The following is a 63,387-nucleotide window of genomic DNA, read 5'->3' on the forward strand; positions in this document are numbered from 1 at the left end:
AATAATATCTTAAAGCTACCTTAGAGGTAGCTTAGTGTAATTAGCCCAACAAGAACTTAGTAGCCCTATATACTGTGGTCTGCACCCGGGGTCTGAACAAGCTTTAGTTGTGTCATATTTGCAAATAAAAAATTGAAGTTGAAAGTAGCAAATTGTGAAATTAAAAATATTGAAAGGAGGGAAAAAGTGTTGCCCAAAATTGGAGTTGTATTTTACCAATATTAACTCGCATGGGATTTGTCGTAACTCCCAGCGAGACCTGCTGTAAATCATAACTCCAATGTTGGGTTTCATTGTTTGGAGGGGGATGCAGAATTGATGCTGAATTGGTCAGACCCCCCACACCACTTATAAACACTGATTAATATTTAAAAGCCATATAATATTTGCTGAGTAAGATGCCCTAATTTTTTTTTCAAAATTCTTTTTTTTTTAATAATTATAATGTTAACCTATTCACTGTAAAAATCAAGACTCTAGGTGCTGTAGTTTAGTCACAATCCAAGATTGTGAATAAAACGCAGGAACCATCATTTTCAGGGTTCGCTTGTTTTTGCTGCAGGTGAAAAAAAATACTCGGTTCAAACCGCTTGGCAAAAACAGTTTTTGCCAGCAAAAATGGCAAAAACTAAAAAAGTGCTTAAAGGAGGATTTCGTGATCCTAGCATCCTCTTTTTATGACATTTTTCAGTAGATATCCACGAATAAAGCTTATTTCCAAAATTTCAGTTGATTCCGATTTTGCGTTTGCGAGTTATGCATGATTATGTGTATTACACTGCTCCATTGACAATCTTACTATAATTCACCAGAATCTGTACATCTGTCCGTTTGTCTGTCTGTCCGCCTCTTTTCTCGGAGACTGGGAGTCGCACGTTCCTCAAACTTGGTGTCGCACGTTCCTCAAACTTGGTGGGTGGGTGTATCTTGACCCCAGGCAGAACGAGTTTGTATTGGTTAGTGGGTCAAGGTCACCCAAGGTCATCCAGGGGTCAAATTAGTAAAAACTGTTTTTCTCGGAGACTGGGGGCGCACGTTCCTCAAACTTGACGGGTGGGTGCGTCTTGACCCGGGACAGAACAAGTTTGTATTGGTTAGTGGGTCAAGGTCACCAGAGGTCATCTAGGGGTCAAATTAGTAAAAACTGTCATATGGGCATGAAACTTGGTGGGTAGGTGCATCTTGACCTAGGACAGAACAAGTTTGTATTGATTAGTGGGTCAAGGTCACCCAGGGGTCATCTGAGATCAAATTAGTAAAAATGTTTTCCGCCCATTTTCTCGGAGACTAGGGGTCGCACGTTCCTCAAACTTGGTGGGTGGGTGCATCTGGACCTCAGACAGAACAAGTTTGTTTCGGTTAGTGGGCCAAGATCACCCGAGGTCATCCAGGGGTCATCCGAGGTCAAATTAGTAAAAACTATCGTATGGGCATGCAACTTGGTGGGTACAGTCAACTTTTATAGTCAAATTTTTGGAAGGTCATTTTGGGGTCATCCGGGGTCACCCAGGGGTCATCCAAGGTAATTTCGAGGTCACAAGGGGTCATCTGAGGTCAAATTAGTAAAAACTGTCCTATGGGCATAAAACTTGGTGAGTACAGTCACCATCAGCCAGGTAATCGCCACAGCCGAGAACCGCCAAATACGGGTAACCGCCTAGTGTGTTAAATTTCGTTCTGGTGCACCAGAACGAAATTCAAATTTGGCGATATTTTTGCTAAACGAATTAATCTGCAAGAAATATTTGGTACATAAACATTATGTAGCCAGAGGTATCCAGTGGTGTAAAAATCTCAACTTTTTTTTTGGAAAAGTGGGGGATGAGGCTGTGGATCACGAAATGCCCCTTTAATAGTTCAGTTTTTTTCAACTCAAAACAAATTATTAAGTTACAAAAAGTATTTCCCGAGTGTATTAGGCCAGATTTTGTAATCATTTTATTAAATTATTATTACGATGGAAATATTAGTTGAACACATACATGTGCGATGTTATGACACAGTACGTACATGTATCTTGGGACACACATAAAGGATCGTGTTGTAGTACAACCGAATGGAGTGACAGGCATTGACAACATCAGCGCTGGTAGTAAATTCCAATTTTCTTTGCTTTACCTCGGTTGTTCAGGTTAAAATCAAAAGGGGACATATTTGAGGATAAAAACTAACATTTTATGGAAATAAACACTAATCCATTTTATTATTAGTTTCAATTTGACCAAAACTTTCATACTTTTCATAAGAAAGTCAATTATCTGAAAATTGAGATCGAAATAAGCAAATTCATTGAAACTCTCAAAATTTCTGACATCCCCTGTTAATCGTAATCAGCAGCTTTTCTTACTTGTAGGGGTAGAGGATGTGGTAAATAATGGAAATTTAAGGATTACATCATCATGTTTCTAGTGATTACAAAAATTGTACATTTCTTTTCATTATTTTTTAATAATTTAAATAAATTCAAATTTTTTCTCAATCTGTTGGAAAACTCTCTGCAATGATGATCTAAGCATTAATACCTGTTTTAAGATGGTCTTTCACCAACACTAGGCGTATAGGTAATAATAGCCATGTAAATGAAAGTTTTGACAATAATTTATCAATAATGAAATTTTCCAAAATAATGAATATAATGAAATCATGACTTCTTATATCTCCTGAAAACAATGTGATGGGAAACTAATCATTTCATTTCATTCGCCTTATCATATACAATAAAACTGATGAATATCCATGCATGGTTAGTGGAAAATCTGTGAAGTACATGAAGCTGAGGAGCTGGATGTGTATCAAAATGATTGCCAGATCAGGAAAAAATGCTAATTTCTCAGGAATGTAGACAAATTTGTCAAGGCCCAAGCACAATTTTCCTCCAGATTACCAAATTTCCAGGGAATTCGATTTCCTGAATTCCCCATTTTCTCAGGCATAGAATAAACCAGTTGAAAAAATATATTTAGCAACATCACTGATGTAATTTTTTTATTTGTCCTTGCTAGATATGTTGTGCTTACAATAAGACAATAATTACATTGAATTTTGACCCTTTTTGTCTCACACTTTAGTGCCATTTACTGAAATACCCATGTGAATGCATTTTAAAAATAATGCATTTTTCGTGGCATGCGATATATTTTAGGTGAGGATGTAAAAATGGTAAAAATGTGGACTTACCCCCCCCCCCCCCCATCAAAATATTAAACACAAATCCAAAAACAAATTGTTAAAAATAGAGAACTTAAAGGCCCGGTCAGTGATTTGCTCATCCGGACGATTGTAATACCGTAATCATCAAAAGTCAGTTTTTACTTCATTGTCATAGTGTGTGCTAACATAGCCTGCTTAGTAATTCAGCCAAAAGCTGTGCATTTAAAGGAGTATTTCGTGATCCTAGCATCCTCTATTTATGTCATTCTTCATTAGGCCGAATAAAAAATAAAACATGTTTCACGTCCCCTCCCGCTTCCTTTTTTGAAGTTTCTTCAATTTTATTTTTATTTTTTGAAATTCAGTTATAACTTTTCAAAAATATGTCTAGGAAGTAGAGATGCTTTTTATAGCCTTGCTAATATACAAGAAACACTTTTATAAGGTTTTGTGATAGTTAGAGGGGGCCTATCTCTCAGAACAACAAATAAAAAGAGGCCTCCTCCTTTTTCCAGACATTATTGTAAACGCTAAAACAGCTCTAATTATGGGTATTTACACTGATTTTGTGATAAAAAATAAAAAATAAAAAGCCCCCTCTTCCTCCTTTTTTTCAAAAACCCGGACGTGAAACATGTTTTTTATTTTACTTGGCCTTAGATATCCACAAAAAAAACCTACACCAGAACGAAATTCTAATTTCACGATATCTTTGCTAAACGAATTAATCTGCAACAAATATTTTGTACATAAACATGTAGCCAGAGGTTTCCAGTGATATAAAAATCTCAACTTTTTTGAGAAAAGTGGGGGATGAGGCTGTGGATCACGAAATGCCCTTTTAATTGTGAAATGGCAGAATCAAAATACATGTTGTTCGATTCAATGCATTGAATTGAAATGAAAGAATAAAACATTCGATTCAATGCATTGAATTGAATTTATGAAAAAAAAATAAACATTTCGATTCAATTCACTGAATTGAATTTAAAAAATTCAAAATCAAATTCAATTCAATTCCTATTCAAATGCGTTGAAATAACACTTTTAGCATTTACACGAATCGGCTGTAGGCCTAATGTATATGCTGACGGTAGGCCTATTATAAAACTACAGTATTTGAATGGGGCTTCAACTTCAATAATGTTGTTAAAATTGTCAGTCCCCCTTGATGTCTATATATCGCATGCTATGGCATTAATGGTACATGGTGCGCAGTCGGTATGCCATAATTATATTCAGTATCATAATAGTACTTAGTATTTTTCTAGTATGACCTACCTTATCCTTGGCCTTGTGCTTAACCGTCATGGAATCTGTGACTTCCGATGCTATGAACGTTGACATGCTGGAAATTCTATGTGTTATACAAGTATGACAAAATACCTGAAGTCGACAACCCAACCACTACATTAAAAAGTAGCGTACAACCGCAAGACCTCAACTGGCTGCAAAATAGGAGTCTAATAATAAGACCGGCAAAAACTATCCTTTGTATACATGCATGTACGACGTATGTAAACATGTAAACAAAACATGGAGAATGCATTGGCGTTGTATCTTTAGTCTGAGCTTTAGTCGACGTTTATAAGAGGATCACTTCCGTGTCCCGTCCACTGGGAATACTGTTACGTTACACTCTATCTTTGGTTTGGTTCTTACTCAATCCGCGTCAAGATATTGGTATAGGCAGCGAGTAGTTTAGTTTTGTTAAAGAGTTTTAGCGATGGCGCCCTTTAAACACTTAATAATGAACTGCATCAATCGAAACTTTTGCAAGTTTTAATTTTAAGTCGGAGCTTGAGAGCACTGGTTTCCAAATGTTTACAATTCGTGTTATATATAAAAATTCTATTACAAATTTATGTCTTCGTGCTCAAAAAAGTAATTACTTTTGACTAAAAAGTAAATGAAACGTAAGAAAGAACGACATACACGATATTAACTATCTTTAAAAAGTAGTTACCTTCCTGTTTGTTTTCAAACCCGACTTCTTTGAAAACTAACTTTCATGTGATGCGGATTTTTTTTTTAATTAAAAAATAATGACATTTGATCATTAAAAATAGTTGTACAAAGCAGAAAACACTATCATCTACTTACCAGAAGCTAGAAAATCTAGAAAAACACAAGCAATTGTACGTTTTCACCTATTCTGGGCGTTAAATTATACTGTGTATAAATGCGCTATGCAAAGTCATATGGTTTGCAACCGCAAACTTCAGTAAAAACATTTAACGCCCAGATTAAAGAAATCAGAGAGTGATGATTTAGTATTTCGAAAACTTGATATAAAATTTGTGTAAAATTCAATTTTGATCATTTAGCCCAGTTAGTGTGGTGGTGGGCGGGAGGGGGGGGGGGCACTGCAATAGGCCTAGCGTCTCATGGTTACCATACCGTAGGCCTAGGCCTACTAGTAAGCATGCCAACATTTTTTAAAAAGGATGTGGGGGTGGGGACCGTTTGCCAGTGTGTGGAATTTTGCAGTAGGGCTTACTCAAGTAAAAAAATTGGCGAAATAACGTCAATTCAGTTTCCCCTCTATTAGGCCTAGTAGCCAAAGAGGAAGCTGACCACACCCTAGAAGTCTTGCCCCTCTTGCCCTACCACCAGCGGCGGCGCTACGGGGGGGTAGAGGGTAGGGAGGAATGCCCACAGTCACAACTCTTTCCCCCCAGATTTCCCCCTGAAATTCAAAATCGCTTTCAGAAAAAGTATAGTTTGACCTATGTGACGTATGGTTCTTGAGTTATAGGCAAAAGGGTCAAAGGTCAAATTTTGACTTCAACCGGGGTCAACATCGTAAAAATGGTTTTAACCAAAATATTGTTAACCATTAAATTGTTCCTCTTGACAAACCATTTATATTTAAAGAAGTTTGCACCACCTAGGATGTTTTGTTACATAGGTTAGATACCAAAATATGTCAAGGTCAATAGATGGATTTACCTCTCACCCCATACCTAAGTAACAAAACCATTTAAAATGACAAACTTTTCGTTATTTTAAAGTGGTTTCTAAAGAGGAACAATTTAAGACATCTTTAATTTAAATCTGAGCATTTTTACGATGTTGACCCTGTGGCGGTCAAAATTTGACCTTTGACCTTTTGCTTATGACTCAAAAACCATACGTCACAGGTAGGTTAAACTATACTTTTTCTGAATCCGTATGATCGACCAGAGGAATACGTTGATGGGGTTTAAAACAAGATTCGAGCAATTTTGAAATTTGACCTTATGTAACCTTTGACCCCATGATGGGGTCCCCTGTAGAGGATTGATTTAGCTGGCCACCCAGATATTATTGCCCACTATATAGGCGGTTACCCGTATTTGCGGGTTCTCAGCTGGGCACGATTACCTGGCCGATGGTGACTGTACCCACCAAGTTTCATGCTCATACGACAGTTTTTACTAATTTAATCTCAGATGACCCCTAAATTACGTTCCAAAAATGTGGTTCTAAATGGTGACTGTACCCAACAAGTTTCATGCCCATCCAACAGTTTTAGTAATTTGACCTCAGATGACCCTTAGTGACCCCGAAATGAGCTTCCAAATATTTTGCTCTAAATGTTGACTGTACCCACCAAGTTTCAGGCCCATATGACAGTGTTTACTAATTTGACCTCAGCTGACCCGTGGATGAACTAAGATGACCTGGAAATGACTTTCCAAAAATTTGGCTCTATATGTTGATTCTACCCACCATGTTTCATGCCCATACAACAGTTTTTACTAATTTGACCTCAGATGACCCTCGTGACTTCGGATGACCCCGAAATGACATTCCAAAAAGTTGACTGTAAATGTTGACTGTACCCACCAAGTTTCATGCCCATATGACAGTTTTTAGTAATTTGACCTTAGATGACCCCAAATTGACCTTTCAAAACGTTGGCTCTAAATGTTTACTGTACCCACCAAGTTTCATGTCCATACAAGTTTGTGCTAATTTGACCTCAGATGACCCCTGGATGACCTTGACACAGTAACCAATATAACTTAGTTCTGCCTGGGGTCAAGATGCACCCACCCACCAAATTTGAGGAACGTGCGACCCCTAGTCTCCGAGAAAATATGAGGTGTTGATAAGAGAGACTGGTCTTGGCAACCTATGAGCTCAAATGGCTAACCCTGAATAACCCCAAAATGACCTTGGACATTTTTGCTTGCTTCAGCATTATTCAGTGGTTGTTCCCATTAACTATTTTGAACATGTAACAATACAATGGTGTTTGACTCTGAACATTTTTTGTCACGCTTCGGTGGTCATTTTGAAACTCGCTGGGTATGGCAACCTATGGAGTAAAAGAGAAGACCCTCTGGATTGGGTCTCAGGGATAGTAAACACTCATAAATGCAAATTTGCTCTGGCTCAGACAAAGTTGTACTTACCTAAAGATTGATGGGCATGCGACTTGTCCCTTCCGAGAAAAATGACGGACAGATAATCTCACACAGACACATATAGTATAGATTCTAGACTACATGTAGGAATAACTAAACCCATGGGAGGGTGGCACTGAAGGGTGAAAATGAACTGGCTATTACTTGTCTACTGCAGCCCATTAAGAATATTTTGCATTTTGTTCAAGTATGCATATTGTGAACAAAACCATTGCAATTGCATGCATCATTGTCATTGAACTTTTAAAACTAGTCCATACAACAAAATAATAAAGTTTAATAAAGAAAGAGTCAATATCACTTTCTGCAATAACGAAACAGATTTTTATTGGGAACAATAATTAACATAATATTTATCATTCGTCGATGGGCAGGAAAAACCCTCCTATGTGTCTTTGGCCCTTGAACATGTTTAAAACAAAACTGCACGGTTACATAAAAAGTTTTGGTTTAAACATATTCAGGGCCAAAGACACATAGGAGGGGTTTCCTGCCCATTAGTGTAAAATCATAGCATAATTTCAGATAAATGAAGGGAACTATATTTTAACTGTCTATATTATATTGATACATTCAACAAGTTCTACCTGAATTGTTGTATTTAATTCAGTTGTTAATATTGTACAGATATTTCATGGTTATACATTGGAATGTGACCTATCGTGATAAAACTTACATTGATACCTTTTTCAGATTCTGTAGATAATCTCAGAACCATAAGTACATAACACAGTTTTGGTATAAATGAAACGGTAAATATCATAAAGAGATTTCCATTAAAATTTAAGATTCAACTCAGGCGCGCATACAGAACTTAAGCAATGGGTGATTTCTTGGTGAGCTAGGAAAGTACCGGTAATCATGAAACATGTAAATATAACATTATTAAAGCTTATACAGGGTGTCCCAGAAAAAATTACCGGGCGAATGAATTTGGGCGTAAGTCGAGAAATAGACATCATAGTCCAAAAATCTAAACATCGGCGTGTAGCCCATCTTTTTCTGCATCCTATAAGTCAATTTTACTGGAATCAGTTGACTGATTGCGAAGAAATGAGTGATTGCATAACACATGCGTCAATTCACTTCATTCCAAGTTTGATAGAAAGATTATTCAACACAATGCGCATTATAGTGGTTAACTGTCAATGGGCTTCATGTTTTGTTTTGTGAAATCCTTTTCGGTCTTTTCAAACAATCTGTCTCTTACAAAACATTTCATTAGGTTTTGTTGAGATTTGAAAACCTGCACGATATTGGAAAATGAAACCTTGCATGTAAGATGGTGCTCGATACTAGTAAATATCTTTGTTCGTTAATGTTGATATAAATGTTGCATAAAGAATTATTGCATAAAATAATTCCAGCTGGCTTAAAAGATTTCTCACACACATTAAAGATTTTTTTTGAATATTTCGTAGAAATTGTACTGCAAAGTTTAAATCTTTTAAAATTTAAAACTTCATTAATGTTGCATGGTATCAAAAATCACTGTAAGCACTTGATCATTGTCATTCTTGGCTCAAAGATTCTTTGGAAAGTTAAAATATAACATATTTGCACAACCTAAAGAATTAAAGTTGGAAAGCTTCCAATTACATAAATCAAAGTTTTCTCGGACAAACTGTTATTCATCTTCAGTGAAAGAATGAATTACATAACACCATCGGATTATAAAATAGATAATGTGGACTGAATTTAATGAGATACACAAGCTTTTGGAGGCGGTGAGCGCTTATGAAAAAGCGCATGTGATCAAACTTAGAATGAACTGCTTTGATGCGCGCATTATGTAATCGTTAATTTCTTCGCAACCAGTCAATTGAATCAAATAAAATTTTCGTACGTGATACACAATAAAATAGGCTATGCGCTATATTTTCAATTTTTTGATTCTGATGTCTACTTCTCGACTTACGTTCAATTTTGTTCACTCGGTAATTTTTTCTGGGACACCCTGTATGGAACAAATTGTGTGTGAAGCACACCTAAATTTGCTTTTTAAAGCTGAAACGATCAAATAATTATGACGAGATTAAATTCTTCCAATATCACATGCACACAGGCGTTTCGCCTCTCTTTTTCTCTAATTTTTCTTCTCTTTTTTTGATACGGGGGCGGGGATACCCGTTTCAACCGAATATAACTGAAACAGACATCAAAAGAAAATCAAACTGAAAGATTGCCAATAACATAACTGATGGCTGAACAATGTATATTCAATACTATTTTCATAATCATCATTTTTACAGGAAAATCTGTGATGACCTTTCAGTGTATGGAAATCAGGTACAATATATTCATCTATCCTCCTTTAGTTAGGGAACAACCCAAAAGTTTGATGAAGCCCTATAAACGAAAGTCCTTTCGTTAGAAGGCAAACCCTCTCCCCTCTAACGTAAGTGTCAACTTTCAAAAATTTCAACCCATATTCATTGGGCACAGGGCCGTCGCTATTGTCGATGGGTTTGTGGAGGGGTGCGACATTGCTGGGGGTATTGATCAAGTTTAAGAAACAATAATAATTCTTATTTTGAAATATTTTTCGTCATAAAAAATTAGGACTTAAATAAAAAAGAATCAAAGTGCGGTACAGCTGCTTTAAAAAATTAACTTACAAGTTGCAGGTTGCAAGTACTGCACTCTATATTTATTTGAAATCATTTTGAAGCAACCACGGTAAAATTATAATATCGTACTTCAGAAAATACCAAAATTTTACAATTATATATTAAATCTTTAAAAAAGATCAACTTTGACTGATGTTTTAACTACTTCTTTAAAAACGTAATTGGACATTTTGACCCCCTCCCTCCCAAACGAAAGGACTTTCGTTTATAGGGCTTCATCAAACTTTTGGGTTGTTCCCTAAAGCAGTGGTTTTTGCAGACATTTTAGTTGACCATTATAGTATTGTATGATCACATCACTTTGCTCTACTTATTTCTTCTGGGTTTTTTTCCTGCACAGATTTTCTCTGTTTCTGATGAATTTTCATTTTGCCTTGCCTACAACAAATAAAAGAGATAAACCAAGTTGATGCACAGGCTAGAACAAAGACCATTGTTGATATTAAAGCAATAGTGTGTGATTTGCATAAAAATATATTCCTATTTAAATTTTTGTTTTTACTGATCACATTACTTTTTAGTATCCTCGATCTTTTAATTTTGAGCCAAACAAATGAGGTATAACGAAGAAAATTGCGATTTCATTCCAGCGCCTACAATGCACGTACTACGCTCGCTGATCGTAACATGTAATACTGCTTGGAGTATCGCGCTCGACATGTGTACACATAAGCTGACATCCACGGGAGATGTTTGCAAGCAGTTGATCGATGAATGCTGAATAAAACCGGGTCGACACGGTTTTAATATAAAAAGTTAAATCTTACTGTTATTAAAGCACTTCCGGCTTAGTCTTTTACATGGTATTTTAGTACACCACTGGGTATTATAATTATGCAAAAAGTAGAAATCCTAATAAAATTGAGGGCGTCGTTGTGAAGCAAATCACACATTATGGCTTTAAATAATAGAGGATATTCAAGGGCTACCAGTTACAAAGGCAGAGGGGGCAGAACCTTTTTAACAACCCTCATATACAAAAAATGTTACATGTAGATTTTTGAAAACAATTAAGTAATGTTATTATATGTTCCACAACTGTTTGGAGTGACCTTTATTTTTGCGGAGGTATTATTATCAATTGACGGACTCACTGAAATTAATTATGTTATCTATTTTGGACAATGGTCAAGGTCCAATAACCCAACACTCCAATTAATTATAACAACTATATAAGTCCATTTCTTTTCATGACATTATACCTTCTACTAGTACTAGTACTCCTCAGTGGCGTATTGTGACCACTCCTACCCCGGGGGCTAAAGAAAATGCAAATTTTGCCGCCCCTTGAATCAACAGCCTGGATGGCTTTCGAAATCTATAAAGTGTGGGGGGAGGTAGGAGCAAGAAGTGGGTTACCCTCCTCCTTCCCATTACCCACACTGCCTCGGACTAGAAATGTCTAGTTACGTTAGTTTTACATAATTTGTCGCCCCTTTTCATGACTAATTCTTCTTGCCGCCCCTTCTGTCCCGCCCTTTTTTCTTTAATATTTCTTCTTGCCACCCCTTCATCTTCCTCTGCCCCTTCTTTTTTGCCGCCCCTGCTTTTACCCGGGGGGCTTGCGTCCCCAAAGCCACCACCAAAATATGTGCATGCTCCTGTAAATGTCAGTCTCACAACTTGCATACTTAGTCTACATTCAACAACAACTTGCAAGCCCGACAGCACTACAGCCACCATGCTTTTGGCGGAGCATTTGAGCATGCCAGTCATAGCATAGCTCATGATGCATTATTTTATTCTGGTGAACAGAGAATAAAACTCATTCAATCTTAATTCAAGAGTTCAGTCAGACATGTACAATATTCTTACAGTATATATAACATAGCAGCAATTTCAGCTCAAAAAACTCAAACAAAGCATAAAAGCAAAAGATTGTCATTAATTTCACTATGTTGATGACAGGAGATACAGAATGCAGAAATGCCTTCACCAAAAGCATGTTTTTCTCTAATGACCATCTTCATTTATTTGTTACCACTAAGAGGCAAGGAACCGCTAAAACTTATTTTCAGCGTAGAATATTTAATTGTTCAATTTGTTTCTTTTGTGCAATAAGCTCAAAGACAAAAATTAAAAGTACTGAAGAAATAATTTTAAAAACAAAGGTGTACTTGTGTTCAACTTTCGTTGTGCAATATTTTCATGGTTAGCCCCTCGACACCCGTCAACTTGTGCTCTTAAAACCATATTGTTACATTTCCATTTAGAAATAGATTAGTACATTTCTTTTCCATAAAATGTTAGCTTTTATTCTGACCTACGTCCCCTTTTAATACATGCCATGTATACGTACTGTGCATAGTTTATTTCCGATCCTCGCATATATCAAGTTGTGTCTCGCATAGTCTTACGCCCAGCTAGGGTGAAGCATATACACAATTTCTCTACACAATGCTTTTTTCTGACTCTCCTTACTCATCTGGTTTATATGTTACATCTACAATGCTGTAATACTAAGTGCGCTATAAACCCTTCTAACTCTGTTACTCTAATCTAACATGTGCAAGGATTCTAAACTAGGTCTAGTTACGTTTAGCCCAAATAATTGTACCTTTGGTTTAAATAGCATTCTACCGACTTCAGGTCATTAATGTGCCAACACATTACAGTATGAACTGCTATTGTGATAAATCAGTGCAATAATTGATTGGAAAGTCTCGGTTAGATTAATCTTAAATCTTATCACAAACAAAAAAAAGGTCTATTGACAAGCACACAATGCATGTGTTTGTATGCGCAATATGAAGGTAATGTTAGTACTTGCTCAAAGTTTATAGAGCCACTTTTAAATACATCATTTCCATAAGAAATAGAATTGCATGTTTTGGTATAAAATGTTAGTTTTCACTGTCAGATATGTCCTCTTTGGGCCCAAACAGACAATTAACTGAGGCAATTAAGTCCTAACTTAGGCCTAAATGAAATGACTTTACTAACACTTGCTAAAACTTGCCATTTTAAGGCTAAAATTGTGTCCTCGGTTGAAGGTATTAAGATTGGGCTTGCTTTTTTAAGGCACTTACATGCTCACCCCTGTAGGCCTTTGCTGCACTCAGATGTGTATACATCCTTCAATAGCAATTTACTGCCATGAGTCCCAGCTGTCGGTACAATACTGAGACAACTGGGGCGAACAGCTAAACTCATACATTTGATGGAAACAATTTCAAAATTTCAATGTCTCCACTTGATGGAATAGACAACCCATTGTGCACAAAGTGCCCCTAATCATCATAACATGACTCATTTAATTTGTTATCATTTTAAATCAAAATTACTGAATCACATATAATAACATTCCTTGATCCTTGTACATTGTATAGCTTACACATTACTTATTATTAATATAAAATTATTTCACATCCAACTATTTTTAGTTTGTTTATTAAACATTGTATGTATCGCTATTTGATAAGCACTTTGTACATTTGAAAATATAATTTCAATATACATTGCTTTTAAACAGCTCTTTGAAAACATTAACATTTACCAAATACAACAATATCATATGTATTTAAATATGCCATTCACAATAGAAAAATGACGGTACCATAGTGCTTATAATTACAAGATGCGTACAATGAGTTCATTATAACAAAAAAAAGTATTAAGTGATGATGCTATTTTGATGTTCACTACAGAAGTACTGGTGTGGTAGGATTAATTAATTGCAATAGCAATGATGTGTACACAATATTTGCAATCATATTTGAATATATTACCCTGCACTAGACATTACATCATCATAACAAGTGTTCCTTTGCATTGGATATCTGGATCATAATTCTATGGAATTTCTTTATTTGATAATAATATGTAATTTCCCTGGGCCTCAAGGATGATTGTGTTTTCAACTGGTTGAGTTTCCCAGGTTAAAGAAGAAATATAGCGAACAAACAAAATACAAATGTAATGAGTGCAGCCTACAAGAGGGGACAAGACCACCAGCGTCTGCGTAAATTGTTCCAAAGCATAATACATCATGTGGCACGGTCATTGTAAAGCATACATTTAGCTACGTCACAAGACACAGTCATTATACTTAAAGTTGTTATCTGTGATTAGATTAAACACATCACATATATTCATGAGATTATGAATGCTGGTCGCGGAATTCAACCAGCTACACGGTTTGTGTTACATCATTTCTTCTAGGGCATAATTCTTTCACGGCACAACAAAGTTAATGATCATCACCTACTACAGTGTTGGATATTTGGGATAGAGACAAGTGGTGTCATTTGCAGATCTTAATGTATGTACTGGAACATAAAACAAACATGTGTTGATCGATCAGATTATTCAATGATTTGCATATACATTCACACAGCATTTTTAACATCAATTGCAAATCAACCCACCTCATCTACCTCATCTCAAGTACCCGCTGTGGTATTCAGTATGTGTATGAAACCAAACATGCCCTCAAAACAAGACTTTATGGTCACTTGTCTGATATCAGAACCAAAAAAGACAAAGCTAATGCCAATCACTTCAACTCTCCCAATCATAGCATCAAAGATATTTCCGTTACAGGCATAGATGCTTCCCATAAACTTTTAAACTCTTCCTCTTGCCTCACCAAAGAAAGTTTCTGGATCCAGCAGCTTCGCTGTCTGACACCCCTTGGGCTAAATATTGAGGAGTAATTTTGCGAGGGCAGCTAAAGCTGCCTGAGTTGAATCCCTAATTGCACTACAGTTTTGAATGGATTAGAGCAGCATAAAGTGAGGTCTAATAATACATAAATGTGACATTTTGTTGTCATATTATTGTGGCTATGCATAATTTGTCATGGCCCATTTTATCACAATCACAGTGAAATTTTAGGCTGATATGCGTGCTGTTTTTATAGGGGTAAAATAACATGTTGCATGATATCTGGTTGCGTAATTTTCAAGTGAAATTGAGGGCTGTGCAATACTTATGTGTTCCCCCGAGTGGCGAATTTTTAAAATGGTCTGTCACAAATCGCTTGCCTCTCCCCCTCTTGACATGCCAAAAAATCTTTGTCCTTCCCACCTTTCAACATGCCAAAAATTCTCCCCCATTTTGACATCACAAGGAAATCTGAAGTTGCCCCTCCCCTTTAAAAAAGATTTTGGGAACCCCAATTTAAAACTTGAAATTGTCTAATCACATGAAGCGAGCATAGCAAGCTCAAAATTGTGCACATTTCAACATTCTCTAACATGTTTTGAAACGGTGCACAAATATCTGTGCCGAAAATTGCTTGACCCCTCCTTTTGCCTCCACAAAATATACACCCACCCCCTTGTTTCATGCCAAAAAACTTTGTCTCCTTTTTAGCCTAGAGTATTGCACCACTCCTTCAAAATGGCTTATCAAAATTTACACTGTTGAAATAGAGATTACATGACATGTTATATATTCCTTATTGCTTATCATTGGTTAAAAATATCATAGCAATAAACAATTTCTAAAAAAAATACTTCTTGCAATAAAATGTAAAGAAATACAAAGAATTTGTTGTATTGATTGGTAATATAACAGCTGAGATCTAACCATCTGCATTGTCATCTTCAGATTCATATTCACTCTCTATGTTTTCATCAGTCTTGTCTTCCTCTTCAGCATCTTCCCTTTGTGTTAAAACATTCTCCGACAAAATATAGTAGTCCAGCTCCAGTTGAAGATCATCCCATTCATGTTTAAGTGCTTTCCTAAACATAATAGTCCCTTTGATCAGTTGATCTCTTGCGTGCACCATTCCTTTTCTCCTCATCTCAAGTTTACCATCCTTGCCATACTGCAAAATAAAAAAAAATCAAGTGGATTATTAATTAAATTGTGTGATGTGTAAAATGTGTCAATGATAGAGGGCTGGTTCTCAAACCACAATCCTTGAACAAGTTCCATGAGTCTGGCCTCCTTTTTTGACCATCTGCTTTAATTTTTTCTCAATCACTTTTAGTTTCAGGATAAATAGGGACGGCAGTCTCAAATAGGTCATCCTAATATAGTGAACCTGGTGTACTATAAGTATCTCATTTGTTAAATTTATTTTTCCATTTTCAAGTTGGTCTCAAATAACCTTTGACCTCAATATGCTAATGTGAACACCACTATTACATAAAAGTTACTGTATTGCAGCCATAGCCGGAGTCTACCTGCAATTTGAGCCCATGTTTAATGGTCGCACCATGAGTTTTGAAATATTGAACGAGACGTAGAAGAGTCCAATATTTTAAAACTCATAGCGAGACCAAATATTCGGGCTTAAAGCATCCAATTTTACCATTATTATGTTTTGGATCCAATAATTTCACCCACTGGGATACATCAAAACATAATGGATGCTATTTGTTTTGAACTGTTCATATGAGACCGGATTTTTTATATTTAGCTATTTTACAAGTTGGCCTCAACTGATCTTTGACATCTGCATGTGTGACCATTGATACCACCAAGGATACACAAGTGTACCCATAATGTAGATATGACACAAGTTTGATTGCAATACGGCCCTGATTTGGTAAAACGATCTAACTTGAAATTTGGACATTTTGAGATAAATAGTTGTGATTTCAAAATAACTCAACAAAATTAGCCAAATTTTTGCAAATTAAAAAAGATTTTTATATTTTCTAAGATACTAGATTTGTTTAGTAATTTATTTTATTCAAAAAGAAAAACATCAAGTGTTCAAAAGCTCTTTTTCCTGAAACAGCGATTTTCAAGTTAGATCATTTTACCAAATCAGGACCGAATAGTATTTGAACTGTTCACCCGAGAGCATTACATCAGAACTTTCAATCAAACTTCAACCAAGTTGCCACATGTAGCCACACACACATCCACCTGTACCCATATATATATAAGCCATCAATACAGAAAAGTGATTACATAGTCTCTTATAAGGGTGCATGCCACTAAATCCGCATGTGAAGCTCCGGTAAAGGTTTATCACAACTATAGTCCCAACTTTGCATAAAAAATGTGCAAAATCGGTACAATATTAACAATTTTAGTGTTGCAAATCGTGTTTTGCTAGAACTTGTGAACGTGATCTCTACTAATTTGAACAGAAAACGCGAAAATTTGAGTGATGTTTACGATGATGAGCGCATGAACACACAAGGTCAATACGCGGTTAGCAGTCGGACGTAAACACGGGAAAATCTGGTCTACTTATATAGCGCTATTTTTCTTCAATAGTAGACCTAAAATATGGTGTCATTTTCAGATATGTTATGCAGAATTTTGTTCTGATTAAGATGATATCAAATATATATTTCAAAGTAAGACGTAACTCGACTTATAGCCTAAAACGTGACCCCTATTTTGCACGTAAAGTCTATGGAAAGCTATTTTGTGGCATGTACCCTTTAAGGAGCAATTCCATGCGTTTTCAGCGCGTCTTTATCTATTTAAAATGCACGCGAAGAAAAGAGGAGGGACATCAACAAGCGCGTTCATGGACGCCGCATGTTTTTTCGCTGTATGTGCGTTTGCATGAATAGGCCTGCTTTTATTTCCAATTTAATAAAAGTTCCGATTTTGGTAGAAATTTTAAACATTTTGATATGAATATAGATGAGTTTCAAAATATTGAAAACATTGTTTATTGGTGTTTAAATTACAAAGAAGTTTTTCAATTTCTTTGTTATTTTTTAACCAATTTTTTGTCATTTAAACTCAAGTTTTGGCCTTCAATTTTAATAAAATTACATAAAAATTAGATTTAAGATATTTAAGTTTCTAGTTTGCTTTATTTATACCACTGTCAAGTATTTTAAATTGTTATAACATTCAAAGTTTAATTTATATTAATATTTAATTTCAAATAGCCATCATTACATTTGCTTTTTGAACAAAACGGGTTAAAAGTGACGCTGGGGGGGGGGGGGGTAGGCCTACTTGATTGACATTTCTTGTCTTTTTAAATATTCTGCAGGTACTGAGAATGTTTTAATTTTGAAGTTATGCACTTGTCAAAGATGTTCAAAGAACGTTTACTCTTAACATCAATTAATATCTCATGAAAATAGTAAATCAGCAACCATTGTGCATTCATGTGCATCAAAATGACGAAAAATGGCAATTGTCGGCTATCATGCTTGTGCTTGAAATCGACATCCTGTCTAAAGTATGAAAGAAAATAACCCAAAATTTCTTACAATTAATTCAAAATGTAGTGAAAAAGATAACAAAATCATTTTCAAGGCCTAAAAACGATGTTTTAGCCTCTTCAAGGGTGCATGCCACTAAATCCGCATGTGAAGCGGTTTCCGGTAAAAGTTTATCACGACTATAGTCCCAACTTTGCATAAAAAATGTGCAAAATCGGTACAATATTAACAATTTTAGTGTTGCAAATCGTGTTTTGCTAGAACTTGTGAATGTGATCTCTACTAATTTGAACAGAAAACGCGAACATTTGAGTGATGTTTACGATGATGAGCGCATGAACACACGAGGTCAAAACGCGGTTAGCAGTCGGACGTAAACACGGGAAAATCTGGTCTTTTTATATAGCGCTATTTTTCTCAAAAAGTAGACCTAAAATATGGTGTCATTTTCAGATATGTTATGCAGAATTTTGTTCTGATTCAGATGATATCAAATATATATTTCAAAGTAAGACGTAACTCGACTTATAGCCTAAAACGTGACCCCTATTTTGCACGTAAAGTCTATGGAAAGCTATTTTGTGGCATGTACCCATAAGCGAGACTAATCAGTTGTAAACATTCCTTACAAATTTTACATCAATTAAAAAATAATTAAATACTTTGATTATGGTGTTTTTAAACGATTGAGTACTTGATTATAAAAACAATTAGTTTTGTATTAATCGATATATGCTGAGATAATTAAACCATTTTGATTTTATGTAGCAATGACTCTCTCCTATTTCAAAGAATTAATGCTTCACAGAAATACACCAAAATATGGATAAAATATATTTAAAAAGCATTTGTTGGTAGAATTGTGTGATTTAAATTAGTATTAAGTACATAAGAATATACGTTTTGGAAAGTCAAACTTATTTTAACAGAGTGGGTTTTTTTTATCGACACAGAGGTTTTCCTTTTGTAAAGAAATTAATTTCATAGCACATCAAAATATTTCAGGACTGTAGTAGTGACATGACCAACCACTGACCCCACGACCAAAAGACAGAAACAAACTTGGTCCATCTTTCCAAGACCGATTTTAATAACAGCCCAATCAATTATACAATCACATATTCCAATTGATGTACGAGGGGCGGTCAATAAGTTCATAAAACAAGGTACATGCATTTGAAAGAGTACTAGCCAATCTCTTTCTCTCTCACTCTTGAACATGGTCACTGCATATTTTTTGCACCTGTCTCTATTTTTCTTGAAACCTTATGTCAACAAATTGGAAGTCTTCCGATTGCTCCATGAGCCACTCTTTAGTGAAGGCTCAGCAGCATTGATCACCAGCAAACATGATATTATGAAGGTAGGACTTAAAATTTTGAAATAGGTTTCGCTAAATGGAAGCCATGCCTTGACCACAATATGTTTACTTTAGTTATCTGACCCATCTGTCATGAATGGCAGTTTGAAAAACTGAGAATAGTGCACGGGACACAATCCAAGAACATTCTACCACCAACCTTCTTCACTTGATGGCTTACCTCAATTTTGCTATATGCCTGAATCTCAGAAAACAGCGATGAATACCTTGACCGAGTGATGATCTTTTTAGGGATGGGAGATCCAGGTGCTTCCACTGAATGGACTCATATTTCAAGTGATTAATGTATGTCTTATCACCTTTTGCAAAATATAAATGAAACTTGTCGCGGTCCATATTCTAAGTGTATAGGAGGTGTGGACCTGATTATGTCAACTGGTATACATTTTTTGCATGAAGAATCTGGGACCCCCATTTAGAAGACAACCGCGAATACCCAATGTTAATTGATTGATGCTGAAAACATGTTCAGCAGAGTTGACATATTTTGCGGCTATCATCTATCTTGTTTGTTTCTTTATTCATTATCAATACCACTGTACTAGCATGTATATCATTAGTGGGGACATTAGCAAGTCTTTTGGACCATGATCTTCAAGGACGCTCATTCCTTCCTGGAACTCGAATGGACATTTCGTTGCTGTTGAATATAAAGGACTTCATCATCATTTACAACAACTGCATTATTAAATTTCATTTGAGTTCTCACCTCCATCTGAAGCAAATTACATGATGACCCTGTGTTCACTTTTGGTAGTACCTGTGAATTCAAAGAGGTAGGATTCCTCTGCAGATTGTCATAACCATATACAGTGATTCAAAAATCGAATATCTTTGCAATAGTGTTTTGAAGGAACAAAGTTTCAAATGAGACTAAATTCATTACCGTGCAACAAAGAAGTATACCTTGTCCTACGAACTTTTTGACCGGCCCTCGTACATCTATAGGTAGATTAAGTCATGCAATATCAAGATTCAACTGAAGATTAAGAATTGATGCATAATATTCTGTTGGGTTTGTTTTCTGTAACCAGGGTAAGGTTAGTTTGAATTTAAATGAGTGCAGTGTATTAAATTGTGAGCTGTCACTTACATTTCTAGTTAGGAATTCAATGTCACTTTCTATTCCATCACAAACATCCATGTAATACAGCAGATAGTTATGCATGTCTTTCTTGATCAGCGGAAGCTCCTCTGCTAGTCTCTTCTTTAACATTTCAATGTCCACAGCTTTCTTCTTCAGCACTGTCGTGGCTTCCATCATACGCCCATCTACATGTAGAGTGAAAGTGTTTTGTAAAGAAATTAAAGTTGATATTGAGCAAAGTATACATGCATTATACACAATCTAAAAATTGTATATTTACAAATAAGTACACACTCCTTTTGATTCAATTAGGGTAAAATGCAATGCAAAGATCCACTACAAACCTATTTGAACCAATACAATTTGCAGTGTTATGTGTCAGAATTAAGGTGTGGTTTTTGTTGTTTCAATGTATTGTACATTTATATGATCACACATACAACTACCGTATTTGTTCCAATAAGCGCCCATGCCCCGATAAGCGCCAACCCAGTGTATTTTCAATTTGCTAAAGGGTACCATATATACTACCATTAATGTTGAAGTGACAGATAGACATCTATAGAGTGAAATAACTGGAGGACTACAAGTCCTGTGTAAATTTGCAATACATTTTCTGCATCAGAAAAGCTACCAGAACATCTCGGGACCTTTTATAACATACATGAATTTGTCTGTAATAAACACCTCTTACGAAAAAATTAGGTAATCCAGGTAAAAAATAAGCGGCCACCCAAAATGACTTTGTTAAGCGCCCTGGGCGCGTATTGGAATGAATATGGTATATATGTTATGCTGTCAAGTTGGGACACTCTTTTTTGACATACTGTTTTTATGTACTTTAGTATATAAAAGTATACATTGGTGGAAAGCATAAAGAACATTGATTACAAATACAATGCCCTCAAAATGAAGTTAATATTCAGGGTGTACTAGGTATACAGGGTGTAACAATGAAATTTTAATGAACATGTGGTATAGTTGTAGGAGTGACTATTTCTTTTCAGGAGTATTTTCTCAAGCTGATGACCACAAAATCAAACAGAGCTTGAAAAGGCCCACCACTTTATATATTGGATGTGATGCTTACTTCTACGTACACCGGGTGATAGAAATTTGCTTCAGACCTATAGTTAATTACTCAAATTAGTGCTAATTTATAGCCTACTAACCTACTTAGCTGATAAATACTTTTAAATGACTGCTTTCAGTCATAAATACTTGCTCTAAACCACATGTTCCAAAATACATCCAGTATCACATTGTTTTGTTACTTTCAGACTATTACTTGCAATTCGGAAAATTGACTGTTTTACATAGAAGCATATGAGAAAAGGCATGGACGAGCCTGTACACATGCTCGTTTGTCTAATTAATGAAATGAAATTACACAAAGTGCATTATTTTGTAATCATTTAGTTGCTGTAATTACTGCATTGGTACTAAATAATAATTGTGGGATAAATCAAGTCAATTACATAAAAGGGAAAGTATGTCATCATGCAATTTGTTGTAAACTTTGTCTAAAGACTTTCAGCTTAGTTTGTCAGCTTAATTGATCATCAAATCCTGGGTTTGGTGTCAAATTAAAAGAAAGAACTAAGCTTACAAACAAGACCAATATGAATGGTATACAGCAACTATATTCATCTTTATTTTGAAAATATAATTATCAGCAAAATGTCATACCACCCATGTCACCTTGCTTATTAATGGTCCTAATATATATAAAGACACATTCATGACCATATGCAATTTTATTTTAAATTAAATAGCTTTAGTATAACTGTGTTGCCTCAACATATTATTCACAATATTATGCTAAATGGTGAATTACACTTGTGAGTATTTGCCTGTAATTTAACTTGAGTATGACCTCAATTTATGTTTCACTGGTTATTTTAAAGTGGTAATGATATTGGCTCATAATAAAAGCTGTGAATAACAATAATAATTATTAATACAGTACTGACGCTGAGTATAGTCACACCCGTTTTTGGGTGAACATTTTTCAAAATTGGGGTGGGACTATACTCGAATTTTTTTTCGGTTTTGCAGTGTCCCTGGACCTAGACCTAAATGCTAGGATCATTCATGGTTGAAATAAAAAAAAAAGAAAAAAAAATTCAAGATGTTTTGTATTTTTAATATGAAAATTGATAATTTGTATTCATGTCATAGTCTATTAATGATTCCAAAATGCATTGAATTTGAATGCTAGCACACTGTTGTTTGCTTACCAAATAGCAATCAATTAGTTGTTATTTAATTAAATTGTAAAATGTTGATAGTCCATTCAGTCGCTCGCATCACATACTGTCGTATCTCACGAAATCACAATTGAAATGCTTTTGGAATACATTTTTTATTTTGTGCTATGTATATGTTGCTTTTCTATAAAATTGTATGTTTTCCATCTTTTATTTAAAAATATGACATTAAAATCATAGATCATAGACATTTTCCCATACCAAGTTTGATATAATATTGGATGGCTGAGCATGATACCATAACATGTATATTGGTATTGCGTATTTTATCACTTTTGTCTAGGATAAATGTTTGTAGTTAAGCTGTAATTTAAGATTTTGTAAAATCCTCTCTGTGTATTTTATATATATATTTTTGCTGTTGTAGAGTAAGAGTTTTCTGTAAAGCGCACTGAGACCTTGTTACTTGCGCTCTATAAATGTCTTTTTATTATTATTATTATTATATTGGATGAGTCATAAAAATATCGGACGAGCCAATGGCGAGTTCGATATTTGTATGACGAATCCGATATGTTATGGTATCATGCGAAATAAGCCATTCAATATTATCATTATTAGGTTTTCTTAACTCCTAATAACCCTGAAAACATAATAATGAAATTGATCGGTTATTGCATTTAAGCTGCAGAGTGGATCAATGAAAATGAGCTCAGTAGCGATCGTTTTTTGTTGAACCAGGTGGGGGATTGTTAAGTTTTAAATGGAGAAACTCAGGAAAAAAAGGGGGGAATCCGAAAAAGTTGAGTGGACGCGATGGGGGGAACACAAATTTTTTTATCAATATTTTTCCAAAACGCCCCGTAAGTAACGATCGGTCCCTTATGACGCTACGCCAACGAGCCAAACAGGTTGACAGTCACACTCTGCCATAAATTCTGTGCAGAATTTCTTAAGATCATGGAAATGACATACGTATATTGTGCTTGGGAACAAACATGATATCTACAACAATGATTTACCATTCCCCCTCCTCATCAATCAATGTTGGACACATCTGGGAAACCGCTTAAGACAATGGCATTTCTCAACATTGCACTGGGGAAAGTGGGTGAAAATTTTCCATTATTTACATGCAAGCGTAAATGAGCCAGAATTGAAAAATCAAAGCAAGCAGTGGAAGCATCATGGATCTCCACCTCCAAGGAAGTTCAAGCAAGTGGCTTCTGCAGGAAATGTCATGGCCTCTGTTTTTGGGATAGCATGGGTGTCATTATGATTGACAACCTTCAAAGGGGATGAAACCATCACTGGAGAGTACTACAGTAGCAGCTAAAAGAAGCCATTAAAGAAAAATGCAGAGGAGAGTTGCGGGCTGAGGTCCTTCTGCTGCAGGACAATGCCCCTGTCCATGGAGTGCAAGTTGCAGTGGCTGAAGCTGCCTGTTTCCAAAACTGAAATCCGAAATTCGTGTACATTCAATATGAGTCAGATAATGATGCCATTGAGGCCGTGGAGTCCTACTTGGAGGCCCAAAATGAAGTTTTCTTCCACAAGGGCTTCAGAATGCTGGAACACCATTGGGCAAAATACATTGAGGTCAAGGGGGACTATATTAAGTTGAAAAATAATTTGGAACCAAGAGTCTACTAACAAGCCTTCTTGTTGAGGCTTAGAACTTTTTGATGCACCCTCGTACATGTATGCACCGCATATATGTGCAAGGGCCAAAAATTCACCATATAACTTAATAATATCATTAACATTACACTAATTACTAGACTCTATTTAGTTTTGACATCTGGTGTATTTGTAGTACATAACAATACAAGTACATACAATGTATGCCAAATATGAAAATTAAGATATGTGGTGCAAGTGATGATTTGCTATCTGAAATGGTGGCAGTATGATATATATGGTTTAAAATAAAATAATGCATCACTTATCAAGTTTGAATAAATAAAGAAAGAAACTAAAAAGCGCTGATAATCATGATATGTACTATCAATACAAGGATCATTCAATAAGTTCTACCTCCACTCTGATAATGTTTGTTTTGTAAATGCTATAGTTTCTATAAACTTGACATGATTATACAACGGAACGTCACCCAAAATTGCTGCAAATGTATATTCATACCTTTTCCAGATTTTTTGTAGGTGAACCAATATCACATTTGATAAACCGGAAATGGTAAACAGAAGTAAAACAATTTAATGGAAATTTGTGTGTGTCCACAAGATTGGCTCAATTATGCATGCAGTATTATTATGCTAGCATATTATAACTGCAGAAATAACATCAAGTGTATAACAATGTATAAAGATAACCAGTTTTATATGCCTCATACATTATAGAGTCCTGTCATCTGACTGGTTAAAAGTGTGGTCACTGAATTAGCTATGCCCTCACAATGAACTATGCCCAGTCATGAAAACAAACTTGTAATTGACTGGTGTGCATTCCGATGCAAATATGGCGCGGTGGCCAGTGTGCGCGTAGTTTGTTTGACGCATAACACAGAGCTTACTAATATTTATGATTGGAACAATTAAGCACTTTGCGCCAATCAAACTCTACACAATCGTAACATCCATGTACATCCATTTGGTATATAAAACATATATTTGTATATTATCAAAGCATAAGAATCTGCATAATGACAATCTGTACAAAATTACTTTTAAATTCTGTCTGAGAGTTTGAAGTTAAAAACAAAGACACCCAATCGACTTTTGTTGCTTGCTATTTTCAAATTAGTGTCCTTGTTGTTCAATTACGGAGGGCTATTTGCATGCAGGTTTAATTTAAGAACACATTAAATCTGATTGCAGACGTTCTTATCTACTCTAAACTTTTCGTTGGTTAAAAGTGGTACAGCTAGCTTAGTGCCAGAAGAAGGTAAGTGCCATCTGCTGCCCTGTGAACATTTTGGCAATTGACACACAGAAAATAGTACGGTACTTATCTATTTGCATGGCAGCTACATGTGTCACCTATTTCATTTACTCACTTCTCGCACTGAGCTGACATATTATCAATATGTTTCCTTATGTCAGCTTCAACTTATGCCAGCTGAAGAGACCAAATCATATTTTATGGTAACTTTTTTTTTCAATTTCCGCAGTCCCAAATCCTGTTTTCATCTTTATTTTGCTTACAACAAAATAAAAGATATTAAAACAAAAATTTCCCACACGCTAAATGAATGGGCTGCCAGTTGCAGAAGCCGAGGATGTATGCAGAACTTTTTGAATGACCCTTGTAGAATCCACATGCATGTAAATTTTATCAACCAACCTGAATTCCATGGAAATGTACGCTTTTCAGCTTGCTGTACTGTGCATGTGTACTCCGGGTGAGAAGAGAGCTCGCTGACCTGTCTGTGTACATCCAGCAAAGCCTCAATCTTCTTTCTCTCTTTGATGTTTTTATTGCGGAGTTTTATTCGCCGTTTTGAAGAGTCTGCAAGTAAATGGTATGCTAATGGTTACAATGGCAGCAACAAAAATCTTAAGTAAATGTTTAAAATTAGACAATTTATTATCATGCAAATTCAAGACGTATCAAAATTATTTATTCCAATAAATTACAACTGCATGATTATCGACAAGATGAATAGATGAAATTATGCCATAATAATCCTGGCTATTTCAAGAGAATCCAGTATTGCATATTGAAAAGCTTGCCAATAAACACCACAAGTGATGGCTACGAATCAGTTTGATACTACCTGTAGCATTCAAATATTGCAGTATCCAACTTTAATTTTAACACTGAAGAAAATTGATATTGCAGACATTTGCAATATGTTGATTCTAAAGCTGCATGTGCCTTTTATCAGGACTCTCATTTCTTATAATGCCTATCTTGTACAACAATTTAAGTATTAATAACAAAAAACAAAACAAGATTCTCAATTAGGCCGTATAAAATTAATATTTTGGTTCTCGTCCAGAGGATTTTCATGAATTGATGAGGGAGGGAGGTGTTTTTTTTGTTTTGTTTTTTTCAGTGTAAAATCAGCACTGTAGTTTTCGGTCTTTTCCAACAGTGCTCGAGGAAACGATGAGGCACTTTTTTTTTTTTTTTCAAATGTGAGATTCTGAGGATAAACCCCTAGAGTACCACAAAAAGACTTGGAAGTGGTCCTTGTTCTCTAATAAACTTATTTATATGTATGAAAAATTCATAAATCATTCCAAAGTCTAAAATAATTGAAAAATCTAAAAAAAAAAAAAAAAAAAATCTGACAAATCCCAGAAATTGAGGAGGGAGGGGGCGAGAACCAAAACATTAATTTTATACGGCCTTATGAAAGATATACCAATTAAGGATGAAAAATATGCTTTGATAAACAATTTCAGATAATATCCTATAAATTAAAATTATTATGATCTAGGCAACAGAGCATTATTTTTTTTATTTACAAGTTAATCCAATACATTTTGTTTTTTAAATTTTAAGCACAAAATGAGGATGTTTTTCCTTACCAGCTTCTTTCCCAGATGCCACTTTTCTGACTTCTATACTGTAGCAAGTGGCCTCAATTTCCTGTTGTAGCGAGTGTTGTTTGCAATCTGCGACTTCTCTCTGTCCTCTCTCAAATATTTCTTCTTCTGTCAGAGAGGGAAATTTCTGTAATAAGACTGCTTTCCTCAGAAGCAGTTTTTCCTCATCAGATACATGTTTGGTTGCTTCTGAGAAAAGCAGGCTTGTCCCGGTTAGATGTGCCATGGTGTCGTTGACAGTTGTGGTATAGCCACTCAAACTCCTAACACCTTCGATCTTCTGTGCTACTTGAAAAAATTCGGAAGCATCGCTTCCATTCGCAATGTCACACTGTCCTAATAAATTATAAGATATGAAAAGAAAAGAAAATTTGCATTTTTTTATGAAAATTTATTTTTTGGGGATATAGTGCATTCACAATATATTTTCTTCCAAACTGCTATCGGAACATTAATCTTGATTTTCCCATGTTTCATGTCATTAATGCTAAAATTTTGTATGTGATACAACTTTCAATGTAAAGGCACCATTCCTATCTGTCAATGCAAACTCTGTAGAATACAATGTTCATTGAGTAAAACATAATGCACCGTGAGCATTGCAAAAAGTTTGTACAATAATGCTTACAAACACTAGAGTTTACTATGATTATATCACTGAAATAATTAAAGCAACAACAACAACAACAACAACAACAACAACAACAACAACAACAACAACAACAACAACAACAACAACAACAACAAAACAAGTCATATTATCAAACCAAATATTAGTGTACAAAAATAACATATTTCCCTTTCAAATTAAGTGCAATTAAGTCCACTGGTGAGTAGATACGGCGCCCAGGCAAGGATACAAAATGATAGTGCCCCAACCTGAATTTATTAGTTATTGTTGACCCCAAAGTTTTTGCCCAGAGCGCTAAAGAATATAAAAAATGAGAAGGGCGTTTGGGTAAAAATTTGTCAATAAGTCAGCATGTGAAGGTTTTCACAGATCACATCCACATATTTGTAACGCATGCAAAGAGAGAGACAAGAGAATGGAACTAGATTTGTAGAAATAGTAAGTGCACAGTGATACGTGTTAATCCCTCAGAACATACAGTATGCTCAGCATGGAAGAGCTGTAACAAAATTGAGTCCACTAGCTTTCAATATTAAAATTACTTTTTTTTTTTATACCAAAAGCATTAATTCTGGGGGTTTTTTTTCAGGTAAGATGGCTAAATAACAAATAATTAAAACTTTTAAATATTCACCTTGTGAACACCATGTAAAGCTCATTTGACATAGGAATGTATTATTTGTTATGTTTAATTTTCAAATTTGATTATCATTTCTAAAGAAGAACAAAATATATAGAAACAGTAATTCATACTTAGTCAGTATGAATTGTCTAGTTCGTAAACATAATCTGATTGGACAATCAAATATTTTCGGTGCCGTCTATCAGGCCGTAGAAGACCCCACGGCATGATGAGTGTTGATAATGCGTAACATGCTTGTAGAGGTGCAAGTAATTATCGCGTTGTATGCGTATAGACTAGTGCGGAATACTTGCACACGCTAGCAGTACACGCAACAGAATACATGAAGTTGTGAACAAGTTTCGTTCATTTTATAATAAGGCAAGTTTTTGTGACGCAACTTAATTTTTGCTTTAAAAATAGTTTACAGTTATTAAAATAATATTTAACTGACTAAATTAAAGAATGAGAATAAACGATAGGAATTTTTATTTTTACTATCTATGGTAGATGCGCCGGCATCCACTACTCAAAATATTGGACCTGCATGTTTATTCTCTAATTGGTGATGATGTACACACGGTCATTGTGTGCAAGTCCAATTGAAATACATCAGCATACGGGAGAAATCATCATACAAAGCCATGGTTAATGCCTGTTCCAAGTCTCTGTTCCAAACTTTGGAACAAAAAGGGTCTAAACTCCTGTTTTGTACATGTGTATAAAACTGGCATTGGGCTATTCCAGAATTTTCCACCCCCCCCCCAAAGATGACAAAGTTAAATTTAAAACAAAATGTGGGATTTCCCATGAATAATTTTGCAAAGTTATATGTGATTTCCTGAGCCACCCATAACATAACAATGGGATTTCCCAGCCAAAATAATATTTAGAGTGTACATTTGGAAATTGGGATTTACATGCATTACATCAAAAAGTTATCTGAATTCCCAATTTTTTACATTTTGATGTGTATCTGGACAGGGAATGGGATGTTCTTTAGACATTTCCTGATGGGAATTTCCAAGCAATATTGGGGGGGGGGGGGCTGTGGGAAATCCCAATGTCATCTTGGGGGTGGACACTTTCTGGAATAGCCCATTATAACCAAGGCTGACAAAGTGCATGGGAAGAGAGAAAAAGAGAAAGGACAGCAAAATAATGGATAGGAGAGTATACAAGAGTGGATAGCATAGGAAAGGAAAGGAGAAGAACTGGGGGAAGAAAAGGGAGGATATGATAGGATTGGACAGGAAAGGATTGGTGAGTGGAGTGGAGGAGAGGATAGGGGAAGAGAGGAGAGGATAGGAGAGGATAGGGGAGGAGAAGAGAGGAGAGGAGAGAGAGAGGAGAGGGAGGGAGGGAGAGGAGAGGAGAGGAGAGGAGAGGAGAGGAGAGGAGAGGAGAGGAGAGGAGAGGAGAGGAGGAGAGGAGAGGTGAATACTATAATAGGATAGGATAGGAAGTGCGAGTGGAGTGGAGGAGATTTGAATAGATCAAACTCAAACTTTTCGGACATAATGACCCATTGTGACCGAACACAGAAATGGTTGACATTGTTCATTGAATAAGGTGTGTAAAAAACAATGTTAGACCACTAATAATCTTTAAATAACCATTGAAGAAATCACTGCATCCAAATGCATATGGAGGGAGGGTCAAAAAAGTTGTATGATATGACATGTGTACATGAATGGTAAGTATTCAATAATGTACTCTCAAGCTTCAAATCAGCACAATTCATGTATATGTGCACATTGCAATTTGGGGTAACAATATGACTTTAGCGAGTAATACCCCGGTAACTTCAAACAGTCCCGTGGCAAACAGGGTGTGGCAGTCTGTTAATAATAATAATAATAATAATAGGCCTACTATATGATAATGCTACATGTGAAGGGTTTTCACATATCATATAACATGATGTTCAATTAAATTTTAAAAAGTAAAGAAAAAAAATTTAATTGCATTAGCAATGGAAGGGGGATGTATCCCCTATGTCAACACCTAAAAATCCTAATACATGTAGAATACAAAATGAAGCAATGACTGCCCTAGTGTAGTTTAGCCCAAATTTATATGCAATTAATATTGGTGATCACAAGTTGCAAACACCCCTCTTCAGTTTGATCTGCCATGTAGGCATGGCCTACCTAAAATTTGTCTGAATGACAATAACATTCATTGTGCAAATATACATTATATCTAGAATTGTTTGGTGATACCGACATGTTGCAATGGCTGAAAAGTATTAAATTAGCGACCTGTCACAGCAATGACTGAAAAGTCAAATCATGGTGTACATGTAAAAGAAATACAATTGCATGTGGACAGAAAAAAAACATTGGCTTCACTACGAGTACATATGAATGGTTTACCTTGGGCTAATTTGACAATATCTTCATGCCATCTCTCGATATCAGTTCTTCTGAATTCCATGCCTTCAGTCTCCCAGAATTGATTCCACTCCTGCTCAGCTTCTGCAATTCGATTTTGCACCTAAAGTTCATAATTATGAAAAGTAAAATGATGCACACGGAACATGAATGTTTATTGTAGATAATTTGTCTTTACAAATTGTGGGATAGGCTTTTTTCTTATCATCAGTATAAAAAAGGTATGGATTAATTTATAATTCACTGTCAGAAGTAGACAGTAATCTTGCAGGTACAAGAAAAACATCTATAACGATGCTTGATTGAACAGAACTACTTACATCCTTGTAACGTTTACACAACTGCGCAGCCATTGTCAAGATTTTTCTGCTATTCCAAAAGAACACATGTTCTGTGATTGTGTCGATTCTGCCTGTGTAGAGAAATAAGTATGATGAAGTAATTAAATCACAAAATGAAAAATAAATGATAGCAAATTTCAATAAAAACAGGCAATATAAATCACCCAATTCAATTGCAACAACAATATATTAATTTATGCTAATCTTTTGCATCAGCAAAACATTTTGTAATTAAATATGTTGCAACTAAATCCTATCAATATGCTATTTCAATGTGCACTTACTCCCTACACACCAAGATCAAATCCCATTTCCATTAGTTTTAAACTAATCTGTCATTTGCTTTGCCCAGCATTATGAAATAACTCCCTGTATATATTTCATCATATTTTATCTTTATCATATTTTATAAACAACATATTTTTCCAATGGTTCATTTCTTGGCTGCAAATCACTGCTCGTTGTCAAAATGGTTTATATATGGTATGTTCTTGGACCACGTGGTCAACTGTAAAATGTGGCAAGGTTGGTGAGTTTTATGTCTGTACGTAACACACTATAAAATCACTGCTCTGGGGTTTTTTTTCTCACCATTTATGGTGCTTGTAAACGTACGAGGGGCAGACAGTATGTAATGACAGTCGACTTGTAACCCCACATATTGATTATTTTTATGGCATTTCTCTATGATCACATAAACACATGAACAAATTATCACACACTTGATTCGTATAGCATTATCAATGGTCTGCGTATACCATCACTGGCTGAAAATGAGTTGTCTTTGTTAATGGAAAAAGAGGCTGAACTTAGGTATTGTTGTCCCATGGGGGCCACTCAAGTATGGTAGTGTACACATGCGTGACCAAATTTTTTTGAAACACCCCTAAACGAGTTTTTACCCTACCAGCAACTTTCCCCTTAATAAGGTAAGTTAAAATAGAATTTACCCCCCAAAGGAGTTTATGGCTAGTAATTTACAAAAAACTTGAAAAGGTACCCTAAACAAGTTCTTCAGTTTCAGAAAACTACACTTATTCTTGAAAATCTGTGTTTTTAGACCATAAATGTGTCATGTACGTAACTTGCCTTGCCTTAAAAAACACCCCTTTTTACTTGTTTTTTTTTTTTTTGACTCAAACGTACAGATCATGTGAGTGACCCCTTCCCCCCGTATTGTTGTATTATATTTTGTATTTTCTCTGGGATTGAAGTATGGAGAGTGCTGCCTTTTGGTATAGTAGTAGACATATTGGGCTAGAATTTTTTTAGTGTGGTCAAATATGTGATATTTTGGAAAAAACAAGGCTTTTCTTTAATTTATGCTACCACAGTATTTTAAATACTACATGTATATTCTAGTGCATGTTTTATGGCAAAATGTATGCCTATGATCACAGAGAAATAAAGCACTCAGTACTCACATATTTGCTTCGGCAATTTTGTAACATAATATGATGCAAGTAAAATAAAATGACTTTTACAAATATTGTTGATGATTCACATGAACTCATTTGAACTTGATAGTCTTTCTTTGAACATTTGTTCAGGCACCCCCCTCCCAAAAAAACCCCAACAACCAACAACAACAACAACAACAACAACAAGAACTGAAGTTCTACTGTTAATAATGGTACTTTTGTTTAAATGAATTGTGACTAGTCCAAAACTTACGGGTTCATTATTGTGAAATGACTAGTTTATTTTTCAAGCACTTACCTGCTGCTGACATGTTTTTAGTTGTGGAATTTAATCTTGATAAGTAACTGAACAGCTGCTCCATTTCCTCGCCTGTTCCTGTACCGGCACCTTCTTTATAGCGGCCACCCCATTTGACCTGTTTGGTATCAAAAACTCCAATTAATAGTCAATGAATATTTTAGAAATCAGTCAATATACTTCTTGAAATAGCATTTTTTATCCTTAATACTGGCATTATTCCCATTGCCTCACTATACCCACATACTTTCTTGCTTGAAAATCAATACACAAAATACATGGTATGTTAATTTTATCAATAGAAAAAACGTCAATATTATTAAATGGTATAAAGTCAAATCCATTAAATAATATTGGGGAAATTTTACGATGATTCTGGCTTCTCACAAGACTTCAACTGTATTTAAATGATTACAGTTGTTGTCGGCTATGATAGATTAATGTGAAGAAAATTTCACATATTTTGTTATTTGATGTAAAATTCGGGCGATTCCGGGTAATCATAATATTAGTGTATTTCATTAATTTGGCATTCATTCTCCATGAAACAATACTAATTTGACTGCCCTAATTCGCACTTTGGTGTAAAATAGATTTTATGCGGTTTTGTTTAGAATAGTGTATTTTTGGCAAAATAATGTAAATTGTCAGTTTTGTAGCTTGTTATCTGTTTTTGGCTATTTCTCTCATTATCATGCATTTACTTCTGACAAGTAATTGAAGATATACTACACAAATTTGGGTTAGGCAACAACCCAAAAGTTCAATGAAGTCCTATAAACGAAAGTCCTTTCGTTAGAAGGCTAACCCCCTGCCCTCTAACATAAGTGTCAAATATTACAAATTCCAACCCTATTATTCATATGATAAAGTGGCCGTCGCTATGGTACATAGGGTTGTGGAGGGGTGTGACAATACTAGGATATTGATCACGTTTATGGAAGAAACAAATATTGTATTTTATTTTAGAATATTTCCTTCATACTTTTTTGGCATGAAAATAAGTTAGGACTTGCTGGATTTGCAAATAAAAGAGAATCAAAATGTTTTACAGCTGCTTTAAAAATGAAGTTACAAGTAACAGGTTGTGAGTACTGCATGCATTCCATATTAATTTCAAACCATTTTGAAGCAACTTCTGTAAAATTTCAATATCGTACTTTGGACAATATTAAAATTTGAAAATGATATATCAAATCCTTAAAAAAGATCAACTTTGACCAATGTTTTAACTACTTTTTTTACAAACATAATCAGACTTTTTGACCCCCTCCCTCTCTAACGAAAGGACTTTTGTTTATAGGACTTCATTGAACTTTCGGGTTGTTCCCTTAAGTAATATTTATTTTGATGCCTTGATTTTGAATTAGCTAAATTAATAGGCAACTTTAGCAGCACAGTTGATATAGATGAAAGCATAGTTCCTTCTTTTGTGGACGGAAGATGTTACAATGCATATTACGTAATGCTACTCAATAGACTTGTTACCGGTGCTATATCTATGGCTATAAAACCTTGCACAAAACATTCCCATCTCAAATTGATGGACATGAAATAGGTAATATTCTTCCTGATGGAAGCTACAATTCAGTAGACTGTAGTTATATTATGGTTTAAAGGTCAGGGGTAAGTTTCAGTTTGTACAACCTTGGTTCAAAGTTTGAGTTTCTCAGATTTGCATGAATATTGACTCAAATGTATTCAGAAAAAGAAAAGAACTAATGCAATATCCACAAAGCCATGCAATAGAATATTAAATAGATCACTGGAGCCGGTGTAAACTATACTATTTCCATTAGATAGGTGGGAAAAAATAGGAACATAAAGAAATAAAATTAAATTTAAAAAAAAAAAACTCACCTGACAGTCCCATGCATGCGCTTTGGCATGCATGACTGATAGTGCTGGTTTCATGTCTTGTGTGGCCTGTATAAATGCAGATGTCTCCTGCCTCTTTTCGGCCCATGGCCAGTACTTGCACATGACATCCTGCCACATGTATTGAACACCTGCATGCATCATGAAATTGAGATGCAGGTAATGGGGGTACCCGTATATCTCCCCGAAACATGTTGACTGCTTTCTGCGCCAGTGTATGGCGGCACCCAGCCACTGCCAAGCCGGTTTCATCCTGCTTTGCTTTGCTATTACTCTGTGACCGGGCAGCCTTCCATACCGTGTCGCCACACATGTTGTCAGAATCCTAGTCATGAATAAAGAGAAGTAGAAAAAAAATTATTTCAAAATGAAAAAATGCAAAAAAAGTATTTGACAGTACAATTTTTACAGAAAAACAAAATTTGCTGAAACATTTGAATTTTGAAATTGGGCAAGGTTTTTCTCTAATTGCACCATCGGACCCAGTGCTGCAAAAAAGAAAAGAAATACATGTACATCTTTTCTTTCCTCACTAGATAGCCAGTGACCTGTATATTTCCCATTTATATGGTACAGAAAATGTCACTGATGCTTTTATAACACTTTAACAGCAGAGTACATTCTTATTTGTTTTCCACAAAATGTTAGTTTTCACTGGTCACATTATGGCCCCTTTTGTTTATGTGCCAAACGAGGTAAAATTGCTATTTCTTCCCATCGCCTATAGTTATCGTCAATTTACACCGAATGTTGTTAAGCTTCACACAGCTGAGACGTAGAGATAAGACATCAGATAAAACACCTTTTTCAGAATTGATCACTTTGTTGCCATTAGCAATGTTTGGCTTTGCTATCTCCTATTAGGCCGGACTTAGCAAAGCAGAGAACTGAAAGTGATGCCAAAGATGTAAATTACATACGCCCAATAATTATGTAAAGTTAATTTGCTAAATTACTATTAGGACTATATAGCAGCGACTTGGTGCATATGTAGTATATAAGTAAACTAGAAGTATATTACATTTCGCATTTTATGATTTTGAATCTGCATAATTAATTAGAGGCTATAAATATAGAGTTCATTTTATTTTTTCAAGAAATTAACCCTTATCAATTACGTAGATTAAAATGAGCAAGATGCTAAACACGATATACTTATATGTACCCAGTCTCAACTACACCAGGCAAAAAAAGAAACTCGTCAGTTATATTCATCCCTGCTGTTCAATAACTTGATAATGTTGGATTATTCTGAAATATACATTTTGTTAATTGGACTTTGCTTTCTCATTTGACATCCTGTTCGTGAACATTGAGCAAGAATTGACCAAGATATGCGCCTCCAAAGCCTCAAACCCCAAAATCAAAAGTTGCATTTTCAACGATTTTCAATGGGAACGCATCGTTGTATTGCACACAAGCACCACGGGCTAATCAATAAATCACAGTGTAACAGGCACAATTGAATCGTTAAAATTGCAACTTTTCATTTTGGGGTTTGAGAGTTTGGAGGTGCATATCTTGGTCAATTCTTGCTCAATGTTCACGAACAGGGTGTCAAATATGAGAAAGAAAAGTCTATTTAACAAAATGTATATTTCAGAATAATTCAAAATTATCAATTTATTGAACAGCAAGGATGAATATAACTGACGAGTTTCTTTTTTGTGCCTGGTGTAGATAGTCCTTATAGTTACTTAGCTAATTAAGTGTGCATAATTGGGCGTACGGTATGTAATTTACATCTTTAGCCTCACTTTCAATTTTCCGCTTCACTAACTCCAGCCATACTGGAGTTGGCAGAGACAAACGCCGCCAACCAGTGGCATAGCATCATAGGGGCACGGGGCACATGCCCCCCACTCGGTTGCAAAATTTAAAAATACCATAGGAAAATTGCCAAAAAATGGCTTGTGCCCCCAATCAGACCCGGTGCCCCCAATCAGGGTCGGTGCTCCCCAATCGGATGACACACGCACACCGACATCGCCCGGTTAATAATTACATTATTCAACCAGAGACACTAAAATGAATACATGGGATCGATACACGTAAATGTGCTATGCACGATTGATATTCAGACGATAAATCTTTGGATACCGGGTGGAAAATGATGAATATCTCCCGTAAATGATTTCATATAAAGAAACCAGATGTGGTTCCTTGCACTTGAATATATATTTTGAACAGATATGATAGTCGTTAGTTTGCACTTTGAGAGAGTAGCTTGTGTCTTGAGCTGAAAAAGTGACCAAAATTCAAGATTTTAAATAGCGCAGCGTAGACCCTCGTGGAGGTAGTCTCGGGCCAGACTGTATGTGGCTATCACGAACATACAGGATCGACGAGTGTCAGACCAACTGACACAAACTGGCTGTGTAGGAGACTATAGCAGAGGCAGTCTATAAGCAGATGACAATGGCGAATGTATGCTCGCTGACCGTACAGAGGTCAGTCACAAGCTAATGTCATTAGCCTTAGTCGGATGTCCTTCAGCCCACTATGCATTTAAAAACTATTAAACAGATGGTAACACAATGCCATGCGTGGCTGTGGATTCAACCTACCATGGCATTTTCTGCCATGAAGATATCGGGGCGATGACACTGTGCCACGCTATGCCACTGCTGCAAATGGCAATAAAGTGGTCAATTATGAAAAGGGTGTATAGTGATATACACATAGTTTATACCGTTTTTTATACGTCAATGATTCAATAATACACATGCATCAGCCATCACTCAGAATCATCAGGTTTATTTAAAAACTGAATTAAAGCACTTCAGGCCGGGACTTCAGGGCAGGTTTAGTCTTTCACTATTGGGCATTACAATTATGCTAAAAGTAAGAAATTTCCTGTGGAATAAATCAAACATGATATTAATCGTCATCTTACCGATACCACCCCATCATAAATTTGTATTGTGGTGCATTGAAATGCACAGATACCATAGAATTCTTTCTATATATTCTATTCTATGAAGAAATGATTTCAATTTATCATCATCAACCATATCATAACAGAATAACAGAGATTTTTCTTCAAAATATTACTATAAAAGAAGGTGAGGTGCATAGTCTAAAAGCGAGAAACACAAATTTTTAGTTACTAGTATGGACATGTCGCCTTTGAGTTGTATTGTTCATTGGTCATGTATGTCTTATTAAAGCCATAATGTATGATCTTATAATATGAAATTGGTTAATTTTTTTCAAACCTGATTTTTTTGCATATTTGTAATGTTTACACATGTTCCAACTGGCACCTAAATGGAATCATGTGCAGCCAAATTTGTTGTCTTTGTAGGCCAACAGAGTAAGGGAACAAACCAAAAGATCGACAACGTCCTATAAACGAAACTAGTTTCGTTTGGGGGGGGGTGTTAAAATACTCGATTACGTTTGTACAAAAACATCGGTCTGAAGAATGTGTCATTATTATGTCAAAATTTTCAACATGTCATTATTACGTTTCTAGCAGGGAGGGAGAAGATCGGCTGAGAAACGAAACTAGTTATGTTTATAGGACGTCATCGATCTTTTGGGTTGTTCCCTAAAGTTCGACATATTATCATAATTTAAAAATTATGATAATATGTCCCCCCATAGAACTGCGTGTTAAATGGCCAAAATAACCAGTGGGATTTCTTTCACTTTACCTTGTTATTTCAACCTAAAACTAACAGCAACCCTTACCGTCAGTTATTACTAATATTATTTCAACATTTTGAATAAAGAATAACAAAATCAAAATTTGACGGAAATCATACATTAAGGCTTTAACAAAGGAAAATGTATCATGTTTGGTATCCGAATAAATGCATGTATTTTCATTCTCCCTTGGCCAATCATAATAAAAGATATGGCGGTTCAAAATGGTATCAAGACTTTTGGGACACCCTGTATGTGATAGTACTGGCCCATTCACCATTTAGTCTTACCTCTCCTTCTTTACCATAGACCTTGTCAGTATGCTCTTTGACATCTTCATCGGGTGCAATAAAAACTCCTACATGAGGTGAGATTCTTTGTCCCCTATTACAAAAAAAAAAAAAAAAAATCACTGTATAAAACAAAATCACTGTATATAATGTATTATTTCACATGGAGATACGAATGACTGAAGTTGATTTTAATCATCAACACACAAACCACAATGACATTATGATATAGCAGTCAAGTTAGCTCAATCGATAAGGCGTTTGACTATGGTGCGAGAGGTTGCGGTGCCTAGTACGCTCTCGTGGAAAAATTGAGTTAGCTTGAAATTACCCTGGACAAGGAACTCACTGCTAAATTGTCTCGTTGTAACCCGTACGAAACTCGGGGAGCTGATCCCGGTTGCGAAGGTTATTTGTGAAATGCCTTATAGGGTGTGCGCTCTTGAAGCAGCAAAGTCCATGATTTGTTGTTTAATGGTTTGTGGAATGATGTGGGGCCATTAGTGGTAAACCTGGAAAGTGTGCTGCTTGTGGATCAACATCTAGGCGTTGTGCCTGTGCGTAGCGCACTATAAATCACTGCGCTTTTAAATTTTTTGTTAATATATACTGTATTTGTTCCATTAACCGCCCAGGTGATTATCAAAGTCATTTTGGGTGGGTGGTTAATTTTTACATTGTTTACATATTAAATGCATAATATGTAAATTAAAACAATGGCCCAAAATATTCATTCATCATCATCAGTGTGACATATGTTTCAGACCAAGATTCAGATTTGATTTGTAGGTAATAATATCACAGCTTACTTGTTGTAAAGTCACTGGATGGGCACTTATAGGGCATGGGCGGTTAATGGAATGGATATGGTACATGTATATTCAAAATTCACTAGCAATTTTAACTTATGATCATCAGTGTTGAGGTGTGAAAATCCAAGTAATAAAATCATGTAATAACATTATTATGTTGTTTGTGTATTTTATGACATACATACACCCCCCCATCCCCAGATACACATGTACACACACACCCACCAACATAGAGACACCCTCCTACAAGCTCCTACACACCCCTACCCACATAAACACACACCTACATAAATGTACTCAACGGACCAAAATTATTCTTGTTTGGATCTTCAGAGAAGGGGGTTCTCTATGATTTGACTTGATTTGAGTTTATTTCATGTTATTAAGGGGCCCATGTGCGTAGGAAATCTATATCATCCTGAACATAAGATGGCACGGTATAGACCACTTGACATCACTGTTTATCAACAAAGGCGAGGGATTCGTCTATCGATATGCTCGAACGAACCGATACACTGTTCAATTGCTTCCTTGTACTATATGAAATGTGGTGGGTGATTTAAAATGCATGTGCCCTGAGCAAACTACGATGCGTACGCAGGGCAAAGAACAATGGAAATTGCTATATTTCGCATACTGCCGGGCAATGACGTGTGGTTTGAGATGGTGGTCAATGAAAAGAGAAACCCTCTCTGTGACGCTGCCATTGCTAATTGCCAAGTGCAGTATGTGGGAGAGACTGGTCGTAGCCTGGAAACCAGACTGACTGAGCATTGTGCCGATGCTTGTCTTAACAGAAATACACCAGTAGCTAAATATTTCAACCTCCCAAGACATACTGCTAATCACATAACTGTCATGTGTATATTGACTGACACTAAGGATCTTGAGAAAAACTAGATCTCTAAACTTCAGACAACCCAACAACTTGGCAAAAATTAACATGCCAGTGTATCTATGTTATTTCTTTAGGCCTGTGGACCTCACTTAATTGCAATGGGCCTACATGTACATGTTTGATGTGTCAACTTACATGTGGCTTTCACACTGTAGGCCTCAATTGCTTGCAACCCCCATCCTTTTTTTTCTGCATGCATGTATATTCTTTATTATAAGACCTTCCTCAACTTGTGTTTATTCAGCAAATTTTGGCTCTTTTCTTTTCCTAACACATGTATTTTGTACGCCTATATTTTTGCTGCATGCATGCCTTTTCTAATTATATCTTTGAGCTGCACTTCGGACCACCCATTAGACTTCTCCGTAGTCCACTTGCCCGTTTTGCATACTCTGACTATTACATTTAAGCATAACTCATAACCATGTGCATTCTTAATTTCTCTCTGTTTTCTACTACCCTTCTTTTCAGTATGCATACTACACTTTATTTAATATTTAAGACCTTCATTGACTTGTGTTTTATCTAGCAATTTTTGGCTTATTTTTCACTTTTCTTAAAGGAGTATTTTGTGATCCTAGAATCCTCTTTTTATGACATTTTCCAGTAGATATCTACGAAAAAAGCTTATTTCCAAAATTTCAGTTGATTCCGATTTTGCATTTGCGAATTATGCATGATTATGTGTATTACACTGCTCCATAGACAATGTGTTGTAATTTCTTTCTGGTATACCAGAACAACGAAATTAAAATTTCACTACCCGGTATATCTTTGCTAAAAGAATTAATTTGTAAGAAATATTTTGTAAATAAACATTATGTGTAGTGATGATGCTGTTGATCACGAAATGACCTTTTTATACATGTATTTTGTATGGTTTAAAAATTAATTTGTTTTTTAATATGCACTACTTTTCTCATTATATCTTGAGTGACATATTAGTCCACTAATCCTTTCTATTCATTCTCTCCCACTTCTATTGATTGCGACCCCCTCTTGACATTTACATCCTGTCAATTAGGGGCTGTGCCCCCCTCTTGGCCCGCCAAAAAATCTTTGCCCTCCCCCTCCTTGCACATGCCAAATTGTTTGGAATTTGAAAACCTTAAATGGTCTATATACATGCTGCGAGCGCAGCGAGCAGGAAAATTTGCATAATTAAGCGTTTCCGTACGGGTTTCCTAAGCCTTAAATTTCAATTAAAGCGCCCCCAAGAATGTGCGCCAAAATCACTTGCCCCCCCCCCTCTCGGCTTGCCAAAAATTGCTTGTCGCCCCCCCCCTTTTGGCTCGGCAAAAATGTCTTGCCCCCTGCATACTGTATAGTCTGCATTTTACTTTATTTGTTTTCCCACATCAAGTTGGTGTACCTTGCTTTTTTCGTTCTTACATTCCCATCCAAAATTGTCAATCTTTGCAAAATTCTATGAAGAATTCTTGACATAGCTCTGAAAACGTTCATGCAGCTATAAGAAAAATATATATTGGAAAATGTGCTCACAGACAACTTGGTGTATTTTTTATGCAAATGCAGGTGAATGTAAAAATAAAATCTTACCTGGGCACTTTTTTGTACCTGTACAGCTTAAAATTGCCATCCACATGGGCCGAATGTTGGTATTTTGCGCATGGAGGACATGTCATTGCATCATATTCCATAGCCAGGTCAAGCTGTCTTGTGCTGTACCTAAATTCTCGCAACACCTTTGACAAGCTAGTTCGATTTATAGGCAAATCCTGTAAGAATCAAAACAAAAACAAGATACTGCACAAATCTACTCCATATATGTATCTAAATCCTAATACTTTAGTTAGTTCTAACTGGCAATAAATTTTAATAAGTCAATGTTTGAAAACATGGGCCAAAACATGTGTTTTAGGGTGTTTTATGTTTGCTGCTGGAACACACATTTTCTTATATCTTGTATAACCAATATGTAAATGATGGGGGGGGGGGGCACTTAACACAAATGACCATATGGGTATGCTCCCTGGAAAGACCACCCCCCCTTTTTTTTGTGGATTTCAAAGGCTCAAAGACCCCTATATGACCAAAATAGAGTCCGAAAGACCCTTGATGTTGATAATTTCAGCTGTAAAAGACCACAAAATTGCTCATTCCTCATATTTCTTGTTTTTTCAGGTGATTTTTAACCAAACAGCCAAGAAAGACCCTTGATTTTGACTGTTCGCAGCTCAAAATTTCGGGGGAGCATACACACCAAAATTTTTTGATGTGCTACCCCCGGAAATGATCTTTCTGATAGTTTTACGTGTAAAACAGTTATGTATGCTGATGATATACCTCTCTGCTAATTGTTAATTCGTCAGATCCTTTAAGTCTTCAAAATAGTCTGAATCACAACCTCTGTAGTATACAAATGTAGCTAAATGATTTGGAGAAAATAAACTTACTCTTAATCTAAGTGAATGCTTTTTGGTTCACCCCACATATTTCTTTGATACATGGTGAAGACATTGAGAAAGTTGATCAATTTAAATTGCTTGGTCTCATTTTTGAAAGTAACATGGCTTGGTCTCACCATGTTAATTTAATTGCTTCTTAAATTTCTAAAATATGTGGTGTAATTCATCGTGTTAAATATTACCTGGCAAATCGCATGGCCGATTCGCTTATTATGCTGCGCTTTTAGTTATTGTATCCATGTTTGGTCTAATTGCTCTCTAACACTTTCCAGTAGGTTGCAAGTTCTTATGAACGATCTTGCAAGAATCATTCTTTCTGCTGACATAAGAACTCCTCTGCGTGCTGGCCATTGCCTTCTGCATAAAGGTCCAAGTTTTGAGCTATTTTCTAAAAATATCAAGAGCTATCTCAAGAACCACTGAACCAATACTAGGCTTGTTTGTACTCATTTTAATGCATTTTTCATGCTGATTCCAAATATGGTCATGAAAATTTACAGTTCTGAAATTTTTTAATTTGTTTTTAAACTTGTCGTCTGAAGTCACTTCAACACCCGCGTGGAGAGGGTTAAGACATTAAATTAGACCAAAGCTGGAACAATCATGTTCAATTGTTATGTTATTCAAGTATCTTACTGGGAAAGCTCCTGATTATCTTTGTTCTGGATTCAACTTTACTCATTCTTTTTCTTAGCTATTATAGTACAAGGGGAAATTCTTCTAATTCACTTCTTGTTCCTCATTACAAGAGCAACTCTGGTTTTAGAACTTTTCATGTCAGAGCAGCTAATCTTTGGAATAACTCAGTTGATATTGACACTCGTTCCAACTTTGATTCAATGTCTATTGGCCAATTTAGAAACTATAGTCAGATTATGTAATCATATAATTTTGTCATTGTATATTAACCAATTTCTCTATGTGCAATGTTCCGGTACTGCTAATGTTATTCCATTTTTAATGTACTTTTGTTTACATTCTTAAGTTATACACTGTAACAGCCCCCCCTAGAATAGCGGTATTTGTCACTGCAGGGCTATCTTGTATAATGAAAGTGCAAATAAATAAATAAACAATTATCAAAATTGACATAAAATATTTAATTTATGAACAAACTCATAGTAAGGATACCCACTGTCAATACAGTTGCCACTAGAACGATATCCCATTTACTGTGTGCGTGCACTTACACATGAATTGTCTATGGAGAAACTGATCGATGCAGGAAATCCTGGGCCTGTTAAATGGCGTACTTGTTGTGATCCAAATGTAGGCCTATATATCAGGGTGTTTCAAGAAATTCCTGATTGCAGCAGAAAACATTAACCAAACTTTAATAAGTAATTAATAGAGAGGACCTCCCTTTATGAAGATATCAACTTTTTTTAAAGAAAAATTTAATGAGATGAGAACTACAGCAGTTTGAAGTCACCATTCTGTGCATCAGATGTTGAAACGCAATTATCTCAGAATTTGGATTGATTCAGACAAGCAAACTTACATACTCATAAAATTTAACTATTTTTGAAGACAAGATGTACAGGATGTTATGAAATTAAAGAATGTTTAAGCCTGCCAAAACCCATCTCAAATTATGCACTTCAGACCACCATGTCCATTTTAGATATGCTACATCATGGCTTCCATGCACATACACAGTATATTGCTCAATGCAGTAAAGCTAACCTTTGAGTTGGAGCAAGTTTCTCAAAATTGGTAGTGATTAATGTTACCAAACTTATATCATGGTGAAATATAATCATTTATGAAGATAAAATGTGCTGACCTTAAAAGATTGAACAATGTTTAAGACTGTCGCTATTCATTTGAAAAAAGGCACTTATTGTTCAGCTCCTCTATAGAGATATTTTCCATGGCAGCCATCATACTCATACAAACAAACCATGGGTTTTGAGGTCTTATATTTTTTGTTGTATGTCAACAAAATCGTTTAAATTTTCAGGATGATCTTATTTCATGTGGTCATAAGCAAATATAATGTTCCAGATAACGCAAGTTAATAAATACATTAAGGGGGTACTACACCCCTCGATAAATTTGTGTCTACTTTTGCATTTTTCTCAAAAACTAATAACACAGTGGTAACAAAAGTTATGTATATTATTGGGGCAAGGAATCCAGTTACTACACTGGAATTTCAAGCGGTTCGTTATTTATGATAAGAAATAAGGTACCGCTATGATGTATTTCTTACCATATATTATACTGAACCGCTTGGCTTGAGTCACTGAAATTTCAGTGTAGTAATTGGATTCCTTGCCCCAATAATATACATAACTTTTGTTACCAGTGTGTTATTATTTTTTGAGAAAAATGCAAAATAGTCACAAATTTACCACGGGGTGTAGTACCACCTTAAGAAAAAAGCACCTTAAAATTGTACATTCTGTTAGTATTCCATTTTGGTCTTTAACTTTTTAACATGTTTCAAATGGCTGAACGGGATAATATTTTTTTAATCCAAAATAATTAGTACTGTATTTTGCTGGAATGGAGAGTATATCAAGATGAAGGAACACATTGTTAAGAAAATAATCACATATGAAAATTTTGAGCTTAATATAGGCACTTGAAATACTTGGCAGTACAATGTATGTCTAAAAACCAGCCAAATATTATTGCGCTCTATTTAATTACAAGAATAAAAAGATAATGAAAATTGAATTTTCCAGAAGAACATTGCATGTAAACCTGACCTATAAATTATCCCTGATGGGCTGCACCTTTTGGGCTTTTCAATCATTTTATGTGATTCATTGCCTGTGCTGATTTTCTATGCTTTATACAATGCATTAATGATTGACTGACTAAATGAATAATTATGCTATGAATGAATTTAGACCAAAATGAAGGATTAAATGGATGAATAAATAAATAAACCGGACAGAAAGTAATCAAAGAAAAAGAACCCATACCTAATAATATGATATGGTATACACACTAACATTAAAATGTCAACTCCCATCAGCCATATGGATTGTTGAATTGGAATAAATGAGTTTTAGTCAATGTCCAATACACATTGTCAAATACCAATTACCTTTTATAGCAAACTTTTATCAACACATAGTAATCAATAATTACACCCAATTGTGAAACAACCAATTTATAATAATGGGATCTACCTTATGCATCATAAAAACAAGATAATGCAACTGCAAGGTAACACAAAGACATTTGAAACCATAAATCAGTATCTTACCTGTGTTCCAAATGCCTGTAAGGCATGTGCAAAAGCACTTAATGATGTCCCAGGACAGGATTTGCACAAGATGTCAAACCATCTCATCAAACTTATAGCAAAAACATACTGTACATTTTGTAATGTACCGGGCCAAAAGCCACTCAATAGCAGGTCCTCTATCTCACTTTGACCATCTTGTTGCCCACAGCTTGAACATGAAGGTATCTGGCGATGCAACTCAAATCGTCCTAAATGTATGAAAAGAAATTGTGTCACATGTTTGACATTTATAATGCTTAAAAGTCATAATGCATATTTCTTGTTTCTTTACTATTTATGTGTTCACATGTATGGCATTCTGACAATTAAATGTTCACAATCACTCAATTTATATCTGTTCTTTTCTATGGGTGCAAATAATATGACAAAATATGTCTTACAGCTGCCCTAAACATTTGTTTTGCAGTACACATTTATCTCAGAGAATTTGGCCAGCTTATTATTTTCCACCTTTTTTTAAAATAAATATCAGTAAAAGATATTTTAAAAGCATTTTGTGGAAGAATTGTTTGATTAACAATTTCAAATAGTACAACTTTTTCATTGTGGGCATGAGAATTTAAGTTTTGAGCATCAAAAACCTGTGTCTGGGTCAGTGAAAGTGAGGCAATGTATTGCACAATGGATGTCAAAATCTTTGCAGTTCAATATGAAAGGGTTTGCATATGAACACATGTTCCATGGATATTTAATTTTCTTTTTAATGTAATACACTTCCACAAAAATGTCCCAGTGTTTCTAACACAGTAGTAGAAGCCTGGAGATATTGTTCTATTCATATTATGATATTGTGACAGAGCGAATAACCAGGTATGTGATTCAAAGCTTGTGAAATATCCTAAAAGACAACATGCAATTGACCTAAAATACCCCCCAAACAGGCTGAAAATTAATACAATTGGGAAAATATTTGCCACAAAAAACAAGCATGGAATCACTCAACTAAAATACTGATATGGAAAAGACTTTTAATGCACTATTTCATCTCAAGGTGAGATGTGTTTCAACAGGGAAATCTGTTTAAAATATCAAAGCAATATCACCTATTTGACGGACTTCACAAAAGTAGATGTCAATTACCTTCAATAAATTATTTTAATTTGATACTATATTTATTTCCAAACAAGAGTACAATAAAATAATGTAGGCCTAGCCTACCTTTCAGAGTAACTACAATATAGGATGCGTCTGTTGGTGACAGAGTCAGCTGGTTACTGGATCCGCAAAGCCTGCATGCGTCGGGTTTCATTATCGGTATATATTGCCCTGTTAAGTTAATACAAATTTAATAGAATATGTATGTATTATGCTAAATCTTGGAGGTGTGTTTATGGAACAAAAATTACTGCATCTATCAATACTACAAGGTATGAAAACCTGTGTGATTGATGAACTCACAATGACGACTTATTACACACACCGTGTGCATTTTCTGGGGCAATATTAACATCAGAAGTATCCTATCCCCACCATGTTTCTTCATGCCCTGTCCATTGTGAATAACAGTTGAAAATCACGGCATGCCTAATATTGCTCCATTTTCGCACATAATCTGGCTTGATTTTAGTATTTTTGAAACCCATTGTATTGATATCATATACATGTACATGGGTTTATATTTATATTTATTTATTATTTGACTTTCCCCATCTTTTAAAGCACATGGCTTCTGTAGACTTTGATCCCATATTAATACGTACTGTACTAGTAATGTCAAAAGCATATGGGATTTGATTTACAAGCTAGACCCGTGGCATCCAGCTCCGCTATGAGACTGACAATTCGTAACACTTCCCTCTTGAGCAGTCAATGTTTGTATATTATAACTTGATTTTGCAGCCTTTTTGCTACTAATCGTAAACATGAAATTAAATATCAAGTTGATTTAAAAGTAAAAGCAATACTCACTAAATGAAAAATAAACCATTGTTTCCTTATCTTCATCTCCATCTCCGTACTTGACACCCTGTCCACTTGGGAGAGGCTCAAAAAATCCCCGCACCCACCCCTCTCGCACATGGAATGGTGATGTGGCTTGGTGATTTTTCACATCACAATTGTTGCACTGAAAACTTAGGCAATCCATGCACCTAACGGTGCATATTGTTTCACCACACTGCATGCACAGTTTGTCCACTGGAGGAATGACCTGCGTCTGAAGTAGGGTGGCATATATTTCTGGGCGACATTCTTCCCACACTTCATCTTGAATGAACATCCGATCTGCCCATGATTTGCCCTGCTTTGGTTGAGTTTTGTTCAGCTCATCCAAGAGCCTCTCCAGCTCTTCAGAAATCTCAGCATCTATGTGGAATAAAGATCAATAAAACATGTACAACATATTTCTGGAAAAATAGAGAAAGTGGCTAGAGCAACACTGCAGCTTTTATATGTTCTTCTCACCATTCCACATTCCACACGGAGTATTATGTTGGTTACATGTTTGATGTTTCCGCAATGGGCTATTCCATTTAAAATATACCTCTGGGAAGATTTTGTAAATATCTTCCACAGGGGAGTATGAATTTCAAATGGAATGAAAACATTAGGCAGCTCCATTTAAATGTCATACACCCTCTGAAAAGATTGATCTTGAATATTCCACAGATGGAGGGCAAGTTTTAAATAGATTCATTAATAGATGGATAGATGTGCTAATTCCATTTGAAATATTCCTATTCCCCTGTTGAAGAATAGCATAATACATGCTGTCACTTATGCCTTGGCTACACAACTACATGCTCCTCCTTGAATGAAACGATGCAAAATAATTGGGCAAAGAAGTGGTATTATCTATGTAAAACGCACTAATATGTGGTAGTAAAATGGGAATAAAAGGCACAGAAATATCCTGTACATCCATAATGCATACTCAACAGTAAAAATGTTGAAGTAATGGACATGGCTGCATGGTTGAATCTAGGATATTTTTAGTGCTGGTTGGCATTTGATGAAAATCTTGCAAATTTGGAAATTGTTTGCTATAATGGACCAATTTTTTTCAAGACTCATTGTTTAATGGTGTAATTTTGGCCTCTGGGTGGTGACCTCCAGGGTTAAAATTGCAGCTGAGTGCCGGGCTCTGCTGCCCACCGCACATCCTCATCATCCCTATATCTTTGTGTCGAAATTGCCATGATAGTAACACAGATCCTTTAGTTCTTAAACAGCCATGCAAGGCAAGTTTGTTCGAGATAGGCCGATCAACCCAGGCAAAGCACATCTCCTGGATGATAACATACCACAGCATTTCAATTCATTAGCTGAAACGTTTTTATGATCTACGCATGCTCATTATCATCTATCATTGAATATCAACGTTGCTAACCCAAGAAAATTAAATTTTTCGTCAGTTTTTGTTTTCAAAAGTAGAATTTCAGTACACACAGTCATTCTTATCGTATTCTTTCAACAAATATATTCAACTGCAAGTCTCACAAATGTTTTGCTCAAAAAAGCAAACATAATGGAATATATTAAAGGGTTTGAGAATATAATCACATCACAATAACCTACACCAGCATATCACAACATGTAGTCTTTTTTTATTATTAGTAGGAATAAAATCAATTCATCTCAATATATGCAGCGAATGAACGTGATCTCTTTGTCCCTGAGTTTACTATTCTATACAGACCATTGAAAGACTCAAACTTTAACAATCCAGTGGCAATATAAAATCTGCACAAAAAGTAACTCAGCTGTTATAAATACGCCTATAGATTCAGAACTAATAATTATTTTCACAATATTTTAACATAAAAAAGAAGGATGATTTATTTACGCGCATTTTGATACCCCATTTGTCCAATTTTGTTCAATATTGACAATACAGCAGTGTTTTGAAAGAAAAATACCCCAATTTAAAAGTTGCAGTTATTTGTATTGATTTGAAGTAAGCGCGAAGATAATGGCGGGCTTGACGTGTTTACAGTGCTGGCATAATAACCATTGATCGCTGTAAACTGCAACTTTTATATTTGGGTATTTTTATGTAAAAGCACTACTGTGTTGTTAATATTGAACAGCATTTGACGAATGGGGTATCAAAATGCGTGTACATGTAAATAAATCATCCTTCCCGCTATGTTGAAATATTGTGAAAACAATTATTAGTTCTGAATCTATAGGCGTATTTATAACAGCTGAGTTACTTTTTGTGCAGACTTTATTTAGATTGTTTATTTAGAAAGAAAACTCATAGCTGAATCGCTGAGCTATTAGCAATTGGCATTATTGATTTTTAGCCAATGATTGGTTTACAAACATGCTTAGATTTTTCACAATGCCTGACATATTACAGATGCAAAGTTATCAACCTCATTCATAACCGTCACTTTCATCTCTTCACACTAAAAACACACACATTTTTCCTTAAAATTTTTTTTAAAGGCTAAACGTAAAAATTGTTAAAACAAGACGACTAATAATAGAATTAAGTGCGAATCACAATCTGTGCAAATATGGTAGCACACAATCCAAATATTGTGGTCAATTCTCGCAATTTGTTTGACACACAACACAGCACATGCAGAGGTTACTAATATTTACGCTGATGGCGCGAGGTCCACTGTCCAATATTAGTAACCGTGTTCAAGGTTTGCGTATTGGCAAATAAATAAAAATGATTGGATCGCATGTATCGCGTATATTAATGAGGTTATGAATAATTATCGATCAGAAATCTGATATACTTACTGCCTGGATCAGGGATATCACCATGCAAAACATTATTTAAGGTGGGTGCACGTTCACTTTCATTCATACTTATTTCACCTCTGGGTTCTTCACGACTTTTGACTTCTGCAAATTGAACAATGACATTACTGTAAATATAAATTTTCTACCAGATTACATGTAATGATTTGAAAACTCAATTGTTTTTGCTGCATTTTGTACAGATGTATACAATGCTTGTGATTCATGGTGCTTGAATACACTCAATTAGATAAATGTTGAATTTAGGGAGATAATAACATCAAAACATCCTGTTTTATGACCATGGTGAATTGGTGATTTTAATTTACCCCATTACACACATTACAGGAACTAGAAGTGTTTGTTAAATGAGAACATGTAAAGAAATCACAAAAATCTGGTTTTAGCATTTCCATTACCCCTGACTGCAAGTACAATTAGCCCACATGATCTGATTGCGTAAAAAGCCAAACACACATATGTGACCATCATCTCCAATAACCCGGATAAGTTGCCAGGCATGTTTTTGAGTTATAGGCCTTTAGGGGTAGACGAGTTATTGTTGGTCGAAACAACCTAAAAATCGATTTTCATTATCTAGATCAATATATTATTGAAAAATAACACTTTGATGTTTTGCAAAAGTTCACTCTACAAATCGTATACTTGGCAAACTTGTTTAATTTATTGTTGTTATTAGTTATGTACGTTTTACAAAAGTGTTGTTGTTTCAGCCCTCTTTACAACGTAACTCAAGAACCGCAGGACCTATAAAAGTATATTCGTGATATTTTAAGTCTTCTACATGCTAGCTATGAATTGAGCAATGCAGTTTTTGCCAAAGCTCACTAACATTCGTAAGATGCTGTGAACTACAAAATCACAACAGTTTAAAATACTTAATATATAACCTTAAAAATGACATTCCATAAAAATATTTTGTCTGGTGATGTTGCTTACAGGCGTAACCCTCATCACGAAACCCATTTGTTCAAACCCGGGGGTGGGGCACTCCTTAGTGGCAGGATTATGCTTGGGCGAAGTAGGGCCCTTACATGTATAATGTACAATTACATTTACCAAATAAAAATTGGGTGATTCGAAACTTTAAAAAAATGGGGTCAATGGGGTAACAAGCTGTAAAACAGTGGTCATTGGATACAAGAGTGCCAAACTGCAAAAGAAACCACATGGCCACAATCATAGAGCTTCATAAACAACAATTGGCAGTGTTGAACAGTGTTGCCATAACTATTACTGTACACATATCCATGTATCTGTCAATTGCAACCCCGGCCCCTGGGTACCCGTGGATGGTCCGAGACTTGACATCATGTGACCCGGCATTTGACTCGAAATTTGTCCCCAAAGCCGTTTATTGGATGGGAATTGACGCCGGCCAAAACCCCGGGAATTTGGGTGGGGACTTTACCCGGGTGAGAACCAGGATTGAGTAACTTACCCAGGGATTTCAAACCAGTAAAATGGCCTGTGAATACTGCTGTGGTATAGGTGTATGATATGAAAATTGAATTCAATATTTTGTGTTTATATACAGATTTTGCAAGCTATATATATATTCATGTTGGAGGATTTAACAATGCGGCCCTGATTTGGTAAAACGATTTAACTTGAAATTTGGACATTTTGAGATAAATCCATATTATGGGTAATGGGTAATGTAAGGGCGCTCTTTCCAATGGTGACAACCTCAAATCACCACCATGCCACCAAATAATGAGATCATTATATCTGTTTAATAATTTATTTTATTCAAAATGAAAAACGTCAAGTGTTCAAACTTTAAAGTTCTTTTTCTCGAAACGGCAATTTTAATTTCAAGTTAGATGCATTTTACCAACTCAGGGCCGAATATCATAATCGTTGAATATCCAAAATGGCAACCCTGTGAAACAAAATTAATAACTTATGCGCCCATGGGGAGTGTCTCAAGATTTTGCCTGGTTGTGTTTATGTATAAAAACAGGGAAAATCTGTTCCAACTGGCCATCCGCGATGAACCAAGCAATTGATAAAATCAATATTTTCCCTGTTTTTGATGTGTTTATGTAATTTGCATGAATTACCATATTACGCATCAATTACTTACTCCCTTTCCTCTGTCCATGTGTCCTAGGTTGAGTCTTTGTTTTTCTTATCCCAGACAGTGGGTCAGGTCTTTGTGAAACAACCACAGTTCTCTTGGGTATCTTGGTTGGCACACCTAAACACACCAGTTGCTCCTCTGGACTAAGCTCGTCAAATCTATCTAGATTGAGTGTTCGCTTTCTTGAAGCTGTGATATAATTATAAAAAAAGGTGATATGATGCAATCAGAAATACGATAATTATGCACTATAAAAATAAGAAGATTAAGTTGTAAAGAATATTGTGGACTTTTTATTTATATTCTATTGCCTGAAATACTAAAGTTTGGTTTGTGTTAGGGTGTCCAGCTGAGTATTTGAAAGTGGACCATCAATATACCAAATGTCAAGAAATTTGAACCCATCGCTATATACCAAAATCATAATCTTTGGCCTTTTCAAACTTTTCCCACAATGCCCCCACTCTGCAAGATTTTTGGCTACAGTGAAGCAAAATTTGGCTATATAATTGCAAATTTTTTTAAAATAACCTGTCCATATCAAAAGGCAAAAAATGTGACCCGTATGGTCCTAGTTATTTATGGTTGTGGAATTGATCTAGTGACCCGTCTCTATTTCATCTTAAGTTTTCTTAGAACTGTCTTGCAACATGGCTGCCTTTTCAATTGTTATACTATTCCAGTTGGTTTTTTGCATACACTCTATAGGGTCATGCTCAAATCTAGGGTTGGCTTTAAGTATTTTGCTGAAGAGATATACCGTATTCCATATTTTTTTAACCTTTCAAATGTGATCCGAAGGGGTATATAACACATTCCTTGAGAGTATTTTGTGTGTCTTAATTTCACTGATTTGTTGACCCAAATCACTGAATATATACATGTATGAGCACATACGGTTTCAACATTTTGTATGTGTTGGACTCACAATGCATTTGAATGGGTACGGAAAGTGTGTGAATGTGTATATACATGTAATTTGTGCATTAACCCTGCTCACGTTCATTATCAATAGAATTTTAAGGCCTGAAAATTGTATTGCCATGGGAACCACCATCAAATGATTATAATTATGAAATGTAACATACAAATGTTTAAGCGTCGCCTGCTATAATCTACTGTGCTGGTAGAAGTTGTAGCTGTGGTTGTAGTTGCTGTGGTTGTAGTTGTAGTAGTAGTTGAAGAGGAGGTACACATAGCACTCAGGAGATCTGGATCCATGATGTACACACATGTATGATTACAAGCCCAAGATATTACTCAAATATGAAGTTCTAAGCCACCCTGTGAACATTAAAAAACAGAACATTTTAAAGCCAAAACAATTATAGCCAATGCACATGCATATAGCATTAAAAAAAATCACATTTTATTTACAATATTATGTACAAGTACCATTAGGGACCGATCGTTATTTATGGCAGGGGGGGGTAATTCGTGTTCCCCCCTCGCGTCCGCTCAAAATTTTCGGATTCCCCCCTTGTTTTCCTGAATTTCTCCATTTAAAACTTAACATTCCCGCCTCCTGGTTCAACGAAAAATTGTGCGTTCCCCCTCAAGACCAAAAAAAATTCGAATTCCCTCTCAAAACGCCCATTACCCCCCTGTCATAAATAACGATCACTCCCTTAGGCCCATGAAAGTCAATTCCGAGTTTATCATCACTTTTTTTTCCAGGTTGGTGAGGTGACTTTTTCATTTTTCATTAATATTTCATCAGATTTCATTATTGACCTAAAGTGCGTATTGATTTAAAGCAAAATGAAAATAAATGCGACAAAGAAATTTTCACGAAAGATAGGGACTAGAAAAGTTAGAAAAGAGCCTGGTTTTGAAATGTTTTTCCAATTGCTAAAACTGGTGAAAACACTGATCTCTACTTTGAAAATAATGAATTATTTTGGCATATTTGAAAATGTGTGTCATTTGAGCAAATTTTTCGGGTGCTATATACCCGTCATTATCAGCGTTCTTTATCTCTTGCTGACAGCTTTAATATCATTTGGGTTAAGCAGGGATACAATTTTAAGTCCCTTTTCATTCTAGAGCAACCCAACCATACATGTCATGCTTCACTGATTGTGACATTTATTTGAGATACATTGTAACTCAAAGCTCCCAGCAAAACATTGCTTATCAGGCCAATACTGGACTCTGTAATTGCATGGGCTAAAATGTTTGCACAACAGTGGCGGCAGCTTTTTCGGGGGGAGGGGGGGGGGGGAGTGAATTTCAGGGGATACCTCAAAGGGATGCCTCAAAAGTGAGGGGGCAAACTTGGGGGCAAGAAAACTATTTTTGGCCCCCTTGCCTTGCCCCCCCCCTCCCGCCATAGTGCCACGCCATTGCTTGACAAATAAAATTGCTCTCCTTAAAAAAAAAAAAAAAAAGGCGCAGTGATTTTATAGTGCGCTACGCACAGGCACAACGCCTAGACGTTGATCCACAAGCCTCAGCACACTTTCAAGTTGTCGCTGACCACTATGGCCCCATATCATTCCATAAACCATTTAACAACAATTCAGGCACTTTGCTGCTTCAAGAGCCCACACCCTATACATTCCACAAATAACTTTCGCAACCAGGATCAGTTCACCAAGTTTTGTACGGGTCGCAACGAGACAATTAGCAGGTTAAAGTTCCTTGTCCAGGGGAATTTCAAGCTAACTCAATTTTTCCACGAGAGCGTAATAGGCACCACCAGCGTTCAAATCCGCAACCTCTCGCACCATAGTCGAACGCCTTATCGATTGAGATATCTTGACTGCTATTTGCCCCCTTTCTCTCTTACTCTTTCATAACTCTCACTCTCTTGGGGGTGTGTCGTTATTCCGAAGGACCGTTATTCCAAAGGGTCATTACTCCGAAGGGTCATTATTACAAAGGGTCATTATTCCAAAGGGTCTTTACAACAAAGCTCATTATTCCGAAGGGTCATTACTCCGAAGGGTCATTATTCCAAAGGGTCATTGCTCTAATGGGTCATTATTCCAAAGGGTCTTTATCCCGAAGGGTTGTTATTCCGAAGGGTCATTACTCTGAATTTAAAATAACGTTTGTTCTTCCGAGGGGTTATTAATCCGAAGGTTCGCTATTCCGTAAGGCCATTATCCCGAAGGTTCGTTATTTTAAAGGGTCATTATTCCGAAGGAAGGACCATTACTCCAAATTTAAAATAAGGCTTGTTATTCCGAAGGTTCAACACTCCGAATTTAGAACAATGAATTCGAAGTAACGACCCTTCGGAATAACAAATTAAACCTTTACGTAGGCCTAAATTCTGAGTAACCACCCTTCAGTATAACGAACCTTAATGTAGGCCTAAATTCGGAGTAATGACCCTTCTGAATAAGGAGCTTTATTTAAAATTCAGACTAATGATCCTTCAGAATAAGGAGCCTTGTTTTAAATTTGGAGTAATCACTCAATTGGAATAAACAAGTCTTGTATTAAATTTGGGAGTATTGACCCTTTGGAATAACGATCATTCGAAATAACGACCATTCAGAACAAACCTTTTTTATTATAAATCCGGAGTAATGAACCTCCGGAAAAACGGTCCTTCGGAATACAGCCCTTCAGAATAACGAAGCGTAATCCACTCTCTTACCCACATAATGGCAATTTCTGCAGCAAGGTAAATATATATTATCAAGCTAGACCACTTGACATGTGACGTCATTGTCTGGCAGTATGCGCTTGAATGGTAATTTCCATTGTGCAGTGTGCGTACGCATCCTATTTTGCTCAGGGCACATGCATTTTAAATCGCCCACCAAATTTCATATCGTACAAGAAAGCCATTGAACCGTGTAGCGGTTCGTTCATTCATATCGATAGACCTGTCCCTCGCCTTTGTTATAAATAAACAATGATGTCAAGTGGTCTATGGCACCAGTACTGGCCCAGTTCAACGCCGGTGTGAAAACATATTGGCCCAATGCCGCTGTCCAGTATTGACCTTTTCGGTAAATCCCATAAGCCTTTGCGAGTACACCTGAGATGTCGTCATTTGACTTCTGGATCTGAATTCTGCATCGATCACACTAGAGTTGACATGACCAAGACCGCTAGACTGATTGGTTGGTAGCATGAAGTTGGGAGCATGACGCCACCCTGATCGTTTAGCGAACATCGTTATACTGATGCGCATTGCAATTCATCATTATGTCAAATGACAACGTCTGTGGTGTACTAGCAAAGGCTTATGGGATCTACCGAAAGATCAATAGGACTTCATTGCCCCAGTATTGTAATATTTGCTGGGCTCTATCCAGCATGTCCAGGCGAACGTGGCACAGCATCATATTCTCTCGGTCGGGCCACGTCACATCCATTCATGCATTGGAGTGAAAACTACTAATCGCATATTATTATTTGCAGAGAGTCGAACCTGGCACGTGCGATAGCTAATTGTGATACACTCCAGAGTTCAGTGATGCAAATGTTGTTTTCACTCCAGTCCTATTGTCAGCCGGTTCATGCTCGGATGTCCGACCGACAGAATAGGCGGCAGAAGCAGTGGTGGGGGTGTCATCCCTTAATTTTTGAAAAATAAAGCAATTAATGTACTGCATATTTACCTTTTTAGTACGAAAATCGCCGTATTTTGGGCACAATAATGGGATAAAATTTCAAAATTTTGCATGCTTCACGCATATCCGAACACTAGCCCACAAAGTAGCAAAACACACCTCATCATATCGGCTCAGAAAATGACCTGAAATTGAAAAGTCCCAGTCCAGTGCTCGTCCCATTATGACCACACTATTAAACATTTTCATGCTTCCAACGTGGCACATACATGCTCGTAAGCATCGTTAAATAACTGATATCAGTGGCCTGGATTGAGATAATAGACTTCTCTATCAACATGCCGGCATCATGTCAACATGATCATCATTATGTTTTATTAATTTTATAAATTGCATTACCTTGTTAACAGTTTCCGATGTGGGATGAGGTTTACCAATGCAAAAACCATGAATTTCAATTTGATAACGAATTCGTGCACCCAAAAGGTCACGAGTTAGTTACAGTGATCACAAGTAACTATAGCTAATTCACCAGCACCACGTCGTAGGCCTAAACATAAATTATGGCTCAAAATTCGGACAACTCGCCATTCAATGCACTATCATATCGTACCGTGGTGTACCCTGTACAACATGCTCGCACACCGATGACCGATCATGCCGAGAACTGCTGCTCAAACGAACGTGATGTAAAGCCCGTAGGACTGTGCTAAATTAAGCCGTCTCTCACTTGCACTATAAAGATTGACACGATCATTTTAACCTGATTTGTACAAAGATACATATAATCATTTTAACTAGGAGACCAGGTTGGTAGAACACATTAACAAGAAAAAAGTTGAAATTTTTTGAAAAATATTTTTCAAAATGGCGAAATGACGTATATTGCAATTTGAACACGAATTAGGCGAAATAGGGTATGCTTGAATTTTTAGCAAGTTGAAATTTTTGCAAAAATATTTTTCAAAATGGCCAAATGACGTATATTGCAATATGAACACGAATTAGGCGAAATAGGGTATGCTTGAATTTTTAGCAAAAATGTGCAAAAATTTTCCAATTTTTTGTGTTTCCCCAGTAGAACTTATGATGTAGAACACATTAACAAGAAAAAAAGTTGAAATTTTTGCAAAAATATTTTTCAAAATGGCCAATGACGTATATTGCAATTTGAACACGAATTAGGCGAAATAGGGTATGCTTGAATTTTTAGCAAAAATGTGCAAAAATTTTCCAATTTTTTGTGTTTCCCCAGTAGAACTTATGATGTAGAACACATTAACAAGAAAAAAAAGTTGAAATTTTTGCAAAAATATTTTTCAAAATGGCCAAATGACGTATATTGCAATATGAACACGAATTAGGCGAAATAGGGTATGCTTGAATTTTTAGCAAAAATGTGCAAAAATTTTCCAATTTTTTTGTGTTTCCCCAGTAGAACTTATGATGTAGAACACATTAACAAGAAAAAAAGTTGAAATTTTTGCAAAAATATTTTTCAAAATGGCGAAATGACGTATATTGCAATTTGAACACGAATTAGGCGAAATAGGGTATGCTTGAATTTTTAGCAAAAATGTGCAAAAATTTTCCAATTTTTTGTGTTTCCCCAGTAGAACTTATGATGTAGAACACATTAACAAGAAAAAAGTTGAAATTTTTGCAAAAATATTTTTCAAAATGGCCAAATGACGTATATTGCAATTTGAACACGAATTAGGCGAAATAGGGTATGCTTGAATTTTTAGCAAAAATGTGCAAAAATTTTCCAATTTTTTGTGTTTCCCCAGTAGAACTTATGATGTAGAACACATTAACAAGAAAAAAAGTTGAAATTTTTGCAAAAATATTTTTCAAAATGGCCAAATGACGTATATTGCAATATGAACACGAATTAGGCGAAATAGGGTATGCTTGAATTTTTAGCAAAAATGTGCAAAATTTTCCAATTTTTTTGTGTTTCCCCAGTAGAACTTATGATGTAGAACACATTAACAAGAAAAAAAGTTGAAATTTTTGCAAAAATATTTTTCAAAATGGCCAAATGACGTATATTGCAATATGAACACGAATTAGGCGAAATAGGGTATGCTTGAATTTTTAGCAAAAATGTGCAAAAATTTTCCAATTTTTTTGTGTTTCCCCAGTAGAACTTATGATGTAGAACACATTAACAAGAAAAAAAAGTTGAAATTTTTGCAAAAATATTTTTCAAAATGGCGAAATGACGTATATTGCAATTTGAACACGAATTAGGCGAAATAGGGTATGCTTGAATTTTTAGCAAAATGTGCAAAAATTTTCCAATATTTTTGTGTTTCCCCAGTAGAACTTATGATGTAGAACACATTAACAAGAAAAAAGTTGAAATTTTGCAAAAATATTTTTCAAAATGGCCAAATGACGTATATTGCAATATGAACACGAATTAGGCGAAATAGGGTATGCTTGAATTTTTAGCAAAAATGTGCAAAAATTTTCCAATTTTTTTGTGTTTCCCCAGTAGAACTTATGATGTAGAACACATTAACAAGAAAAAAAGTTGAAATTTTTGCAAAAATATTTTTCAAAATGGCCAAATGACGTATATTGCAATTTGAACACGAATTAGGCGAAAATAGGGTATGCTTGAATTTTTAGCAAAAATGTGCAAAAAATTTTCCAATTTTTTTGTGTTTCCCCAGTAGAACTTATGATGTAGAACACATTAACAAGAAAAAAAGTTGAAATTTTTGCAAAAATATTTTTCAAAATGGCCAAATGACGTATATTGCAATTTGAACACGAATTAGGCGAAATAGGGTATGCTTGAATTTTTAGCAAAAATGTGCAAAAATTTTCCAATTTTTTTGTGTTTCCCCAGTAGAACTTATGATGTAGAACACATTAACAAGAAAAAAGTTGAAATTTTTGCAAAAATATTTTTCAAAATGGCCAAATGACGTATATTGCAATATGAACACGAATTAGGCGAAATAGGGTATGCTTGAATTTTTAGCAAAAATGTGCAAAAATTTTCCAATTTTTTTGTGTTTCCCCAGTAGAACTTATGATGTAGAACACATTAACAAGAAAAAAAGTTGAAATTTTTGCAAAAATATTTTTCAAAATGGCGAAATGGACGTATATTGCAATTTGAACACGAATTAGGCGAAATAGGGTATGCTTGAATTTTTAGCAAAAATGTGCAAAAATTTTCCAATTTTTTGTGTTTCCCCAGTAGAACTTATGATGTAGAACACATTAACAAGAAAAAAAGTTGAAATTTTTGCAAAAATATTTTTCAAAATGGCCAAATGACGTATATTGCAATATGAACACGAATTAGGCGAAATAGGGTATGCTTGAATTTTTAGCAAAAATGTGCAAAAATTTTCCAATTGTGTTTCCCCAGTAGAACTTATGATGTAGAACACATTAACAAGAAAAAAAGTTGAAATTTTTGCAAAAATATTTTTCAAAATGGCCAAATGACGTATATTGCAATATGAACACGAATTAGGCGAAATAGGGTATGCTTGAATTTTTAGCAAAAATGTGCAAAAATTTTCCAATTTTTTTGTGTTTCCCCAGTAGAACTTATGATGTAGAACACATTAACAAGAAAAAAAGTTGAAATTTTTGCAAAAATATTTTTCAAAATGGCCAAATGACGTATATTGCAATATGAACACGAATTAGGCGAAATAGGGTATGCTTGAATTTTTAGCAAAAATGTGCAAAAATTTTCCAATTTTTTTGTGTTTCCCCAGTAGAACTTATGATGTAGAACACATTAACAAGAAAAAAAAAGTTGAAATTTTTGCAAAAATATTTTTCAAAATGGCCAAATGACGTATATTGCAATTTGAACACGAATTAGGCGAAATAGGGTATGCTTGAATTTTTAAAAAATGTGCAAAAATTTTCCAATTTTTTTGTGTTTCCCCAGTAGAACTTATGATGTAGAACACATTAACAAGAAAAAAGTTGAAATTTTGCAAAAATATTTTTCAAAATGGCCAAATGACGTATATTGCAATTTGAACACGAATTAGGCGAAATAGGGTATGCTTGAATTTTTAGCAAAAATGTGCAAAAATTTTCCAATTTTTTTGTGTTTCCCCAGTAGAACTTATGATGTAGAACACATTAACAAGAAAAAAAGTTGAAATTTTTGCAAAAATATTTTTCAAAATGGCCAAATGACGTATATTGCAATATGAACACGAATTAGGCGAAATAGGGTATGCTTGAATTTTTAGCAAAAATGTGCAAAAATTTTCCAATTTTTTGTGTTTCCCCAGTAGAACTTATGATGTAGAACACATTAACAAGAAAAAAAAAGTTGAAATTTTTGCAAAAATATTTTTCAAAATGGCGAAATGACGTATATTGCAATTTGAACACGAATTAGGCGAAATAGGGTATGCTTGAATTTTTAGCAAAAATGTGCAAAAATTTTCCAATTTTTTGTGTTTCCCCAGTAGAACTTATGATGTAGAACACATTAACAAGAAAAAAGTTGAAATTTTTGCAAAAATATTTTTCAAAATGGCCAAATGACGTATATTGCAATATGAACACGAATTAGGCGAAATAGGGTATGCTTGAATTTTTAGCAAAAATGTGCAAAAATTTTCCAATTTTTTTGTGTTTCCCCAGTAGAACTTATGATGTAGAACACATTAACAAGAAAAAAGTTGAAATTTTGCAAAAATATTTTTCAAAATGGCCAAATGACGTATATTGCAATATGAACACGAATTAGGCGAAATAGGGTATGCTTGAATTTTTAGCAAAAATGTGCAAAAATTTTCCAATTTTTTGTGTTTCCCCAGTAGAACTTATGATGTAGAACACATTAACAAGAAAAAAGTTGAAATTTTTGCAAAAATATTTTTCAAAATGGCGAAATGACGTATATTGCAATTTGAACACGAATTAGGCGAAATAGGGTATGCTTGAATTTTTAGCAAAAATGTGCAAAAATTTTCCAATTTTTTTGTGTTTCCCAGTAGAACTTATGATGTAGAACACATTAACAAGAAAAAAAGTTGAAATTTTTGCAAAAATATTTTTCAAAATGGCCAAATGACGTATATTGCAATTTGAACACGAATTAGGCGAAATAGGGTATGCTTGAATTTTTAGCAAAAATGTGCAAAAATTTTCCAATTTTTTGTGTTTCCCCAGTAGAACTTATGATGTAGAACACATTAACAAGAAAAAAGTTGAAATTTTTGCAAAAATATTTTTCAAAATGGCGAAATGACGTATATTGCAATTTGAACACGAATTAGGCGAAATAGGGTATGCTTGAATTTTTAGCAAAAATGTGCAAAAATTTTCCAATTTTTTTGTGTTTCCCCAGTAGAACTTATGATGTAGAACACATTAACAAGAAAAAAAGTTGAAATTTTGCAAAAATATTTTTCAAAATGGCCAAATGACGTATATTGCAATTTGAACACGAATTAGGCGAAATAGGGTATGCTTGAATTTTTAGCAAAAATGTGCAAAAATTTTCCAATTTTTTTGTGTTTCCCCAGTAGAACTTATGATGTAGAACACATTAACAAGAAAAAAGTTGAAATTTTTGCAAAAATATTTTTCAAAATGGCCAAATGACGTATATTGCAATTTGAAC

The 63,387-nt window shown here is 35.3% G+C and overlaps 1 protein-coding gene and 1 long non-coding RNA gene across 2 annotated transcripts in view; both read right to left on the minus strand.

The window, feature by feature from the left end:
• The window catches only part of LOC140145420 (uncharacterized), a 14,566-nt gene extending 9,830 nt beyond the window's left edge, over positions 1 to 4,736 (minus strand). Inside the window, exon 1 of the long non-coding RNA XR_011858054.1 lies at positions 4,432 to 4,736. This is a non-coding gene — a long non-coding RNA (uncharacterized lncRNA). The remainder of the gene's footprint in view (positions 1 to 4,431) is intronic.
• Positions 4,737 to 14,251: 9,515 nt separating this feature from the next.
• LOC140145419 (uncharacterized) lies at positions 14,252 to 54,502 on the minus strand. Its single transcript, XM_072167139.1, is given in 17 exon segments — positions 14,252 to 15,971; positions 20,769 to 20,947; positions 26,276 to 26,440; positions 27,469 to 27,822; positions 31,118 to 31,238; positions 31,456 to 31,547; positions 33,196 to 33,313; positions 35,056 to 35,260; positions 35,262 to 35,398; positions 39,015 to 39,108; positions 42,285 to 42,463; positions 46,377 to 46,606; positions 47,577 to 47,684; positions 48,327 to 48,722; positions 51,117 to 51,221; positions 53,227 to 53,412; positions 54,312 to 54,502. Coding segments are annotated over 17 exon segments (3,051 nt in total). The 5' UTR covers positions 54,445 to 54,502; the 3' UTR covers positions 14,252 to 15,722.
• Between the last annotated feature and the right edge of the window lie 8,885 nt (positions 54,503 to 63,387).

This window comes from Amphiura filiformis, unplaced genomic scaffold (assembly GCF_039555335.1).
Source record: "Amphiura filiformis unplaced genomic scaffold, Afil_fr2py scaffold_260, whole genome shotgun sequence".
NCBI lineage: Eukaryota > Metazoa > Echinodermata > Ophiuroidea > Amphilepidida > Amphiuridae > Amphiura > Amphiura filiformis.